Raw genomic sequence first — 72,089 nt, 5'->3', positions numbered from 1 at the left:
AATCTTTGTCTTTTGTGTATGTATATACGTGTGTATGTTGAACGTCTTTTGCACCGTATGTAGCCAACCGTGCTAATCGGAAGTGCGGAGGGAAAGAGAAACAATCTAAACACACACAAAAAGTATTTACAAAGAAAGAGTTTCCATTTTTCGAATTAAAGCTTTCAGTGACTGCAGGGATTCATATTCTTGGTTCTTTCGGTAAAGTCACGTAGAAGGGAAATAATAAAATAATAAAAATAAAGCATAATATAATAAAATTCTCACGACGTTTCGGCCACAACGCTGTCTTTTCGACAGCTCTGTTTCTTCACCTGAGGACGGCTGCTTGCGTTGTGGCCGAAACGTCGTGAGAATTTTAGTGTTTTATTTTATTATTTTATTATTATTTCTCTTCTACGTGACTTTACCGAAAGAAACCCAAATTATATGGAGTTTCCAATCTAGATTTTAAAGTTCAATTGCACCCGGTCGCTTCCGAATGCTGTAAAACAGCAGTGGCCAAACATTGAGCTCGCGAAAAGCATGCTAGGCGAGGTGTAAAGTTTGTTTTGCTTAACCAGATGACAGAAACTGAACGGAGCCAGATAGTCTCATTTGCAAGAGTGACCTGGGTCAGCGAAATTAAAAACAAAATTACAAACGATGGGGGGGGGGGGGGGGGTGGAGGGGGACGACAAACCGGAATATAATGCAAGAGAAGCAAATAGAAAATCCAAAACAAAGACAACTGTACGCTTTGGGTCTTTCGGTAATCAGTGACGGACGCTTGTGTTGCGCTCGAAACGTCGTTATTTATTTTAATTTATACCTACGTGACTTTACCTACGTGACTTGACCTCCGTGACTGTACCGAAAGAACCGAAGAGTATGGCTTCCTGCGGTCAGGAAAGCTTTAAATCAACAAAGACGACTGTGTCGCGTCAACTTCCCGGCTCCTGAGCAGCTCGAGTGCGACTTTGACCGCGACGCGGCGTCAACATTTTAACTTCTCATTTAGAACTTTATTTGGAAGTGGATAACATCCGCGGAAGCAGTGGGCGGCGCGCGGCACTCTCGCCCTTTGGCAGCGGAGCCTGCCAGACACAGTGGGCACTTTGAGAGCGCTTTCGCAGATCTCTTAAACCGAAGAGAGAGAATCAAAATAACCCCGCGCAGGCCAAACAAGGCGCGCGAACCGACCGTCGCGCGCCCGCTCCACATGACCCGCTCAGCACGTTGTGAGCCTCATGCCGCATGAAGAGTTTGGTTTGCGGCTCATATGGCCATGAAGTTTTTGCCAAGCGATGCTATCGAAAGTTGAATCCTGCTTGCGCTGTGCAAACAACAACAACAACGCATCGCACGGCTCGGCACCGTAACACAGTTTCTGATTTTTGGCGATGGTGCCTGACGCTTCTATCATCGTGAGGTCAGATCATGATGGTTGTGATTATGACTGTCCCGGCTCAATAAAATGAGCAACAATTCTGTGAAAAGTTGGTAACAAACTGCATGTGCCTTGTACAGTATAGAGGAAGCCGTTGGTTCGATCCCGACCCCTGTTGCATATTTGGAGTTCGTGTGCTCTCTCTCCCCGTGGCAGCGTGAATTTTTCTCCGAATCCTCTGAGGGTTTTTTTTCCCCCTCCACAAGTTTTTTAATTAAAGATAAACAATGCTTATAGTAATAGGTTTTTACCCTTTTATCTGGCACAAAAACTGATACCTTTATACAAGGAATCATGTTTGCAATAACCACAATACAAGCAGTCAAAATGCAAACAAAAAAGACAACTCTGATAATGATATGCACTACCCTTGAATTTGATTGGTCCACACACGAGACGGCTTTTCTTAGAGCCAAGTCTCCACTGGTGTTGGACCAGATGTTGGACCAGATGACACCAAAAGTCGTCATCTCGTCCAACATCTGTGGAGACTAGGCTCAATAAAATAATAAAAATATAAAACAATAAAATTATTATTCTTGGTTTTTTGGGTAAAGTCACCACCACGTAGAAGGGAAACAATAAAATAATAAAAATATAAAACAATACAATTATTATTCTTGGTTCTTTGGGTAAAGTCACCACCACGTAGATAGGGAAACAATAAAATAATAAAAATATAAAACAATACAATTATTATTCTTGGTTATTTGGGTAAAGTCACCACCACGTAGATAGGGAAACAATAAAATGATAAAAATATGAAACAATAAAATTGTTTTATATATATTTTATTAAAAATATAAAACGATAAAATTGTTTTATATATATTTTATTGTTTCCCTTCAACGTGACTTTACCGAAAGAGCTAAGAACAAGAGTTTAAAATGGTTAAGTTTATAGTCTATGGTTATTTCGGTAAAGTCACGTATTTAGACTTTACAGAAAGAACCAAAGAGTATGGATTCCTGCAGTCACGAAAGCTTCAAATCAAGATTAGTTCAGTTGAATTTGAGACTTGACAAAAAAATTTTTCAAATGATGATCGTTATATATCATTATACCTATGTGTGTGTCTGTGAATATCGAGTTGGGTGAAGCAAGGGGCCTGCGAGTTAGTCGCATTGCAGTACGAAGCACGGCAAACAGGAGTGGTGAGTGACACCTGAACTCGCTCCCCCCCCCCACCCCTATCCCCGCCCATTATCTACTCACTGACCAGAATGGTGAAGTATGGTCAAAACCGCTCCCACGACTGATACGACGTGGGGAGGTCCTCATGCAGTTAGTGGATTCACAAAGGGCAGCCGTGCAATAGCGAGCGGTGCGGCGATTCACTTGCTCGTCCGTGCCGGGTCGCTCACATTGACAGAGCGGTGGCGCTGTGGTTGGGACACTCAACTCAGTCGTGAGGTTGCATTCCAAGTTTGAAGGCGGGTGGTGGTGGTGGGGGGGGGGGGGGGGTGAAAGGGCCGACTCAGGCCATCATCCCTCCTGGGTCGATAAAATAAGTAACAACTTCGTGGGAAGTCGGCAGCTGTCATTCGCACGCAAGAAAAAAATACGACCGCACTTACCTGATTTGACTCATTATAAATCAAAAATTTTAAAAAAAATAATAATTTGCGCGGAATTTTCCACCACCGGCTCTTGGAGCCTCCGACGGAGACGAGCGCCGTGTATTTATATTACTGCACGTGTGCCGAACTTCTTTTGCGCCGTACCTAGCCAAACCGCGCTAATCGAAGGCGCTGGGGAACGACAAAAAGGTGCCGGACCCTCCACCACCACCACCACCACCACCCCTCTCCCCCTTGGGCTTCAGTGGAACCGACCCGCGGGGCCGTGTTAAAAACGCGAACACGGCCGTGTTCATCTGCGGGAACCCAGTGAGTGTGGGGGCCGATCACCCCCACCCCCCCCCCCTGCCCCCCGCTGGGGGGCCGATCACCCCCACCCCCCCTCCCTGCCCCCCGCTGCCCTTCGCTTGCTGCGCCCGTAGGCCAGGGCGCTCGCGGCGTGAAATTAACGCGGAGGGGGTGGAGGGGGCATTAATTTCCCCCTGTAGCAGAACAATAAATACGTGGAGTCGAGCAGGCTTCCTGGACGTTGTTATCTCACGATGGCCCCTGCCTTTTAAAACTCTCTCCGGGGGGAGGGGGGGGGTCCAACGAACTCCGCACAGATTTGCCCCCCACCCCACACACACCACCCCCCTACCCACACCACCCCCCCCCCCCCCACCCCGACTTCCAGACGCCAAGTGTCTTATTAGCAGCGATCAGGCTGTGCACGTACTGTATGTAGGTGGCTGGGTGGCTCGCGATGGAGGTGGTGCTGGTTTGGTGGAGGGGAGGGAGGCGGTGGTCAATTTATAAGCCGCGTCCCGAGCTCTGAGCCCAAAAAAACTTCCCCTCCCCACCGCCCCCTGCGCTCAATTCCCAGACGCTGAGATTTATCCAGCGCACGGCCACGAATCCCCAGAACACAGCTGGGAATCTAACTGGCAATAAAGTGGTCAATGTATATTGTTGTGATTGGTGTCGGAGTGAGCCTGGGGGCGCGGGGGGGGGTATTGTGCAGGGTTATTCACCCTCGTACATTACTTGAGAAGGGGCCGTGTAGCGTAATGGTTGCGCCGAGCCATTCTCATTCCCATAGCCAGCTGCGTGCCAAGTATTATTATTTTTTCGCTGCCAAGGAATTACTTGAAGTCCTGTCACTGCTATGAAATGGATGTTAAAGACCCCATGAGCTCACCGTCCACGCTACAGGCCACTGCGAGTGAGTGTATTAACCAGCGCCCCCTCCACTGGCGATCTAATGCCCATTCACAGGCGGCTCTGCGTACACTCAGCACCACGCAGGGACAGCTGCCACTATGGGGACACGGGGGTGGTCCGCTCTGGTGGGCTGCAGCAGTGCATTGGATTGGTTGAGATGAGCCGTGATGTTAAGGCGCTTTGAGTTGCTGGTACATTTTTTTGCCACCTGTAAAATACAAAATTCTTAAAACCCTCGATAAACAAATTATATATATATATATCTCATCGGCAAGCTGTGATCTATCCACTGCTGGTTGAAGGCCTCTCCAACATGTCGCAATCTCTCACGCTTGACCAGTGTGGAAGAGTAGGCCAAACTGCACTCGAGTGGAGGGCCTTCCGCCAGCAGTGGCATGAGCAAGTCATTTCAGGACTGCAATTTTACCTTTAACTTGCCTGCCAACACTTGTTATTCACAAGGCCGGTAGAAATCTGCGGAACCTAGTTTTATTTATTGGAAATATGTACGCAGACGATTTTATATATATACACATCACGTACCGATACCTACAGTGAGGGAAAAAAGTATTTGATCCCCTGCTGATGTTGTACGTTTGCCCACTGACAAAGAAATGATCAGTCTATAATTTTAATGGTAGATTTATTTGAACAGTGAGAGACAGAATAACAATAAAAAAATCCCCGAAAACGCATGTCAAAATGTTATAAATTGATTTGCATTTTAATGAGGGAAATAAGTATTTGACCCCCTCTCAATCAGAAAAATTTCTGGCTCCCAGGTGTCTTTTATACAGGTAACGAGCTGAGATTAGGAGCACACTTAAAGGGAGTGCTCCTAATCTCCGCTTGTTACCTGTATAAAAGATGCCTCTCCACAGAAGCAATCAATCAGATTCCAAACTCTCCACCATGGCCAAGACCAAAGAGCTCTCCAAGGACGTCAGGGACAAGATTGTACACAAGGCTGGAATTGGCTACACGACCATTGCCAAGCAGCTTGGTGAGAAGGTGACAACAGTTGGTGCGATTATTCGTAAATGGAAGAAACACAAAAGAACTGTCAATCTCCCTCGGCCTGGGGCTCCATGCAAGATCTCACCTCGTGGAGTTGCAATGATCATGAGAACGGTGAGGAATCAGCCCAGAACTACACGGGAGGATCTTGTCAATGATCCCAAGGCAGCTGGGACCATAGTCACCAAGAAAACAATTGGTAACACACTACGCCGTGAAGGACTGAAATCCTGCAGCGCCTGCAAGGTCCCCCTGCTCAAGAAAGCACATATACATGCCCGTCTGAAGTTTGCCAATGAACATCTGAATGAGTCAGAGGACAACTGGGTGAAAGCGTTGTGATCAGATGAGACCAAAATGGAGCTCTTTGGCATCAACTCAACTCGCCGTGTTTGGAGGAGGAGGAATGCTGCCTATAACCCCAAGAACACCATCCCCACCGTCAAACATGGAGGTGGAAACATTATGCTTTGGGGGTGATTTTCTGCTAAGGGGACAGGGCAACTTCACCGCATCAAAGGGACGATGGACGGGGCCATGTACCGTCAAATCTTGGGTGAAAACCTCCTTCCCTCAGCCAGGGCATGGAAAATGGGTAGTGGATGGGTATTCCAGCATGACAATGACCCAAAACACACGGCCAAGGCAACAAAGGAGTAGCTCAAGAAGAAGCACATTAAGGTCCTGGAGTGGCCTAGCCAGTCTCCAGACCTTAATCCCATAGAAAATCTGTGGAGGGAGCTGAAGGTTCGAGTTGCCAAACGTCAGCCTCGAAACCTTAATGACTTGGAGAAGGTCTGCAAAGAGGAGTGGGACAAAATCCCTCCTGAGATGTGTGCAAACCTGGTGGCCAACTACAAGAAACGTCTGACCTCTGTGATTGCCAACAAGGATTTTTCCACCAAGTACTAAGTCATGTTTTGCAGAGGGGTCAAATACTTATTTCCCTCATTAAAATGCAAATCAATTTATTACATTTTTGACATGCGTTTTTCTGGATTTTGTTGTTATTCTGTCTCACACTGTTCAAATAAACCTACCATTAAAATAATAGACTGATCATTTCTTTGTCAGTGGGCAAACGTACAAAGTCAGCAGGGGATCAAATACTTTTTTCCCTCACTGTATATATGTGCCAATACGCGCTTATAAACCTCCTACTTCATAAAATGATATTGCCCACGTGTTTACATTTATGTTTAAACAGTACAATAAAAACTCAATGTTAGTTGTGACCAGATGTAAAAAAAAATGTGCGCGCAATTACAGAGGATATATTGATCATATGCGAAAACAAACAAGATGTTCTAGTGTGTAAATCGGAAATCAAATCGGAAATTCTTTAGTCCTCTGCCCAGTGACAGGCCTTTGGCTCAAACTTCCTCCATTCTGTCTGATGGGCAAATTTTCTTCTGCATCTCACTTCAATCACCAACATCGTTTCTTCGAGGCGCAATGCTTCCAATCTCCTCTTCTGCCTCTTGGCGTTTTTCTCAACCATCCTTCCTTCTACCGGAGCTTCCTTCACCCCCGAGAATGAGTCCAATCCACATCTATTGCCTTTACCGGATTGTCGGTACACAGCATCGTCACACACACACAGCATCATCACTCACAGCATCGTCACGCACCCCGCATCATCACACACTACATCATGACACAAACCATCGTCACACACACACAACATCATCACTCACAGCATCGTCACACAAACCATCGTCACACACACAGCATCACCACTCACAGCATCATCACACAAACCATCGTCACACACTGAATCATCACTCACAGCATCGTCACACAAACCATCGTCACACACACAGCATCACCACTCACAGCATCATCACACAAACCATCGTCACACACTACATCATCACTCACAGCATCATCACACAAACCATCGTCACACACACAGTATCATCACACGCGGCATCATCACACAAACCATCGTCACACACACAGCATCACCACTCACAGCATCATCACACAAACCATCGTCACACACACAGCATCAATACTCACAGCATCATCACACAAACCATTGTCATACACATAGCATCATCACACACAGCATCATCACACACACCATCGTCACACTCACAGCATCATCACTCACAGCATCGTCAAGCACACCTCATCATCACACACTGCATCAACACACACGACATCATCACACAAACCATCGTCACACACACAGCATCATCACGCACCCCGCATCATCACACTGCATCAACACACACAACATCACACACACACCATCGTCACACACACCGCGTCATCACTGACAACATCGTCATGCACACCGCATCATCACACACTGCACCATCACTCACAACATCATCACACACAGCATCATCACTCACTGCATCATCACGCAAACCATCGTCACACACTACATCATCACTCACAGCATCATCACGCAAACCATCGTCACACACACACAGCATCATCACTCACGGCATCGTCACACACACAGCATCATCACTCACAGCATCGTCACGCACACCACATCATCACTGACTACTTCATCACACACTACATCATCACTCACAAACATCATCACAAAAAGCATCGTCACTTCTACCTCGCCTGGTATACAGGAGGTGGTCGCGTGTATTTTTCTCCGGGTCCTCCGGTTTTCCTTCCACATTTAGAAACGTGCGTTTATAGTATTTGGCCGCTATGCATTTCCACTTGATAATCCACTTCTTTGAGCTATCAATTGTCGGCAGGTCGCTTCTGAAAAAGAGCTATATGGCTCAGTGGGCCTGTCCTGGTAAAAAACAAAAAAAAATAGTTTATACTCCCGCGTGTATGAATGTATGTATAGCTTCACTCATTTATTTTTACATCGTTTTGGCCGAACATTGAATGCCTGCTATCGTTATGAAAGCCATGTGTTATGAACGATGGTTCAGTATGATGTACGTACATTAATACTGCTTATTGTTATAGCAAGGGGGCATCGTCTATTGTATATATCTGCGGTTTCCAACGTGGACACAGACAGCAGTATATATGGTCATTCATCAGCCACTGCTGTCCATGACATATTTACATCATCATCACCACCAACGTCCTCGCCAGTGATTTGCATGCAACAGTGGCACTGCAGTGCGATAGAATGAGTCCGTGAAATATGCATGGAGTATGCATGCACGAGCCAAATCTAGCCACTGGTAAGCGATGCCACGCAATGGAAAGTGTCGAATATGTAATCGTTCCAACACCTCGAACCCATGCTCGATCCCATGCTCGATCCCATGCTCGATCCCATGCTCTATGCTCGATCCTATGCTCGATCCCATGCTCCATGCTCGATCCCATGCCACGATCCCATGCTCGATCCCATGCTCGATCCCACGCTCCATGCTCGATCCCACGCTCCATGCTCGATCCCATGCTCGATCCCATGCTCCATGCTCGATCCCATGCTCGATCCCATGATCGATCCCATGTTCGATCCCATGCTCGATCCCATGATCGATCCCATGCTCCATGCTCGATCCCATGCTCGACCATTCAGCCCTCCATATTTCACCGACTCATGCTATCACTTTATCATAGAGCATACACATATGGTCCAGCTCTTTGGAGGCGAGGGTTGGTAGATCACATTGATGTTGCACGTAGGTAGTTGGCAAGGCTTGCAAAGACAAAGTAGAACATGTTCTTGCGGCATTCGAATTGAGCTGTGAGAAGACAAATGAAGTGAAAATAAACATTTACAAATATAACTCCTCGAGTGATGTTTGTTCTCATCAATCATTCATTTGTTAAACACTTGTCGGAAATGTACTCATCCAATTGGCACCTTGAAAATGTACGCAATAGACCGCGACGATTAATCTTCGAGTGAATTAATACAAACAAGCGGAACATTAAAAAAAAGTTAACATTTCGAAAGTGTTGCCTCAACTTCCTCGGAACAAACATTAAGAAATAAGTAAAAATCTCAAGTGATCGATGCAAATTCCTTGTTTCTCAGTTTTGTGGAGAAAAAGGGCCCTTTTTGTTGTTTTGTGTGTGCCCAAAATTCTCAACGTTCGCGTGAGAGGGCTGCCACTCGGCTCTCCTTTAATCGGCTCATTTATAACCTCGCCCTTGCCGATGCACGGTGGCGAGATGTTAATTACCTCACCTGGTATACAGGAGATTGTGGGTTCGATCCGGACCCTTGCCGATGCACGGTGGCGAGATGTTAATTACCTCACCTGGTATACAGGAGATTGTGGGTTCGATCCGGACCCTGACAATACCTGTATATTTGGAGTTAGCGTGTTCTCCCCGTGGTCGCGTGGATTTTTTCTCGAGGCCCACTGGTTTTTCCTTCCTCATTTTGAATAAATAAACGTCACACGTTAAGATTGTTTGGCCAAGATACATTTCCCATTTCTTTGAGCTATCAATTGTGGCCAAGTCGCTTCTGAAAAAGAGCTGCATAACTAAGTGGGTCTTACCTAGCAAAAACAATAGTTATAGTAGTATGAGGAATCGTAGATACCTGGCCTTTCACCAGCATTGGTTTTGGCAGGCCTCACCCTGCGGATGAGACACTCCGGTCATCCTCGCAGCAGCGAATTTTGTCTAACTGTCGAACAAAGACGGTCATCGCATCGCGTGGTGCTTTCATATGCACTTCTGTGGCCGTCTGGAACGCTCTTCCTCCCGATATTAGGACGCCGCTGGAGCGATGCACTTTTAAATCTAAATTGAAAACGTATTTCTTTAGAACTGCGTTGTGTTTAGTTTGTTGTTTTTCCCCCGCACCTCGGATTAACACAGTTGACTACGTATGGTGCGAAAGAAGTTCAACATACATACATACTACTCATAATAAAGGTTTTTGGGTTAGATCGCGTTTATTTATAAATGTGTCGTAACCCTCCACCACCCGACACGGCCAATCAGCAAAAAAAAGTGTCACGTTGACAAAAGACAAATAATTCACTACTTTAGCCCACCGGTGTGTTAAAGAGTGAATCCACAACATTTACAGTTTGAGTACGACGTTTCGATGGTAAATACATCCATCATCATCAGGCAATTCGCCAGAATGGTAAAGCCCTCGCTTGCTCCCGGTTTTATATAGAGCAGCAGGGTGACGTCATCACTTAACTCATATCAGGTGCAGTGATTAGAGGCGGAGGGGGGGGGGTATTGTAATTATATAATCGATTAGAAATCAGTCATTGGTTATGATTAGTAATGAGTTGTAGATTAGTAATTCTTTAAATCAAAATGTAATATGTATTATTTAATAATACGCTTCCAGGCCGCAGTAAGCCTGTAGCTGTCAGAGCGATTAAAGTTATTCTTGTTCCTCTCAATTTCAATGGATTCTCTAATTAGTCTTTGCCAGTAATAATTAGTTTTACACACCACTGCAACATTGTCAAAATCAATTGAGTGTCCTTGTTGACAAGCATGTTCTGCCACTGCCGACAGTTGTGTTTGAGATAATTTAATATTTCTCTGATGTTCTTTTAGTCTTACACTGATGTTACGTCCCGTCTGCCCAATGTAGCAGCTGCCACATGAACAATTAATCCGATATACACCTTCTGTTGATAGAAGGTGTCGAAACCAGTTCCAGGTTTGCCCGTGTTGACCCAATGCTGCTGCATTATGCACTCAACGAAGGTAATGCAGCTCGTGGAATGTTAAACAAAAATACTTTTTGATTCTTTATTTTACTACGTGGAGTAACCGATTTGGAATAGAGGCATACATCTGCTTATTGATTGTTGTTACTTTCGCCCAATTGTGTACTTACCACCCATCCCCTTTTATTTTCCTTCTCTTCTCTATCTCGTGCTTCCCTTCCCCCTTTCCCCCTCTCTCCTGCTCCTTCTTTCACCTATCGTATTTCTGCATCACAGCTAAAGGGGGGGCACCCGCTGTGAACACGTTGACTCACGACCTCCCCTTGATACCAAGATTCAGGATGGTCACGTCCATGCGCCGCTTCTCGGCGGCAGCCCCAACAGTCTGGAACGCCGTCCCTCTGCATATTCGCAGCATCACCTCAATCGCCTCCTTTTAAGAGACAATTAAAAACTCGCCTCTATAACCACGCTTTCGAGCGACTCTGCGCTTGGCTCTGCGCCTCTGAGTTGCGGCTGTTGCGTCCGCCAATTTGCGAGCGTTATAAATTGCATTATTATTATTAATTGTTCGTAGATCGCGTAGCCCTGCTTCTGTACTTTTCTGTATTTGTTAAAAATAAAAAAAAAACCTCCAGAGGACTGTGCTGCTACAATGGGTCGCTGCTTGCAGGGCTTACGTAATTCGGCGAGCGTGGCCTGGTCTGCATGTGTGAATCTGAGACACGATGGGGAAGTTGGAGCATTTGCGTTGGTGGCCTTGAACCAAAAAAACCATAGCAGTGATGGAGCCATCACGGGAATGTTGTCTGTGTTTAGCTAAGGCAGAGTTTCACATTCGCAGTTTCTGGATTTTTTTTTCGGGACAATTTCAAGCACGTACACCAAGCTCTTAAGGCTAATGGTTACTCCGACTATACAATCCGCAAAGCTATCACTCAAACCATGAAGAAGGACCCTCTTGAGGAGCCTTTCAAAACCATCACTTTACCCTACATTGCGGGGATCACAAAAAATATCTCCAAAATCTTGAATAAACACAAGATCCAGGTCCGTTTCGGGCGCAACACAAGCGTTCGTCATCAGGTGGGACAGCCACAGAAAGCAACAATTGCTGAAGTGGGCAAAAGAGCCGCTGCAACAAGAGGCCATAGACACAAGCAGGGCAGCAAATGAATGTTTTTGTTGTGATTGTGTCTAACGTGTAGCCTCCACACCCCCTACCTCACACCCGCACCCTCCCTGCCTCTCCTCCCTGGCTCCTCACCCCCCCCCCCCTTCTCTTGCCTTTATGGCCTCTTGTTGAAGCAACTCTTTTGCCCACTTCGGCAATTCTTTCTTGCTGTGGTTGTCCCACCTGATGACGGACGCTTGTGTTGCGCCCGAAAAGTCGTGATTTTTTAATTTTTTTATTTTATACCTACGTGACTTTACCGAAAGAACCGAAGAGTTTGTATATTTGGAGTTTGCATGTTCTACTCGTGGTCGCGTGGATTTTTCTCCTGGTTCTGCGCTTTTTTCCCCACCACATTTCGAATGAATATGCGTTATTGTGTTCGGCTACTCTATATTTCCACGAGATAAGACACTTCGTTGAGCTATCATTTGTGGCAAGGTCGCTTCTGAAAAAGAGCTACAGTGAGGGAAAAAAGTATTTGATCCCCTGCTGATTTTGTACGTTTGCCCACTGACAAAGCAATGATCAGTCTATAAATTTAATGGTAGGTTTATTTGAACAGTGAGAGACAGAATAACAACAACAAAATCCAGAAAAACGCATGTCAAAAATTGTATAAATTGATTTGCATTTTAATGAGGGAAATAAGTATTTGACCCCCCCGCAAAACATGACTTAGTACTTGGTGGCAAAAACCCTTGGTGGCAATCACAGAAGTCAGATGTTTCTTGTAGTTGGCCACCACGTTTGCACACATCTTAGGAGGGATTTTGTCCCACTCCTCTTTGCAGATCTTCTCCAAGTCATTCAGGTTTCGAGGCTGACGTTTGGCAACTCGAACCTTCAGCTCTCTCCACAGATTTTCTATGGGATTAAGGTCTGGAGACTGGCTAGGCCACTTCAGGACCTTAATGTGCTTCGTCTTGAGCCACTCCTTTGTTGCCTTGGCCGTGTGTTTTGGGTCATTGTCATGCTGGAATACCCATCCACGACCCATTTTCAATGCCCTGGCTGAGAGAAGGAGGTTCTCACCCAAGATTTGACGGTACATGACCCCGTCCATCGTCCCTTTGATGCGGTGAAGTTGTCCTGTCCCCTTAGCAGAAAAAAACACCCCCAAAGCATAATGTTTCCACCTCCATGTTTGACGGTGGGGATGGTGTTCTTGGGGTCATAGGCAGCATTTCTCCTCCTCCAAACACAGCGAGTTGAATTGATGCCAAAGAGCTCAATTTTGGTCTCATCTGACCACAACACTTTCACCCAGTTGTCCTCTAAATCATTGAGATGTTAATTGGCAAACTTCAGACGGGCATGTATATGTGCTTTCATGAGCAGGGGGACCTTGCGGGCGCTGCATGATTTCAGTCCTTCACGGCATAGTGTGTTACCAATTGTTTTCTTGGTGACTATGGTCCCAGCTGCCTTGGGAACATTAACAAGATCCTCCCGTGTAGTTCTGGGCTGATTCCTCAATGTTCTCATGATCATTGCAACTCCACGAGGTGAGATCTTGCATGGAGCCCCAGGCCGAGGGAGATTGACAGTTCTTTTGTGTATCTTCCATTTGATAATAATCGCACCAACTGTTGTCACCTTCTCGCCAAGCTGCTTGTCAATGGTCTTGTAGCCCATTCCAGCCTTGTGTAGGTCTACAATCTTGTCCCTGACATCCTTGGAAAGGTCTTTGGTCTTGGCCATGGTGGAGAGTTTGGAATGATTGATTGCTTCTGTGGACAGGTGTCTTTTATACAGGTAACAAGCTGAGATTAGGAGCACTCCTTTTAAAAATGTGCTCCTAATCTCAGCTCGTTACCTGTATAAAAGACACCTGGGAGCCAGAAATCTTTCTGATTGAGAGGGGGTCAAATACTTATTTCTCTCATTAAAATGCTAATCAATTTATAACATTTTTGACATGCGTTTTTCTGGATTTTCTTGTTATTCTGTCTCTCACTGTTCAAATAAACCTACCATTAAAATTATAGACTGATCATTTCTTTGTCAGTGGGCAAACGTACAAAATCAGCAGGGGATCAAATGCTTTTTTCCCTCACTGTATATAGCTCAATGGGCATTACCTTGTTAAATCAAAAGTTTAGTTTAGTTGCCAGGAAAAGAGCAAAAGTGGAATTGTTTGTGATGCCGCTGAAACTGCGCATCAAGGCCCGATTACTCTATCTAACACAATTTTTGCTCCTGGGTAATCAGTGTTATTTCGTAATTGCTTATGCCTAAAAAGTACAGAAAATTGCTATTATTCCCCACAAACTTTGCTTTTATGACCAGGACAGTGATATTTTTAAATGTAAACCTATTTTCAACGAGAAAACGGACGAATTTGTGTCTTTTTGTTCACATTAAGTCAGAAAAAAACAACATATGAATTAAAATTAATATGTATCTATACTGAAGTAATACAAAAATGACTACAAAAGATTGAGAAGTGAGTAGTTTTTAGAGATTGTTCCTCCCCACAGAGAACTCGGTCCACTGTGGCCAGTCCCGCCTGTGGTAGTGCACCTTGGTGTCTACATCTTTTGTAGTAATTTGTGTATTTAGTAAAAAAAACATGTTAATTTTGATTAATACGTTGTTTTTTTCTGACTTAATGTGAACGAAGAGACACAAATTCGCCCGTTTTCTCTTTGAAAATAGGTGAATTTCAAAATATCAATGCCCTGGTCACAAAAGCAAAGTTTGTGGGGAATAATAGCCATTTTCTGTACTTTTGAGGCATAAGCAATTAGGAAATAACATTTACTACCCAGGAACAAAAAAATAGTTACACAGTGTTATTATTTTTTGCAATAAATTTCTTAATTAGAAGCACTTCCCGACGCAGTATTCAAATTGAGCACATTCGAAAATGACAAGTAACTCAATTGGGATCTTTACCCTATCAATCATTGCCTCCTACTGGCAGACGTAATGCCCCAGGTCACCCTTGCGAATTGAGACTCATCCTCGTCGACCTAGGTCTCACCTGGTCACACGAAATACACTTGGACTTGAACGACACCGTGGTGTTGAATGTTGTAGCAACGTGCGTTACGATTTACGCAGCCATTCTCTTGCTGTCACGAAGGTGAGTTGGGACGCCTCCTTCTGCAAGTCCTACGTTCATCAGAATCTCGTGGCGAATGGCGGCTCTTGTTATGCTTGTGTGTGTGTGTGTGCGTTAACCTGTGTGTGTTACTCTTCCTGGAGAGGGGTAGTGTAGCGGTAAGCGCGCTACCCGGGTTCGATTCCCGCTCACGGCCAACACCAGTGACGATTATCTGAACAGGTCCTGAGCTTCCCCTAGATTGACTCGGCCTCAAATTAGTACCTGGTGCGGTGTGTAAACATCGCCACTAGCGAGACAAAAGCAGTCGGGCGAGGTACTGGCCACCCACCCCCTCGTGTGTCGCCCCGACTTTCATAGATGCTCGCTAACAGCACTTTTCCCAACAGTCAGTTGAAGGCTATACGGGGGATCTTTGTATTTCAGTTTTCCACATTCCGATGTCAATCACTTTTTTTTACTTCCCACAGAATGGTCCTAATTCAGACGAGGCGCTGACCAAATAACCTTAAATGCGCTGGGCCTCATAAAATCTCTGAAGCTAAGCAAGGTTGTGCCTTGGTGTGGAGAGGCATTCATCCCATAGCGGACTGATAAAGGGCTGAAATGGATTTGGCCAAAACATCCCAACAGAGGATCATAGAACTTGGGCAATTGTTGATGCCGATTCTAGCCGACTTCCATCCTGCTTGTCTGTGGCTTCTCCGTACCTCTGATTCCACAGCAACTGTGCGCTTTAGACATTTGTGGCTTGAAAAATAAATATAACCACTTCATTAATAAAATAATGGGTTTGCCACGCGTTTGTTTTTCGTTCGAAATAAACTGAAATTACCCCCCCCCCCCCCCCCAAAAAAAGAGCATCACACTGCAATGTTTCGAGAAGTTTTATTTATTAGGCGTTGCTTGTAATTGCATCAGACTGAAAACACACTCACGTGAGTATCATGACAAAAGAACAGATGCTAAAGCATGTGTGCAATAAACAAAATACGAAGCGGAAATAAATAATTTATTACAATTACAAATATGAGGCTACACCGCAGAATCTGCATGGTTGAGAGTTTTTTTTTGTCTTTTGTTTTTTTACGTCATTTTTTTTGTTCACTATCCCACCGCATATGAAAAGAAGTTACGATATGAAGTTAGAACGTGTGCAAGCAGATGATTATGAAAAACAACGTATAACTCCTTTCAGAAGCAAATAGATGAAGTTTTTTTCTTTAACGGATTACACGAGCCTTTAATGTTCATTCGAATCAAAACATTTCTAATATCTTACTGACGTTAAATCATTTAAACTCACCATCATCATCTCTGTGAAAAAATGTATTCACAATGACGCATTTATAATCAACACACGCTAGTTACGTAATTGTCACAGCCAATCACAAGCACGCGCGGTCAGGTGGTACACATTCCCATCAGATCGTAACCAAATCATACGCATCGAAAGATACAATACAAACGTTGCATACTCAAATCCGCGGGGAGTAAGATTATAGGCAGATGCTTGGAAGGGTCAGAAATATAATAATAGGGGTTTTCCCCTTTTTTCTGGCGACAAAACTGAAACCTTTTGCAAAGAATAATGTTTACATTAACCACAATACTTGCAGTCAGAATGCAAACAAAAAAACATACTCTGATAATGTATGTATTGTCCTTGAAACTGATTGGTCCACACCAGAGACAGCTTTCCATATGAAAAACCCTATTATTATATTTTGGTACTCGCAAAGAAGGCCTCATGATATAGGGTCAGAAATATGAACACCCTTAGATCATGGCAGTTACACAATCCATGAATACTGCACTGGGTGTGGGCGGCTAATTGTTCAGACATGCCACGTACCGAATAGCAACATACTAAGAACGAGCAAATTCTTGTTACGGCACATCTGATTGCCCGAGTAACAACACAAGTAATAGGTATACAGCTTTATGATTGGCTGCCTGGTATTTATCTTAAGCTCATTAGTACATATCGGCACCGTAGATTAATTTAATAACTCGCGGTTTTCAAGAATTATACTGGGAACGGGGACCTTAACTTTTAACTCTGTGTACAATTATTCTTTAAGCTTCGTTATGTAATTTGCGTTGCACGCCACGTTATTAAGAAAGCACTTTTACATATCAGGACACATCCTACAAGTAAGTATTCAAATACAAAAAAAGCATGAATGTTACAACACCGTTTATTCGTAGCATTACATTATATAATATTGCATTATATAATAATGCAAAGTTGTATATCTCACTGGGTGCGAGTAGCCATGGCTTAAATTCAAACAGGTGGCACTGGGTAAATATACTCGACTCACACTCGCTTTTCTAAGAGCTGAGTTTAATTCCCTCTCTAATCAGAGGTAAACTCAGGTCATCATTCATCAAGGGTTCAAACAATCACCAACCATTTTGTGAGAAGTCAGTACATCAGTTGGTTGTGCTAAGGTACGCAAGGCCCCTGCCATGAGATTGTAGACTTTATGCGACTGGTTCCGGCCAGCGAATAGGGACGAGCCCGGGCACCCCAGTAAACATGCCAACGTTGGCCCAAAGTTGGATCCCTTGGTCCATGCTGACACCAACGTTGGGCCAACGTTGAGGTCTGAATTCTATGTTTACTGGGCCATTGCCCGTTTGAGTAGTTGGCCAACGTTGGGCCAACGTTGAGGCATGAATTCTACGTTTACTGGGCCATTGCCCGTTTGAGAAGTTGGCCAACGTTGGGCCAACGTTGAGGAATGAATTTATGTTTACTGGGCCATTGCCCGTTTGGGTAGTTGGCCAACGTTGAGCCAACGTTGAGGCCTGAAATCTATGTTTACTGGGCCATTGCCCGTTTGAGTATTAGGGAGACGTGCAGGTTATTTTTTTTTTGCGGCTGTGGTCTCCAGTGCGATTTCGTGTCACCCGACGTTTCTCGCCAGTTCAGTTCCTGAAGAAGCTCCCCGGCAATGTTGGGGGTGGGGGGGTGGGGCAACGTCGGACGTCGTGCCGAGCCGTTCACGGTGCCAACGTCAGGCCACTAATTTGGTGAGCCCGATTATTTTTGAATGGGCGTGCGTGGAATTATAATGGGGGTGGCAAGAAACGCAAAGTCGCTCGATCCCGTGTCCTCACGCGTGGGTTTCTTCTGCGGGTGGTCACAATCAGCCGTCGTCCTCTCTCACCCCAGAAGTTGCCTTTTCATCGAACACTACGGTAACCCTGCAAGACCGGGACTCCCCGAACACGCGTCCCAGCTATGAGGTATCGCTGTGTTGTGCATTACACCAAAACTAGAGCCCATCATGCAAATAACGTTAGCCGTATTATTCGTTTATACATGGCGCGATCTGTATTACTCAACGAAATACAATATAAACTTCGCTAGAAAGAGCACGGCTAATCTTTAAGCTAAGTAAAATATTGCAATACGGTAAAATATATTTGTAAAGCATATCAAAATTAAAATAGCGTTTGCGTTTTTGTTCACGTATAAAATAATAAATTATAATGTTGTTACTTAATAGCCATTTGTTTACGTGTGGAAGTGCCCCGCTGAGTCTCAAGATCTCCTTGCACACGAGAGTCTTGCCCGCAAACTTTGACCAATTCCATAGAAAGCCACCCCTCCGGCCATGCATGCGATACAGATAACAAATCACAACGGGCACAGATGGGTGAACAGTCTGCGTGCCGTAACTGCCTCCTTACAGGTGCATCGCTGCATCGCTGCAGCGTCGCGTTCATTGAAATGACAACGCGCAGAGGGGCGTGCTGCTGCCGTTGCTCTCAGCCTTGTCTAGACGGCCAACTCATTGCACCGCACGTTGCAATGTGTTGGTCACGTGACAAGCACGCAAAGCACGATGGAAGTCGTGCCTTGCACGTGCCTTGCACGACTTCCATCGTGCTTTGGCAGCGGCGACAGCGCACTTCTGCCGCGTTGCGATTTGTATTTCAGCCCGCACGCATTCTCCTCCTTAGATAGTGTTTTTTTTATGTACGTATGTAGGTACGTTTAACGTCTTTCGCAGCGTACAGAGCCAAAGGTGTGGCCGAGGCGAAAGTACAAAGAAATGAACGGAAGAAAAAAAACTGCGTTGGGTCTGAGCTCTGCGTTCTCACGCACGCGATCTCGTCGCGGTCCACCAACCCCCCCCCCCGCATCAATAACAAACCAAAAAATCTCCGGATCAAAGTCGCGCGCTATCCGCTCGGCGCGTACCGAGGCGGCTGTGATGACGCCGCTTCTGACACGCCAGCTCGTGGAATGAATGGGCCCCGCGGCTGCCGAGTCACGTTCATGCCGGCTGTGTGCCTTGAGCCATCTTATGCAACCGAAGAGGCTTGATCGATAGTTCCCACTGCTCGGCAGACAACCCCTGAAGCTGTGCCAAAGTGTCTCATCGTTCCCGAATCCGTGTCTGGCCCAGGGGCTCCCCGCCTTACCCCTTCACGCACGGGGTGGTGAATGTTTTTTTATCTTGAATTTTTTTTGTTCTTTCAAGACACATTTTGTTTTCCTTCCAGGTAAGCTTTCCATGTACGCCGCGTAGGATTCCGTGGTTGCGCTGCACGGTACTGCTCTACCGCCGGTGTGTTTGTTTTGTGGGTTGCACGGCGCGATGGTTTCTGACGTTTCGCAACCACAAGCTTGGAGCCTCTTCAGAAACCTCGTCAGAAACCGGCCTTTTCAGACGCCGGATTTTTTGTTTACTGAACAACTTTTTTTGATTTACCAGGTAAGGCCCACTTCAGCTACGTAGCTCTTTATCAGAAGCGACCTGGCCACAAATGTTAGCTCAACGAAGTGGCTTATCCCGTGGAAATGTATTGCAGCCAAATGATCTCAGCGCATGGGGTTGATTCTGAATGTGGAGGGGAAATCAGGAGGACCCGGAGAAAAATCCATACGACCACGGGGAGAGAGACACCCAAACTCCAAATAAACATCAGGCGTCAGGGTCTGGATCGAACCCACGACCTCCTGTATACCAGACGAGTTATTAACATATCGTCACCGTGACGCCAAATCCTCGAAAGCTCCCAGCACACGGTGCGAAACGTCGGACATCGTGCCAAAGGGTACACTGTGTCAACCGAAATCACAACGAAGAGCTTAGCTCTCCATCAGACTAAAACGACTGTTGAGACTGGCTTGGGAGAATGAGCTGGAATATCTGTAACAGAACATAAGTTCAAATCAGGGTCGTGGCTCAACTCATTCCATCGTCCTTCCCTTTGGGGCAGATAAAAAAAGGTCACCAACTTCTTGGGAATTCCAACGGTGGAAAGTTACGGAAAGGCTCGGCTCTGCCATTGGAATGTAGAATTCCCACCACCAGCTGAGCACAGGCAACAAAAAGGGACGCCGCTCCAGATACTCATTGGAGCATGGAGACCGTGGAAAAGCCAAAGAGTTCAGGGTCTTTAAACATCACACAGATGGCTCAGCACATTGCCAAGCCCTGAGAACGCATTGCGCATTGACGTCTGTGAATGCTTAAATACTGGCACATTACCCCACAACCGTTCACTTTAATTTCTCTGCATATTGGACATGCCCGTATGGTTAGCACAGTTGGCTACGAATGGTGCGACAGAATTTCAACATACATACATACGAGCATATCCTCTGTGCAGGAGAAACGATAGAACAAATGTTGGCGAAACGTGGGTGTCCACTGGATAGAGAATGCTGTCCGTGATCTTGCAGTGGGCCCACACCTAAGCGATTGATTGCGACACTTGGTTGCGTGCAACTCAATTGCTTGGTTGCGTGCAACTCAATTGCTTGGTTGCGTGCAATAGAGTCGCTTGTTTGTGTGCAAATGAATTGCTCGATTGCGTGCGACTGAATCGCTCGGTTGCATGCAAATGAATCGCTTGCTTGCGTGCAACTGAATCACTCGACTGCCTGCGACTGAATCGCTCTGCTGCGTGCAACTGAATTGCTTGGTTGGATGCGACCGAATCGCTCGACCACGTGCGACCGAATCGCTCGTGTGCGGACGCCGCTTGCAACTTATATGCGGACAGGCGATTGCTCAGAGCGATGCGGCTTGTGCAAGCGCCCCCCCCCCCCCCCCCCCCACTTATAAATGTCTTGTCATAACAATATAAAGAATAACCAAAAAAAATCAATCACGAAAACGTCACGATCAGTAAGTTTTAATGGAAAATTCCACTTCAACCATGCCGTCTTAAAATAACGACGACGACGACGTCGTCATACCGCGAACACGTGAGCGTAAAGCCGGTTGCTTGTTGCTTTCCCCTCCCCGTACGCTAAGTGCTCGCATACATTCATCGCTGCTGAATTGCACACACAGAAGCCATGTGAAGAAAACCGTCGCGTGCAAACAACCCCCAGGACCTTACGACCGCCCCCCCCCCCCCCTTTCAAGTTAGCTGCTGGGCCTTGAGCGTGAACGGCACGATCGGGCTGCCCTGCGTTCACGATATCGGACGTGCGTGCGTGCGTGCGGGAGCGCTTGCCCCAAACGCCTCGGCAATCTCGTCTGAAATCGCCCGGTGCCCTGCTGCACCCCCAGCGGCCGCACGAGGCTGGCGCGCGCGCCGCCAGCCTGCGAGTTGGCGTTGTCCTGCCGACGTGGACGCGCGACGCTTCACGGTGGTCGCACTCTCGCCGCGTCGCCGCGTGGAGCGTTTTCCCCAGTTAAGTAATTTGCGAGCGATTTGTTAAAACTCGGCGCGTTTCATGAAACCGTGGCGCCCACCTCGGGGGGAGGCCCGCGCAGGTTTTTGTTTTTTTGTTGTCGTTGCCGCCGCTGTCGTTTTACGGGATAGAACGTCGCGGGATATTCAGCGTCCGCTTCCGAAGCAGACGGCGCGACACGTTGCGATCGACGCTCCCGCGGTATTAACCTGAGCCCCCGATGGGCTGCGGCCAAACAAAAAAGGTCACTTCCCCCCAGTGGCACCTCGCCCGCCCCGCACGTCCGATCGCCCGCTCTCTCACTCTCTCTCTCTCTCCGAGACCAACTCATCGTGAAATTCCGCTACGGCTTTCTCATATTTCAAGCGGGCGAATTTCTCTTTACCCCGGGTGGGTGTCACGCCAGGATACACGTTCGCATGTGTCGCGTACATTATTCTGGCCACAGTGGGGTCGAGCGGGCCCGCATCCGTAGAAGAGGTATGGCTCTTTCGATCTCCCTTGAGTGGCAGCCCAGCAAGAGAGTGCAGGGCTGACCCTTTGACCTTTACATAAGTTATATTTACAGTGTGTTTGTATGTTTATATACGTTCACACGTGCATGTTACCTTAAACTCTTCCGAACTGACGTTCTGACGTTTCCTAGTCAACACCCGAGCAGACGATGAACTGCGCGTGATGTTGCAAAGACATTTTTTTTTTTTGCAAAGTAATGACCTGACACTGACCCATCTAGTCCAAAGCATACATCGACAGAGAGAGAGAGTGAGAGACCACACGCAGACTGGCAAATGTAATCCTTCGTAGTAAACCAAGGAATGTGTGCGGTACAACGTCGAATATTCGATTCAATCGGGATGTAGGGAGAGGAGGGGGGGGTGAGGTGTTGGTGGATCGTATCGATAGGTTGGATGTGTGAACATCTACAGAACATAATCATAGTTTCAACTTGTAGCGAGAACACTATTAACTCGCTCTTGCACAGCGAGACCACCGCGGAGGCTTGAGGAACCACAGCCAAGCAGGAGGGAGGGCAGCAGCTGTGTGTTGAGACAGTTGCCCAAGTTTTGCAGTCCTCTACGTATTAAGGTGTTTCCGGGCCAATTATAGTGTGCACAGATAGGTCGCTGGACGCAGATGAAGCGCAAAATTGCTTTAAACGTGGGGTGGGCGGGGGGATATGGTAAATTAACGGTGCGCTATTATGCGGTTTACAAAACAAGACGCCTCATCTAAACAAAACTTAAAAAAAATAAACAATCAAGGGGAACTAAAGAGCACTAACTCACATTTAACAGCTTAATAACTCTTGAAGAAGTAATCAATGAGTTAATTTAAAAAAGGTCTCTGTTTGGCATCCATGTTAACCAATTAATGCCTTCTTTCCGTATCTGTCTACTCACAAGAAATAAATAAAAAAATACACATCCCATCGGTCACACGGCCTTCTGGGAGCAGATCTCCCATCAACAGCATTTGGTTCAATAGATGAAAAACGTCTGGACCGGCTTTGACATTCAGTATCTCATCAGCAGAGCGAAGAGCCAGGCACCCGCTTTTGTAAGTAAAAGGCTTCCTCGTTGCGAAGCCAAACTCCGTCACACACGGCACAAAGCAATCGTAATGATAAGTGTGGTTACTTCATGCTAACCTAATAAAAGGGGGCAATCGTTATTCGCGGCGCTGCGTCTGCCTCTTGCTGTCGTGTTTCTTTCCGTTGCTTGGTTAGGGAAATGTTTTGCCCGCATTGGACGGGGAGGAGTGGGGGGATGGAGTGATTGGTCGGGGCGGACACGCGACGATCGAATATGCGACGTTGTACTCTGCTAAGTTACCGAGAAATGACAGCATCTGTCTCTCCCATACCACCCTCTACCCCTTACCCAAACAGAGTGTGAACTCTTTACAAAATCTTGATATACCTGCTTTTGAGAAAGAAAAAAAATGTGCTTTGCTATTTACAACGGGTGATTAATATTTATATAATAGAAAGTATTTAAAAATATATAGGAATAATAATACACACCTCTTATTACAGCTTTATAAAAACAGAGACCAAAAAAATACAAAAAATACAAATAAAACGAATCTCATAGATCTTTCGTTGCTTTTATGCGACATCTCATGAACGTGTGATTACCATTGGACATTGTTCGTCGTATTTGTTTTAACTGTCGTACACATCGAGATATATGTTAGAAGGGTAATTGTGTTAGCATGAGAAAGGACTTGAAAAAACATGTTTGTTTTTCATTACCCGAGACGGAATGTTGATGTGTTTTTGTTCCCCCACCAAATTTCTCTCAACTGTCTCTACCAATCTGCAAAGAAAAGTGATGAGAACAAAATAAACACGTGAGCGTCGGTAGAAATGTTACTGCATCATTAGCATTATCAGCATCTTCATTATAAGCAGCAGCAGCATCATCATATTGATCAGCAGCATCATCATCAGTATATTATTCTTCATCACCAGCAGTAGCATCTTCTTCATCATCAACATCATCAGCATCTTCATCATCATCAATAGCAGCATCAGCATCATCGTATTGATCAGCAGCATCATCATCAGTATGTTATTTTTCATCATCATCACCAGCAGCAGCATCTTCTTCATCATCAACAACAACATCAGCAGCAGCTATAACAGCAGAAGCAAATGTAGCATCATTATTATTATCAGTAATACGTTCAATACCACCAATGATATCGTGGTCTTCATCACCACCACCACCATCATCATCATTATCATCACCTTCCTTCCGACATTAGGAAGCCACTCGAGCTATCCAATATCATGTTATTTATGTAGTTGATTGTAAAAAATGATCGCTGTTACATTGCATTTATGGCTTTATTTTGGTGATTTCGAAAACGTTATTTGGTTTGGCCATGTTTTTGTTTATTGTAGTACGGAGTTAGACTGATGGCCTTAATCTAAGTTGTCTTGTGGTTGTTGTTGTTTGACTTGCATCCCACTGGGATTTTTGTACACAGCGTTGGTGTACGGTGCTTTTTCAGGAATATTTAGATGTTTTTTTCCTGGATTTTCTGTTTGCACTGTCACATAGTCACTTTAAGATGTTTTTCTTGTTCGTGTTTTTGTTTTTTTTGTTCGTTGCGGTTGCACCCGATTCAAGAGCCGAATGGCTCACAGGGCTATACCAAATAAATGGAACTATGAACTATCAAACCTAGATTCAAAACTCATTTCTTTAGAACGGCTTTTTTGTGTTTAGTGTGTTGTCCTTCCCCGCACCTCCAATTCGCACTGTTGGTTTCGTACGGTGTGAAAGAAGTTCAACACACATACATTAATCTGTCAGCAGTAGGGGGGGCGGGGGGGATAATTTCTGTGTAACTTTCTAATTTAGCAAATTCGGACCACGTGGCCAGCTCGTTTCGAACGAGGTCGTGGGATCCTTGATGTCCAATGCGAAGCGTCACGTGTGTGTTCGTTGAACTTCTTTCACGCCATACGTAGACAAGCCGTGCTGATCGTAAGGTGCGGGGGAGAAGGACAGCAGCACTAAAGAAATGAGTTTCAAAGTGAACGGCTCCAACGGGTTCCTGATATCAGAAGGAAGAGCGGTCCAGACGGCCGCAGAATCGCATCTGAACGCGCGCGATTTGCGGTGTCTGACCGCCTTTGTCCGATGGCCGGGCGCGCCCGGCTGGATTTCGAACTCTCAAAACCCGACGCTCACCTTTGCACTTGTACTTCATGTCGGAGAAGTAGACGCTCTCCTGGGAGAAGACGAACAGGCCGAGGCGTCCCCCGGTGTACGTCTTGTCGTACAGGGGGCCCGAGTCGGCCATGATGTGCCTGCCCTCGTACATCACCACCCTGCGAGGAGAGACAGCCGCGGGCCGCCGCCGCAGGCACGTGAGCGCTCTCGCTCTCTCAGCGCCCCGGCCGTTGAAAACACGAAGTTGGAGCGAGCGCCGACAAGGGTCGCGCAACGCTCCCAGCCCTCCCGTGCAGCCGCCCAAACTCCGCTTTCGGGTGAAGTAGTAGCCGAGGCGGAACGGCGTCGCGCCCCCGTGGAGGGGAGCGGGTAAAGGCGCAGGAAGTGCAAATCTCCTTGCACCCGCGCCAATTCCCTGGCGCGGTGGAGCCTCCGCTCAGAAAGTGGTCCGGTAGATTTGCCCCTCTTGGGAGGTACCTTGGCCTACTCGTCCACGCCGGCCGGAGTGGCAGTGCTACCCACACTTTACCCCACCACACGCGACCGATTTTAGGCTGCAGGGCGACCAGTGGCGGTGGGCGGGCGGGCGGGCGAGGGGTGTGTGAAGGGTGTGGAGATTTAAAAAAGTATCGCACCGCTGTTAAAAACTGCCGAGCCGAACCAGCGACCTCCCGATTGCAATTCCGCGACGCCACGACCGCTTCCCCGCACAGCAAATGCGCGTGTGTGTGCATGTGTGTGTGTGTGCGTGTGTCAGTGTGTGTGGGGAGCGATAGTGTAGCGGTTAGCGCGCTGCGCTATGAACCTGGCGACCCGGGTTCGATTCCCGCTCACGGCCAACACCAGTGACGATTATCTGAACCGGTCCCGGGCCTCCCCTAGGTCGACTCAGCCTCAAATGAGTACCTGGTGCGGTGTGTAAACATTGCCACTAGGGAGACAAAGGCGGTCGGGCGTGGTGCTGGCCACCCACCCACTCGTGTACCGTTCCGGCCTTCATAGGTGCTCGCTAACAGCACTTGCCCCTACAGTCTGTTAAGGCTATACGGGGGATCTTTGTGGGTGTGTGTGTGTATGACATCCGACAAAACTGCCCCGTTGCGTCGTTCACGTAAGAGCAGGCACAAAAGCAGCGTCACCGAGGCTCACTAATGGGCAGGTTCCTGCCCGGCTTGCCCTGCTCACCTGATGAGTCCGGATTTGGGCCGGTGAGTCAGCTGCCACCTGTACGCCGTGTAATCCTTCCAGCCGATGGTTTTTGGGTCGTGCCACAGCAGACGAACCTGAAGCAACATCCACATCACAAACAGCCACATCAACTTACATCTAAAATAGCATAGTAGAAAGACAAGGATTCACCTCCACCCCCGTATAGCCTCAACAGACTGTTGGGGCAAGTGATGTTAGCGAGCAGCACCTATGAAGGCCGGCACGGCACACGAGGGGGTGGGGTAGTCAACACCACGCCTGGTCAGCTTTTGTCTCCCCAGTGGCGATGTTTACACACCGCCCCAGGTTCTCATTTGAGGCCGAGTCGGCCTAGGGGAGGCCCAGGACCGGCTCAAATAATTGTCACTGGAGTTGGCCGTGAGCGGGAATCGAACTCGGGTCTGCCGGGTTTGTAGCGCGGCGTTTTAACCGCTGCACTTCCGCTCCCCATAGCACACGCACACACACACACACAAACCAACAATAACGACACACACGCACATCTGGTATGGTGCGAAAGAAGTTCAACGTACACACGTGCATCAATAACAACACAACGTGCGCGCAACACGCTTAAAGATACGCGTCCACGCGTGAAGATGAGTCTTCATAAATGTCAGCGTGGAGGAGTAGACCAAATAACCTGTCGAGATGCTCATTTGAGCTCCTTCTAGGGGAAAAGCCCATTCTGCCAGCTGTGGCGTGAGGAAGGAATTGCAAGGCTGCTCCTTAACCAAGCTGTGCTGGCGACTTCTGGACTCATAGGTTTTGTTCATGTTTAAATTGAGTTTATATATCAACTATAAACTATGTTTACTTATTTTACCAGGTAAGGCTCACCTGAGCTGTGTAGCCCGTTCTCAGAAGCGACCTGGCAGTCACAAATGATAGCTCAGCGAAGTGGCTCATCGTCATCACGTGGAAATGTATTGCGGCCAAATACTTTAAACGCGTGATGTTGATTCTGATATGTGGAGGGAAAACCCGGAGGACCCTGAGAAAAAATCCACGCGACCACGGGGAGAACGTGCAAACTCCAAATGTACAGGTGTCAGGGTCACGATCAAACTCACGCCCTCCTGCATACCAGGCGAGGTAGTTAACATCTCACCACCGTGGCGCCCCATATATATCCGGAATATCTCTGTAGCTCCTTTTCATAACAGAGTTGCGGATCATAGTTGGGAATAATTTAGTATGGCTTGGCCCTGACATCCCTGAAGGATTTGTCTCACTAAATCTTTAAATGCCCCGCAGCCGCGCTCTGCCAAAGAGGCCCATTGGAGCCCGTGCCCTCAAAGCCCACGCCGTGTCCCCCGATGATCCTGGCTAATCGCCTCTTCATGAGCCAACAACATCAGCGCCATCATCAATCGCCCCTCACTTCATTGCAAATGAAAGAGCTTCTCCAAAACCACAGCCACCCCCAACTCCCCTCCCCACGAAACTCCAGATGATGCAGTACAAAACCTTTCACCCAACACCCAGATGGCAACATCACTGCATTATCCTCATATCCTGCACCAGCTCACAATCCAATAAACAGCTGATTCTAAAATTGTCATCCTCACCTTACTCCGGTCATCTCACTCCACTACCCTCCACTCACTCTCCTATCTCTTGTGCTGCATTGTATATTGCATTCAAATCATATACTGCATCAGATTGTGGATTCAGAAACGACCTGGCCACCTATGATAGCTCACCAGGTGCTGCGCGTGACACTGCCCATTGCAATTGTATTGTACACTGACCGTGCTGCGTGTGACACTGCACATTGTTATTGTATTGTACACTGACCGTGCTGCGTGTGACACTGCCCATTCCGACCATACTGTTACACTTATGGGACTGCGTATGAGAACACCCATTGCGACCACACCGTTATCACACCACGTGTGACACTGCCCACTGTGAATGCGCCATTACCACACCACGTGTGATACTGCCCAATGTGACCGTACCATTATCACACCACGTGTGACACTGCTCACTGTGACCGTACCATTATCACACCACGTGTGATACTGCCCACTGTGACCGTACCGTTATCACACCACGTGTGACACTGCTCACTGTGAACGCACCATTATCACACCACGTGTGACACTGCTCACTGTGACCGTACCGTTATCACACCACGTGTGACACTGCTCACTGTGACCGTACCATTATCACACCACGTGTGACACTGCTCACTGTGACCGTACCGTTATCACACCACGTGTGACACTGCTCACTGTGACCGTACCGTTATCACACCACGTGTGACACTGCTCACTGTGACCGTACCATTATCACACCACGTGTGACACTGCTCACTGTGACCGTACCGTTATCACACCACGTGTGACACTGCCCATTGTGAACGTACCGTTATCACACCACGTGTGACACTGCCCATTGTGACCGTACCGTTATCACACCACGTGTGACACTGCTCACTGTGACCGTACCGTTATCACACCACGTGTGACACTGCCCACTGTGACCGTACCGTTATCACACCACGTGTGACACTGCTCACTGTGACCGTACCGTTATCACACCACGTGTGACACTGCTCACTGTGACCGTACCGTTATCACACCACGTGTGACACTGCTCACTGTGACCGTACCGTTATCACACCACGTGTGACACTGCTCACTGTGACCGTACCGTTATCACACCACGTGTGACACTGCTCACTGTGACCGTACCATTATCACACCACGTGTGACACTGCTCACTGTGACCGTACCGTTATCACACCACGTGTGACACTGCTCACTGTGACCGTACCGTTATCACACCACGTGTGACACTGCCCATTGTGACCGTACCGTTATCACACCACGTGTGACACTGCTCACTGTGAACGCACCTGCCCGGGGGTGTTGCCGGTGTGCCAGAGGGCGTTGCGGAGGTGCTCGCCGGGCCCCGTCGTGGAGTTCACCACCTTGATCTGCAGGCCGGCGAAGCCCTGGGCGCGCGTGGGCGTGTCCTGCCAGTAGGACTGCGTGATCTGCTTCCACATGACCACGTAGAAGCGCGCGCTCGACTGGTAGCCGAACACGAAGCCCGCGTAGTCGTCGTCGCGGTCCGTGTTGATGTAGAACGTTCCGCTGAAGTCCACCGCGTTGAACTCGTCGTAGCCTGAGCGGTGCGGCCGGGCGAGAGAGGGAGGGGGGAGCGGTGGTGCAGCGGTTAGCGCGCTGCGCTACGAACTCGGTGGACCCCAGTTCGATTCCGGCTCACGGCCAACACCGGTGACGGTTATTTTAACCGGTTCTGGGCCTCCCCTAGGTCGACTCAGCCTCAAATGAGTACCTGGGGCGGTGTGTAAACATCGCCACTGGGGAGACAAAGGCGGCCGGGCGTGGTGCTGGCCACCCACCTCCTCGTGGTCGTGCCGGCCTTCATTGCTGCTCGCTAACAGCACTTACCCCAATAGTCTGTTAAGACTATACGGGGGATCTTTGTCTTTGCTTGTACCACCCTTTGGTCAGTTCACTTTTCTATCATTAATTATTTTTTATGTTTTTATTACAGACCATATTCGGACTGTGGTCAGAGCGCTAAACTCTTAATCGCAGTTGAGATTATTTCCTCTTCAACTAAGTTCACCCCACCCCTCCCCCCCCTCCTTCAGGATATTCAATAGTGCTGTTTGTTGCTGGCCGCTTAGCGTGTTGGGCCTCAGCGCATGTGCTTAGCAGCCATTGTCACGAAAAAACAACAACAACGCCATTCAATGGAAAGTTGATAACGGCCATTCTACCAAATCATCCCGACTGACGCCCGCCATAGGAATGTGGAATTTCCACCATTGGCTCAGGCGCATTGTCGGGAGTGAGCACTGCTCAACGTTTATTTGATCAAGTGGACGCTTCCCCTTGATTATAAACATCGCTGCTGACCCCAGCCACATCCTCTTCCTTACTGAAGAGTAACTCGAGCTATGCAACGACCGATTAAAACGCAACTCTAACCGCCCACGCACACACAAAGACAAAGACGCGCGCGCGCGCACACACATACACACACACATAGACGCGCGTGCACATACACGCACACACATACACGCACACACATGCACGCATAGACGCGCGCGCACACATACACGCACACACATACACGCGCTCACATACACGCACACACATACACGCACACACATACACGCATAGACGCGCGCGCACACATACACGCACACATACACGCGCTCACATACACGCGCGCACACGCACGCGCGCGCACACACATACATACACGCACACACACGCACGCGCGCGCACACATGCACTACATTTGCGGCTTGAAGTGGCCTCTCTCAGAAGCAAACTATTTGTAACCCGCTCTTTTTCTCTTTTATATTCTCCGCTGCTAGCAAATAGCTCCCTTTGTTTTTGTTTGAGTGGAGCGGCACTGTCATGGTGAACATTTTATAGCTACGCGGAAAGAAGGAACCGTGCTGATCAACCCCACACGGCTGTGCACGGGCACGACGCTCCTCAGTGGCTGTCATCACCGATCTCCTTCGCCCATTTGTTGAGGACTCGGTCTACTGGACTGACTGTTTCGTCTCGTCTGCACTGTGTTCATCCACCATCACATTGCAGTCACAACAACACACTCGGTTACCCCACTCACTGACTCACCAACTCACTCGCTCATTCAGCCACCCATCCATTCACTCAGACACCCACCTACTCACACCACCCACTCAGCTCACTCACCAGCCCACCCACCCACTCAATAACTCACCTATCCACCCACCTACCCCTCACTCACTCACCTACCCAGCGACCCACTCACTCACCAACCCACCCACTCACCTACTCACCTACCCCACTCACTGACTCACCAACTCACTCGCTCATTCAGCCACCCATCCACTCACTCACTCACTCAGCCACTCACCTACTCACCCACCAACTCACCCACCCACTCAGCTCACTCACCAGCCCACCCACCCACTCAATAACTCACCTATCCACCCACCTACCCCTCACCCACTCACCTACCCAGCGACCCACTCACTCACCAACCCACCCACTCACCTACTCACCTACCCCACTTGCTGACTCACCAACTCACTCGCTCATTCAGCCACCCATCCACTCACTCACTCACTCAGCTACTCACCTACTCACCCACCAACTCACCCACCCACTCAGCTCACTCACCAGCCCACCCACCCACTCAATAACTCACCTATCCACCCACCTACCCCTCACTCACTCACCTACCCAGCGACCCACTCACCTACTCACTCACCCTGCTCACTCAAACAGCTCACTTACCAGCCCGCCCACTCAATGACTCACCTGTTCACCCACCTACCCCTCACTGACTCACCTACCCAGCTACCCATTCACTCACCAACCCACCCACTCACCTACTCACTCACTCAACTCACTCACCAGCCCAGCCAGTCAATGACTCACCTATTCACCCACATATCCCTCACTCGCCCACTCAGTCACACACTCACTTCACCCACCCACTCATCCACTCACTCGCTCGGTCACCCACTCACCCACACACCCTCCCACCCACCCAACCATCACCCTGCAGGTCTCCAACACTTCAATTTACGCTTCCTCCATCACGCTGCTCCACTCTGGAACCCCCTGCCATAGTCTCCTTCCCCCAAGCTCTCGTGATAATCTTGCCCAATTCAAGGGACACGTTCACTCTCATGGTTACAACGTTGGCAGTGCTGTTTGTTGCTGGCCCCATTGATGTATTTTAGGCCTTTGGGCCCTGTGGTCTGGCAATGTGTTAAAAAAAAACAAAGAAAGTGATATATGTGTGTGATGCCAATGCCTTTCATGGGCTCAGCTGCTGAAAGTGGTGTTGCTGGTGTTGGTGGTGGTGGTTGTGGAGTAATTCATGCAGTCAGCTATGGCTCTAGGATCTGGTGTTACATGTTATTTATGTAGTTTATTGTAAAAACTCGGTCACAGTCCTTGTGATCACTGTTACGTTGCAATTATGGCTTTATTTTTTGGTGATTTGGAAAAGTTTTTTGGTTTGGACATGTTTGTTTTGTTGTAGTACGGAGTTAGACTGATGGCCTTAATCTAAGTTTTTGTGGTTGTTGTTGTTGTTGTTTGACTTGCATCCCACTGGGATTTTTTGCACACAGCGTTGGTGTACGGTGCTTTTTTCAGGAATATTTTTGCTGTTTTTTTTCCATGGATTTTCTGTTTGCACAGTCACACATAGTCACTTTAAGATGTTTTTCTTGTTCGTGTTCTTGTTTTTTTGTTTGTTGTGGTTGCACCCGATTCAAGAGACGAATGGCTCACAGGGCTATACCAAAATAAACTGAACTGAACTGGTGTTGTTGGTGATAATGACGACGGTGGTGATGGCAGGGATGGAGGTGATGGCGGTGGTGTTGGTGGCAGTGGTGGCCATTTTGGAGGTGGTGATGGTTGTATTGGTGGGGACAGTGGTGGTGGTGATGAAGGTGGTGGTGGTGGTATTGGTGGTGGCAGTGGTGATGGTGGCATTGGTGTTGGTGGTGATGGTAGCTGTGGTGAGAGCGGTGGTGTTGATAGCGCCGGTGGTGTTGACGGTGCCGGTGGTGTTGGTGGTGATGGCGGTGTTAGTGTTGATGGCGGTGTTGGTGGTGATGGCGGTGGTCGTAGGGATGGCAGAGTGCGTCCTGTGGGCACGCTGACAATGAGGGAGTGGCAAGAACGAGAGAGCAAACCCCAGATCCCGCGTCTGGCACCAAGAGGCCCTGAGGCCACGCAGCGGCAGCAGCGGCAGCAACAACGCCACGCCGACGAGGGGGAAAATAATCGCGCTTGTGTTCGTCAACGCGTTGTTTTTAAAATTATTTAAATATATATACGTGTTCCTTGCTCATATCCTGGCTTGGGACAAATAAAGAACTGGCAATAAGAGGCGCACGCGCTGCTCTGTCAGCCGCCAGCGAGCACTGTCGCGTTTCCCCCGAACAAACAGGGGGTCAGCTCGGTCCGTCGGGCTACGCGGGGCGGCCAAAAACCCGCGGGACGGAACGCCGCGGCCGTCTCACTGGGAGAGACTTGGCCTTGTCGAAGGAGCGTGGAATTTCCACCACTGGTTCATTGAGCAGGGGAGACGCTTTGAGTCGGTGGTGGGGCTGGATTTTGTTTTTGGCGGAAGGCGCGGGGGGGGGGGGGGTACGCTAAGGTGGAAATCATTTTAAAAAATCCATTCGTAAAAAGTGATCAAATCCTCGTAGAGATGACAGAAGAATTATAGGCAAAAGATATATACACGTTTCACGTTAATTAGTTTAACAAGGCGAGGATAACCCAAGAGAACAGGACAGAGTCGCATTTGAAACGGTCACCTGGGACACCAGTCTGATATTGTGCGGTGTATAATCCCAATTGAGTAAGTGGCCGGTCATTTTCTAAATTTGCCAAGTATAGTGAGATGAGTGCATAGAGATGAAGGCAATATAGATATGGGAGAGATTAACTTATTAGGACTTGAATTTGAGAAGATATTTGATAAACCCCTATTTACTTCCTGAATCTCGGGGCCCCTTGAGCTAATTGGGATCCTAAGCTTTTACTAGGTTTGTGTATGCCTAGTGCCACCAATGCTTTGGTTTGGAACTCGTCAACATCAGGAATGCTCTCGCACACACACATACACATGTGCAAAGACAAGAGACCCCCCCTCCCCAACGTATAGCCTTAACAGACTGTTGGAGCAAGTGCTGTTAGCGAGCACCTATCAAAGCCGGCACACCGCACGAGGGTGTGTGCGGCTAGGACCACGCCCGGCCGCCTTTGTCTCCCCAGTACTAATGTTTACACACCGCACCAGGTACTCATACGAGGTTGAGTCAACCTAAGGGAGGCCCAGGACTGGTTAAGATATTCGTCACTGTTATTGGTCGTGAGTGAGAATGGAACTTAGGTCATGGAGTTCGCAGCACTGTGCGCTAATCGCTACTCTACGACTCTGCACAACACTACACACGCGCATATGCACACACACAGACCATACACTCAACCGCCAATCGCCGCCATGTGGCGGTGACGTCACCACGACGCTTGTGCCAGGCCATGTGCATCTTGAGGCCACGTGAAATGTCGAACGCCCGCTGGCAGGAGGTCACGGGGCAGACCCAGGTGCCACGGGTCGACTGACTGAGACGACTGAGATGACTGGCTGATGCACCACCTGTGCCCCTCTACTGTGCCAACTTGCTGTGCTTTAGCCACCCGGCGTTCCGCTTGTTGTTGTGAGCGTCGCTCCTCCGCCCTCCGTTGTTGTTGGAGGGCGACTGCCTCCAACTGCCCAGTAGCGTCCTTCACGAGCCTCTACCACTGAGGCCGATCTTGACACCACTGGTACCAGTCATCGGCAAGTTCACTCAGCTCCACGTCCTCCTGTACCACATCACTCCATCTCTTCTCTAGCCCGTGCCGAGCCCGTTTTGCCCCCTCGATCCAACCGAACAAAAGCTGTTTAGGCATGCGGTGGCTGGGCATGCGGGCTACATCACCCAGCCAACGTAGCCTTGCCTGCCGGAGGAGCTCATCGATGGGACTTTGCCCACATCTTTCAAGGATTTGTGAGCTCCTCACACAATCCAGCCTGGTTAAACCCAGGCCAGCCTACATGTTTCTAACCGGCGAAGACGCTCCATTAGTGGGGGTCCACGTTTCGCAAGCGTAGAGAAGGGAGGGAATGACCGTGGCCGAGAAGACCATACACACACAAACACACAAACATACGCACGCGTACACGCACATGCGCACGCATCGCACGTACCAATGGCGAGCCCCGGGTCGCAGTTGACCTCCTGCACGAGCTCCTTGCCCTGGTGGCGCACCACCCAGTTGGGGTCGATCTGCGAGGTGCCTGTGGGGTCGAGCGGCACCATCTGGAAGCGCTGGAAGTCCGTGCTGGTGATGGCGAAGTTTTCCGGGCACACGTCCTCGGTATCCGTCACGTTGTCGTTGTCAAAGTCGGACCAGCAGATGTCCCCGCGGCCGTCACCTGGGGACGGGACACGGCAAACGCGTCAAGTTTCAAGTTTCATTTATTAGGTATAACCCTGTGAGCCATGCGGCTCGTGAGTCGGGTGCTAAACGGGGGAGCAACGCTGCTCTGCGCTCAAGGTCAAAAGGTCGAAGCGCGACAGCACCACGTCGCAAAAAAAACGCTATCTGCCCGTCCGCCAAATCCCGCAGCTATTGCCGCACGGTTGCCTCCGTACGGCGTGAAAGACAAAGATCCCCCATATAGCCTTAACAGACTGTTGGGGCAAGTGCTGCTAGCGAGCACCTATGAAGGCCAGCAAGGCACACGAAGGGGTGGGTGGCCAACACCACGCCCGGTCGCCTTTGTTTCCCTAGTGGGGATGTTTACACACAGCACGAGGTTCTTATTTGAGGCTGAGTCGACCTAGGGGAGGCCCGAGACCTGTTCAAATAATCGTTTCTGGTGCGGGCCGTGAGCGAGAATCGAACTCGGGTAGCCGGGTTTGTAGCGCAGCGTAGCGCTAACCGCTGTACTGCTCCTCCCCAGTTCAACACGCGTACGTACACACACGCGTACACACATGCGTGCACACACGCGTACACACATGCGTACACACATGCGTGCACACACGCGTACACACATGCGTACACACACGCGTACACACATGCGTACACACACGCGTACACACACGCGTGCACACACGCGTACACACATGCGTACACACACGCGTGCACACACGCGTACACACATGCGTACACACACGCGTACACACACGCGTGCACACATGCGTGCACACATGCGTACACACATGCGTACACACACGCGTACACACACGCGTACACACATGCGTACACACACGCGTACACACATGCGTACACACACGCGTACACACATGCGTACGTACACACATGCGTACAGAGACAAGAACTTCCCTGACGGCATCCGACCATCTGCTGTTAGGTCATCCCGTCCCCTCGGTTGTCGGAATCGTGGCGACCACTCCGACGGCTGTCTTGCTAGCTGGCCCTCTGCCGTTCTCGCCGCACGTGTGTCCCACCAGTAGAAGACGTCTCGTCTGAGTTTTGCGACATTTTCCTGCCATGTTCCCTTCCGGACTTCTTTGCATTGCACATTCCGCCGCCTCTGCCATAACATTCCCGGCAATCCGTCTCGGACACCTGTGCTCAGACGCTTTATTTTGGAGCTGCTTACCGACGATATCCCCAAATTGGCGTGAACACAGGAACGCCGCCTTGCTATGTCGCTTAGAACACCGCGAGAGTCTAAAACGATCGCACACTCTCCGTACCCTCCGGTGTGAGCTCAGTCGCGGTTTTTGTCGTATTTGGTTGTTAACCCAGGGCTTCCTTCAAAAAAAGAGGCTCTCGGTCTTAAATAATAATTGATGATGATGATGATGACACGCATGTGTTTTAGTTTAGGATGTGTGAGTGGATCATTTGCCACATCCCTCACTTGAAAATGACCCAAATTTAAAACCACAAAAACTCATCCTTACGCAATGAACATCGCTCATGGGCTCTGAGCAAAATAAATAACGAATCTCTAGAGTCAGTCACTGGGTGTGCACGTGCATGCGTGTGTGCATGCATGCGCGTGTAAGTGTTGGCACCCCAGTACGTATTTATATATGTGCATGTATGTGCGTATTGAATGAGCGCAGAGTATTTGTTTTACACATATATATGGAGAGTGGTGGCGCAGTGATTAGAGCACTACACTACAGACCCGGGGACCCCAGTTCGATTCCCGCTCACGGCCACCACCGGTGACAATTGTCTGAAGCGGTTCTGCGCCTCCCCTAGGTCGACTCAGCCTCAAATTAGTACTCGGAGCCGTGTGTAGTGAACATCGCCACTGGAGGTACAAAGGCAGCCAGGCGTGGTACTGGCCACTGACCTCCTTGTGTACCGTGCTGGCCTTCATAGTTGCTACTCACTAACAGCACTTTCCCCAACAGTCTGTTGAGTCTATACGTGGGGGGGATCTCTTTCTTTGTTTGTGTGTGAACACGCATTGAAGACGCACCAAGAGGTCAGCCCTGCACCATAGACTCAGTGTTGAGTCTACGGTGCAGTGCTGAGCCTATGGGTAGCAGTGTTGAGTGTACGGCCAGTGTTGATTCCATGGGCAGTGTTGAGTCTATGGGTAGTGTTAAGTTTACAGACAGTAAATATTGACTTAAAGCTTTCGTGATTGCAGGAATTAATATTCTTTGGGTCATTCGGTAAAGCCACGGAGATAGGTTCAAAGAAAATAACCAAAAACTACGACGTTTCGATCGCTTGTGCTGCGATCGAAACGTCGCCGTTTCTTGTTATTTTCTTTGAACCTATCTACGTGACTTTACCGAAAGACCCAAAGAATATCTACGGGCAGTGTTGAGTCCATGGGGCAGTGGCTGCTCAATGCACAGGGGAGGTTTATTCCAGTGGAGGGGTGCGAGGAAGGAGAAGGACCCACCATGGGATTGAGCACAGGGATGTAACACGTGTGTGCGTAAAAACCGGAGCGCCCGGAGAAAAACCCACGCCTTGCACGGGGGGGTGGGGGGGGGGGGTGGGGGGGTGGTAACAGATGAACGCACACAGTTGAGGGGGGCGAGGGGGGGCGAGGGGGGCGAGGGGGGGCGCATCGCCGCTGACCGTTGGAGTCGAGCTGGTCGGGGTTGGCGACGAGGCGGCAGTTGTCGCGCTCGTCTGGAACGCCGTCGTTGTCGTCGTCGTGGTCACAGGCGTCTCCGATGCCGTCGCCGTCGTGGTCGGCCTGGTTCGAGTTGGGGATGTACGGGCAGTTGTCGAGGTTGTTCTGGTGGCCGTCCTCGTCGATGTCCTCGTTGCTGTCGCACGTGTCGCCCACCAGGTCCGAGTCGGAATCGCGCTGCCGGCCAAGCCGAGGGTAAGGGTTGGTTGAGGTGGGTGGGTTGGGTGGTGGGGTGGGGTGGGTGGGGTGGGGTGAGTGGGTGGGTGGGGTGGGGTGGGTGTCGGGGTGGAGGGGGGATTACACAGAAATCAACAATCGCGTAATAGAAATAAAGGAGCAATTGTCAACGCGTTAAGTGATAAGTGAAACGGGTGCAGGGTTGCGAGGGAAAAAAAACACAGGGATGATGGGCTGAGTCAACCATTAAACAGGGATTCGAACCCGTGGCCTCCCGCTCGACCGATGAACCGCCTGGCCGGTGAGCTACGGAGTCGAACAACGTCGACTTATCTGTCGATAAACCGACGGCGAGTATGATGGAAGCTCGCCCGGAGCCAGCGCATGCGCAAACTCCGTCTCCGGCGTCGCCCGGACCCCTCACCTGGTCGGGGTTGTACTGCAGGGGACAGTTGTCGCACATGTCTCCCACGCCGTCCGTGTCGAAGTCGCGCTGGTCGCTGTTGTACACGTACGGGCAGTTGTCGCCCTCGTTGAGAACGCCTGCGAAGGGAGTCCCCCGTTATGCCGCTGCGCCGTCAGGCCTCCGACGGGGCCGGCTGTTGCTGGCCGCCTGTCGTTGTATGGACCCCCTGTGCCCAGCGACCCTTTTTTTTAATTTTATTTTAAACAAAGCCGAAAGTGGCAAACCCGAGTGGCCGCTCTTTGCAGTGAGAGGCGAATCGCCTTGTCTACGGAAGTGGCTGCAGTCTCCGCTGGAAACCAACGCCGGTGGTTTCTGACCATGCGGTTACTCGTTTTATGAACCCTGCACGCATGATGGGGCTGAATTGACTAAATTTGCCAAATTCGCTACATTACAACGCAAATTACTAATTTGGCCATCATTATCACCTACTGGCAAACTACTCCCCACTTTGTAGCAGCGAGAGGGGGGGTGGGGGGGAAGAGTCACATTGTGCCACGCAGGGACAGCTGCCACTGGTGGTGGGGGTGCCCTTCAAGTGTACTTAGAGTATTTGACCGCTAGAAAATTCCACGTGATAAGCCCACTTCATTGAGCTATTTTTTGTTATAGCCAGGTCGCTTCTGAAAAAGCGCTACATAGCGCAGTGAGCCTTACCTGGTAAGATAAACAAAGTTTAGTTAGTTTAAATCTTGACTTAAAGCTCTCGTGACTGCAGGAATTCATACTTTTTGGGTCTTTCGGTAAAGTCACGTAGATAGAAAAATTATGAATTAAAAAAAACACACAATTATCTATCATTTTTCTATCTACGTGACTTCAGTAAGTTTAGTTTATGTATGTTGAACTTCTTTCGCACCGTACGTATCCACCCGCGCCAATCGGAGGTGCCCCCCCCCCCCCCCGAGCATCCGGGGGAAACTCACTGTCTCCATCAATGTCGGGCGAGCACGCGTCTCCCACGCCGTTGCGGTCCGTGTCGCGTTGGTCGGCATTGGGGCGTTCGGGGCAATTGTCGCAAAGGTCACCGACGGTGTCGCGGTCTCTGTCGTACTGCCGCGGGTTGAACAGCATCGGGCAGTTGTCCTGTGGCACGCACCGAAGGGAGCAGGGGTGGGGTGGGGGGGGGGTTCGGCCTCGTTCTAGATCAAAGTTCGCCGCTCGTCTCCGTCGGTCTGGAACGCTAGGCCAGAGGGTGACCTGTGGTCTCTCTGCACGGATTATAAAGATGGGTTGTCCATTCGGAAGCCAATGGCTGGTGCCCTGAGAACGATTGTTTAAGGGCGCTTTACACAAAATGTGTTCCAGTTTTACCTACCACACAGAATCTACGACGGCCCTCGCCCTCATCCCCAGCAGGATTGCGGGCGGGTCAATGAATCAATCGGGCGACGCGGCCTTAGCTTGGCAACTCGCGCAGCAATTGCATCATTGCAAAAAAAACGTAAGCGCTCACGCGTGACGAAACGTCGCCTTGACGGTTATTCAAGGCCGGATGCGTAATAGAAAAAAAGGTTTTTCGGTGTCATCAAAAACGCATTTGAGAAATTTCCAAAACACGTCAATTATATATCTAACTCTCTCTCCCCGCCTTTGACGACACGAGCGGGAGGAAAAGAGCGCCGCGGGGTTTGACCGTATTCGCACGGTCACGCGCCGCGCAGACACCACACCGCCACCGTGACATAGGACGGCGCTTTGGGCAAGCTTCGCATGCATTGTACGTCGAGCGAGTTCAGGGCAGAGGTAATTACGGCTCACTCGGGGAGTCGAAGTACAATAACACAACGTGGGCGAGAGAGGGAGAGAGAGCGAGGGAGAGAAAGTCGACGTAATTGTAATCACATGTTCTCGTCGCGCTCAACCTCACTCCTAGATGTTTGGCCGTCGTGTAGCAACGTAAGTAAAGTCACACAATGCGAAATGTATCCTATGAGCGGCCAATGTTGATGCTTTTCCAGGCCCAGGGCTACCTGACCGAGTAGACGTCGCTTATAAATATATGCGCGGTAATTCTGTTTTACACTGAACGGCGGTCGCAAGGTTTACAATAAAATCTGGTAACCCAGCAGCATTTGCTTGACTCTGCTGATGAGACCCAGAAGGTTGAAACTAATCCAAGGTTTTCTTGCTGGAACAAATGCACCTGGATAATATGGGTCTGACTGACGGGCGAATGCACAGTTTATTGGCTACGTGAAGAGACAGAGAATGGAGTTTTGCTCATATTCACTTAAAGCGTATGCATCTCAAACCCTCACGGTTGTTTAAATGCAATGGGAACCGTGTATGCCGATTTCACACTCGTTAGGAGGAGTCATCAGCACCGGTAGATGAGCACACACTGTTACCCTCTCTTGACATTTGCTTGGGTCTCTGCCTACAACACAGCACAGCGCTCTTGTCCACACTGCGGGGGCATTTGTGTGGATAAATGTAAGCAGATGTATCGTCAAAAAAATGTAAGCTACGTAGCTCGGTCGGCATGCCCCCCGCCCCTCCCATCCAATCTTCCCCCCCCCCTTCGTAGCCTGGCGAGTCTCTATCCAGGAGGTGCATTTGCACCACCTGGTACACTTAACAGCTGGACCCTCCATGAGGTTAAACATCTGGGGAGGGGGTGGGGACTTCGAGGCCAATCCGTTTGGAAACCTCCACGTGCAGGCCAAACAGCAAAACAAATCCACGGTCATAGTCGCTCAGGTGAAAGAAAAAGATGTGGGCCAAGCCTGGTTGGCAAAACCCAAACCCCCCCCCGTGCACACCACACGGGAAACCTCATGCCAGAAAGGATGTTAGGAATTTATTACAAAACAAATCAATTTCGAGGGAGTTTACTCGGCATATATGAATGTGCAAACAAAGTAGAGAAATAATCGGTTGAAATGCGTACTTGGATACATGGATCAATGAATGAATGCTTGAATGAATGGATGATTTGAGTGCATAATTAATGATTCGATGAATGCGTGCGCAAACGAATGGACAAATCCATTGACACGTGAATAAGTGAATGCACCCATTCACTTATTCAGGTGTTGCAGGTGTCTTTTAGCCGCGCACAACAAAATATAAAGAACGTCGCATTGACGCCCACGACGCCAAGAGTGGCTGATTCCCTGGCTCACAGCGCCGAGTTTGTCGATTGGGGCAACGGCTGCTTTGACATCATCAAGGTCGCACTCATTACACACGAAGTGCTTGCCACAAATGAACCGCAATACCTCGCTGGTCTCGTCAAGGAGCATGAACCACCATCATCAGGCGAACTGCGGTCATTCCTTGAAAAGCAGCTGCTTTTGGCTCGCCGACGAACAAAGGCGGTCACCGCATCGCACGGCGTTTTCAGATGCGCTTCTGCGGCCGTCTCGAACGCTCTTCCTTCTAATGTCAGGAAACCACCGGAGGTCTGCGCTTATAAATCATCAAGATTGGAAACTAATTTTTTTACAACTGCTTTCTGTGTTTAGTTTGCTGTCCTTCCCCTGCACCTCCAATTACTACAATACACACTACACTACGCTACACACTATACTATTACACTAGTATACACGACACCACTATACTGTACTACATTGAAATCTAATTTCTTTAGAACTGCTCTGTGTGCTTCGTTCGTTGTCCTTCCGCCGCACCTCCAATTAGCACGCTTGGCTACGTACAGCGCGAGAGAAGTTCAACCATAACAACAACAACAACCGCCATTCGCCACTAAGTGGTGGTGACGTCACCACGGCGCTTGTGCCAGGCCATGTGCACCTTAAGGCCACGTGAAGTGTTGAACGCCCGCCGGCAGGAGGTCACGGAGCAGACCCAGGTGCCACGGGTCGACTTACGACTGGCTGATGCACCACCTGTGCCCCCCTACTGTGCCACTTGCTGTGCTTTAGCCACCCGGCGCTCCGCTCGTTGTTGTGAGCGTCGCTCCTCCGCCCTCCATTGTTGTTGGAGGGCGACTGCCTCCAACTGCCCAGTAGCGTCCTTCACGAGCCTCCTCCACAGAGGCCGATCTTGACACCGCTGGTACCAGTCCAGCAAGTCCACTCAGCTCCACATCCTCCTGTACCACATCACTCCATCCCTTCTTCAGCCCGTGCCGCGACCGTTTCGCCCCCTCGATCCGGCCGCATGTACACACACACGTACATCACGCATTGCTGGCGCACAGAGAGGAGGAGGAGGCACTCACCCTGTCATCGGGATATCCGTCATTGTCGTCGTCGTTGTCGCAGGCGTCGCCAAAGCCGTCCTTGTCGTGGTCCTCCTGCCCGGAGTTGGGCAGCTCGGGACAGTTGTCCTGTGGACACAACGGGGGCGGGGCGGGGGGCACACATGGTGCGTGGTTGTGGTGGTTGCGGTTGTTGTTGTGATTGTTGTGGTTGTTGTTGTTGTTGTGATTTTGCCTTTGCTCTGCTAGCGTGAGAAATACACGACGGACAATTCAATTTTCGAGAGTGCGACCCACGTTCAGGTCGTGGTAAGGTCATGGTTGGTGTTATTTTTCGGGTGGGCATTCGGGTTGTGGTTAGAGTTAGGGTCAGGGATGAGGTTAAAATCAGGATTTAGTGCAGGCTAATGTTAGAGTTGGGGTTAAGGTCGGTTTTAGGGTTAGTGTTAGGATTAGAGTAATGGCTACAGACAGAGGTGGGGTTGTTATTCGGATTGTGTTGAGTGTTATGACCTAGATTAGGATCCAGTTCAGGATCAGCACTAAGCTCACGGTTAGTTTTCAGCGTGGGGGTTAAGTCTGATGCCACGGCTAGAGCCAGGACGATGGGATCAAAGCCAGGCTCGATCTTAAACCTCCCCGCTAGGGTCAGGCATGTGGGTCAAGGAGGTCGGTGTCAGAGGCCGGGTGTCCCTGACCGCCAAAAAAAAAAATCCGCAGACTTCCTGCAAAAAAATCCGCAAACTACCTGCTGGATCTCCTCTCTGTTTCAAAGAACAAATTTGACCTCAGGTCTTCGCTCATTTACCAGCTTCACATTCCCTATTGCCGTACAAAAACTGGAGGAAGGGCCTTTGCTATTGATGCCCCCAGGGTCTGGAATGCTATTGCCAATAAACTGCAACTTGAATCACTACCTATGAGATATGCACTTAAAACTGCTCGAGGAGTTGTACACCCCTATTTGCCACTGCTATTCAGTGGTCTAAAATAAAATAATATGTTTCGCTCCGGATGACTGCTGCAAAGTATTATCTGTATTTTGATTTAGTGTGCTGATCTTAAAGGTGCATTGAAAAATTTGATACTCCGACTGATGCTCCTGTTGTTGTGGAGTGACTCATGCAGCCAGCTATGGCTCTAGGGTTTGGTGTTACATGTTGTTTATGTCGTTTATTGTGAAAATTCGGTCACAGTTCCTATGATCACTGTTACATTACTTTTATGGCTTTATTTTGGTGATGTCAAAAACGTTTTTTGGTTTGGCCATGTTTGTTTGTTGTAGTACGGAGTTAGACTGATGGCCTTAATCTAAGTTGTCTTGTGGTTGTTGTTGTTGTTTGACTTGCATCCCACTGGGATTTTTGCACACAGCGTTGGTGTACGGTGCTTTTCAGGAATATTTTGCTGTTTTTTCCTGGATTTTCTGTTTGCACAGTCGCATAGTCACTTTAAGATGTTTTCTTGTTCATGTTTTTGTTCTTGTTTGTTTGTTGCGGTTTCACCCGATTCAAGAGCCGAATGGCTCACAGGACTACACCAAATAAATGAAACTGAAAACCGCCAGCGAGGGGTGTTGGGGGTGTTGGGTGGGTGGGTGTGGGTGGGTGTGGGTGGGTGGTGGGGGCTCACCTTGAGGCAGTGGTAGGTGGCGTTGGCCACGCAGGGCAGCTCCTTGTTGGGCCACCCGTCGAGGTCTATGTCCTCGCCGCACACGAAGCCGTTGCCGGCGAACCCCGTCTTGCACTCACAGCGGAACACGAGCTCCGTGTGCACGCCCAGGTACACGCAGTCCGCGTCCACGTGGCAATTATGGCTCCCGTCCTCGCATGGGTTCTTGGGCTCGCACACCTGAGACACGGGGATGGGGGGGTGCAGGGCGAGGGGGGGGGAGTGTCTCACGCAGGGCAGACGGTCCCGGATGCCCGGCGATGGTGGCCCGGGCAGTGTGTACGTACGTTGAATGGCCAGTGTGTACGTACGTTTAACTTCTTTCGCACTGTACGTAGCCAACCGCGCTAATCAGAGATGCGGGGGTAGGACAACAAACTTAACACAAAAAGTATGCCACGTGAGGCCACCCCCTAATTCATTTATTCATTCGCGAAAACAATTATTGCGGCTTTCTTTTGTGTAAGGACCCCCCCCTGAGTGGCTCTGACATTCGTGCGATGCAAGACCCACTCCCGAAGAAGTCACTCATTTGAGGCTGAGTCAACCTAGGGGAGGCCCAGTAGTGGTTAAAATATATTCGTCACTGGTGTTGGCCGTGAGCGGGAATCGAACTGGTGTCACCGGGTTCGTACTGATCCCCCAACACAAAGACAAATATCCCCCGGAAAGCCTTAACAGGCTGTTGGGGAAAGTGCTCTAAACGAGCAGCACCATTGAACGCTGGCATGGCACATGCCCAACAAAGACAGAGATCACCCGCAGAGCCTTAACAGGCTGTTGGGGCAAGTGCTGTTCTCTAGCAGCACCTATGAAGGCCGGCATGGCACACGCCCAACTGCCACACGCACGCAGAGGGGCACGAGCGGCTAGCCCCGGGGGGGGGGGGGGGGGGGGTGGTCGATTGAGGGAGGGGGGGGGGTGGCTACCTGCTTATTGGTCTTTGCGTCCTCCAGCCCGAGACCCTGGGGCTGGGTGCCCGAGTAGCGCGGGGGGCACGGGAGGCACTTGAATCCCGGTTCCAGGTTGGTGCAGCGCGACGCACTCGTCGTCGAGAAGCAGACATCCGGCACCTCCGTGCACTGTCGGCAGGAGAGAGAGAGGGAGAGAGAGCGGCAGCGGCGGCGTGGTCAGGTGGGAATGCGAAGCCGAAGCCGTCGGGAGACAGCGGCCGGGGGTTTTGCCGAGTCACTTCCTTCGCGCCGTACGTAGCCGACCGAGATGATCGGAGGCGCACGAGCGGGGGCGGGTGGGAGGGAAAGGACAACAAATTGAACGCAAGAAAGCACTCCTGAAGACAAGGGGTTTCCATTCTAGGTGATTTTAAAATGCAGAGCTCCAGTGGTTTTTCTCATATCGGGAGAAAGAGTGCAAATCGTTGTTGTTGTTGTTATTATTATTACTTATTGCAAGGGGCGGGGTGGGGTAGTTTTCACGGGATGAGCAACTCACCTCATATTCTTGGTTCTTTCGGTAAAGTCACGTGGATAGAAAATAAAAAATTAAATGTAAAAATAATCAAAAATAATTATCCCTGCCTGATGAAGACCGCTTGTGTTGCGATCGAAACGTCGTGGGTATTTTGCTTTCGTTGTTTAAATAGAAAAAAAAAATAACCTACGTGACATTACCCGAAAGAACCAAGAATGTGAATTCCTGCGGTCACGAAAGTTTCAAGTCAAAATTCAACTCACCTCGTCGATGTCCTCGCAGTGCAGGCCATCGCCACGGTAACCGAGCGGGCAGGCGCCGCACTTCCACGAGCCGTCCACGAAGCTGATGCACGTGCTTCCCGCGAAGCACGGGTTGGAGAGGCAGCCGTCTTGCGTGGGGGGAAAAAAAAAGTCTCGCGTCAGCCAGGCTCGGCGAGTCGCAGATAATTATGATGATGGCAATCTGTAACCGGCCGGTCGTCGGCACAGCGGAATGTTTCACGGTCGAGCGAAGTCCGCGGCCTTTGCCACGTGGTTTTCACCCAATGGTCGAACTGCACGGGTAATTTTCAAACTTGGCCACATTTTTGACGCCGGAACATAACGGGGCTCCCCTTTGGGTTAGATCGCGTAAATACATAAATGCGTCGTTAAACCTGCCACCACCCGACACAGCCAATCAGTGAGGTTTGCCACGTAAACAGAACATGCCAATTCGTTACTTGTACAGCACGAGTGAAAAGTGTAGTGTATAGTGTAGTGTATAGTAGTGTATAGTGTAGCGTATAGTATAGGGTACTAGTACAGCACACCGGTGTGCTGGAGAGCCAAGCCACAAACATTTACAATCTGAGTACGACGTTTCGTCAGTAATTACAACTAGCTTCATCAGGCGACAGCCAAATATGGCTGCTGCCTGATGATGTGTCGCCTGGTGGCGGGTTTAACGACACATTTATATATTTAAGCGCTCTAACCCAAAAATAAAAAAAAAATAAACCTGAGTTATTGATATTAGGGCTGCCTTTGGTATTCGATCAACTTCACGGGATTCTTCGAAAGCCACCTTTGTGGCAGACGGCGGGAATGTATTTGGTCCACACACCCGCAGGCATTAAACGGGGCGCCCGCCCGGTGCCGAACCGCGAACCTCCGCAAACCCAGCGGCAAAAGCGCTGCCGCTCGGGACGCGTCACCGCCTGCCAAGCAGTAGGCGTTGAGCAAACTACGGCGGAGTGCGCAGCAGTGCATATGTGGACAAGGTGAAGAGAAAGGGAGTGGTGGATCGCAGGCCATCCATCATCCGTCCATCCGGCTCTCCATCCAAAGAAATGGGATGGGTGTAAGCGAAACAACGTGGGAACTCAACTAAAACTAAATGATACTATTTTTTTTATTTTACCAGGTAAGGCCCACTGAGCTATATAGCTCTTTGTCAGAATTGACCTGGCCACAAACGATAGCTCAACGAAGTGGCTTATGTGGAAATGTATAGCAACTAACTACTCTAAACGCACGTCCATTTTAAATGTAGAGGGAAAAACCGGAGTACCCAGAGAAAAATCCACGGGACCACGGGGAGAGAGAGAGAGAGAGAGACACGCAAACTCCAAATATACAACAGGCATCAGGGTCGGGATCGAACCCACGACCTCCGGCACACCAGGCGATGTAGTTAACATCTCCGAGCCACCGTGGCGACGAGGGCAGAGACGACGAGACGGGAGACGAGCGGCGAGAAGGGCGAAGCCGCCCGGCGCGTCTCACCGATGGGACAGTCCTGGGTGTTGCAGACGCCGGTGTCGGAGCTGAGTCCCACGCAGCGCCGCCCGCCGTGCTTGGGCTCGGGGTTGTTGCAGAGGCGCAGGCGCGTCCGCGAGCCCCCGGCGCAGGTCACGGAGCACGTCGACCACAGAGACCAGGGGCCCCACTGCCCGTCCACTTAGACACGGGTAACGCGCGGGGGGAGGAGGAGTGGGGGGGAGGGAGACACGTGAGACGTGTGCCAAGGACACGGGGTACGCACGGAGGCACACGATGTCTCACAGGGACACGCGGGAAGGCGCGGGGAAGACAGGGAAGGCATGAGACGTGTGCCAGGGACACGGGGGACGCACGGGGTAAACACGAGACGCACGAGTCACGCAAGACGACACCAGGGCACACGGGGATGGTTTGGGGGCACGCCGAGGCGTGTGCAAAGACGTGAGGCGTGCGAGACGTGCGGAGGGTTCGTTGAGCACGTGGGCTTCTGATTCGGTGCGTTCAGGCGTGGCCCTCGGTTAGGACAAAAGGTCGCATCTCAATCTGCTGCACAGACAAGGTTGGATGTGCAGTTGAAGGATACCGCCAAAGACACGGAGAGAGAGAGAGAGGTTTTGTTTCTCTAGGTGTTGCAGCTGGTGCACATGACGTGGCAGATGAGCAGCAACACAGAGGTACGGGGGGGGGTAAGGTGTGATTTGTAGTTCGTGTGCAGGTACTACAAGCAATTTTGCATCTCAGGATCGTGAGACCCGGCAACGGCTGATTGGGGGGTGGGGGGTGGGAGGCTTTCAATCCAGCAGTGGATTGATCATGGCTGATATGACGACGACGAAGGTTTGAGCCAAGGCATTTCCCAGGGAAGAGAAGCGCGTTCGTGGTCCGTGGAGACAAGTACCGGCGCTGACCGCGGAATTGTACGAGCAGGGGAATCTCAGCTGTGCGAGCGGCTAAAGAGGAGAGACACCCGGAAAGACGAGCGACCTCGCCCACAGCCGAGCGTAGCCATCGACGACGGAAAGGTCGCGGGATCACCGGAGCAGTTTGGGGGGGGGGGAGGGGGAGGGGGGGGCGGGGAGATCAGAGCGAGACGGTCGTTCTCGGCGCCCGCTCACCGGGGCAGGGCATGAGATTGCACTCCCTGGTGTCGCGCCCGCTGCCCGCGCAGTCCTCGCCGCCCAGCTGCGGCGTCGGGGAGTTGCAGAGCCGCATGCGCGTGCTGGAGCCCACGCCGCACGTCGCCGAGCACGAAGACCACGGCGACCAGTGGCTCCAGCCGCCGTCCTGGCGGACTGGCGCACGCCACGCGTGGAGAGGAGGAGGAGGGTGGTGGTGGTGGTGGTGGTGGGGCGGGGGGGACGAAAGAAGTTCAACGCACGTGCGGTCGTGTTCTCCTGTGACGCCGCGCGGTGTTTTCATGACGCAGATTGTGTGTATATATAGTCAACGCGCTGAATGTACTAGGGAACGCGTTTTAGTTTTTTTTATATAACGTGGATGCGAATTTGATATAACGCGGTCGAGTGAATGGAACGACATCACGCGAGTATGAATAAGCGGTTGTACGGCTGCCTCGGCGTAGCATCACACAAGGTGGGATGCTGCTGGATGCTTCTAGATGCTACCCACGTGCTTCGGTCTTTGTTCGGCCTGCATACGCACCGCACGGTGTTATCGCGGACTGTGCTTTACCCTACATCGTATATTGTTCACTATAACTAGATTTTCCCAGAAGGCGATGTTCTTCAGAAACGCAACGAGCACGTTATAGGCGAACAGACTGTACATACGTACAGACGAACGCACGCGCATCAAGCTTCGCGCGGCTCGGTGATCGGGATCGATGCTCGGCGGAGGTTAGAGCCGCGGATCACCGTGGTTAGCTTTGGCGGCAGTCGGCGCAGGCAATCTATATACGTAGGCATGTTGAACCTCTTTCGCAATGGTTCGTAGCCAACCGTGCTAATCGGAGGTGGTGGCACGTGCGTGCGTGCGAGCGTGACTCACTGCGCCCGTCTCACTCGCGCTGGTGGCGCGTGCGTCCCACTAACGCTGGTGGCACGTGCGTGCTTCTCACTCAGGATGGTGGCACGTGCGTGCTTCTCACTCAGGCTGGTGGCACGTGTGTGCTTCTCACTCAGGCTGGTGGCACGTGCGTGCTTCTCACTCAGGCTGGTGGCACGTGCGCGCTTCTCACTCAGGCTGGTGGCACGTGTGTGCTTCTCACTCAGGCTGGTGGCACGTGTGTGCTTCCCACTCAGGCTGGTGGCACGTGCGCGCTTCTCACTCAGGCTGGTGGCACGTGTGTGCTTCTCACTCAGGCTGGTGGCACGTGTGTGTGTGCGTGACTCACTGCGCCCGTCTCACTCGCGCTGGTGGCGCGTGCGTCCCACTAACGCTGGTGGCACGTGCGCGCTTCTCACTCAGGCTGGTGGCACGTGCGCGCTTCTCACACAGGCTGGTGGCACGTGCGTGCGTGCGTGACTCACTGCGCTTATCGCACTCGCGCTGGTGGCACGTGCGCGTCTGGATGGACGGGCCCTGGCACTCGTGCTTGATGCGGTCGCACGAGCGGCCGCGCTGCTGCAGCCCGCGCCCGCAAGACACAGTGCACGACGTCCACTCGGACCACGGCGACCAGCCCTCCTCCAGCACTGCCATGGCAACAAAGGAGGCATGGTGTGTGGTGGTGTGGGGGGGGGCAGGGGACACAGAGGGGGGCACGGGGAGGTTGGTAAAGGGTTAGACGCGTTGATAAGATTTGCAAGGTGCATCAATGGATGGCATCCTGGTTTTGATCTGACCCTCATTGGCTCTTTGCATGTGCCCAACTGGCTTCAACCACGCTCAGATTCGGGTTCTCCCTTGACTTTTCATGCTAAAGTTGGCTAATCTGTATCCATTCTATACAATATCTATTTACAAACAGTATATACATTACATCGGCCCATTGACAATCTCCGATAATGTATCTACTTTAACGGCAGAGGCAAGACGGGCCACACCGTCCGGAACGTTGCCGATCGTGAAATGTTTTTGTTCGGGCAGCCTTCATTGAACAAACGCGGTGGGATTTTTGTTTTTGTCCGTCGCTTGTGCTTTTGCGCAGCTCCACCAACGTCTTGTGTCGTTGTCTGTTGTTTGTTGTTGTTGTATGTTGTTGTTATTGAACTCTTGAGGATTTCACGGTTTCGATCCCTGAGACGTGGAACCGCGTTGGCCAGGCGCACATTGCAACCCCCCCCCGCCTCCTCCCCCCCCCCCCCCTTAGTCTGTCCACTAGACGACGCTGCAAAGGCCGCGATTGTACAAAAAAGAAACCACGTGTCAGATTGTCACCGCTCGATTTGGCCTACTATCCCACAGCTCTTTTTAAAGAGGATGATTTGGCAAGTAAATGTAACGATTCGGTTCGTAGCGTGCTCCTCTGCCGCCAGCTTATCCAAACAACAAAAAACACCCATGACGGCACCCTTGAGTCAACAGCGTGTGTTGCTTTATGGGGAGTTGAACCCACCCCCCCCACCCCCAATACACGTGTCTCAGCAATTGATTGCGCGTGGCTTTCGTAAAACGTAACGGTGCAAAACGTTGTGCGGACGATAGGGCGCTGACCACGTGGCAAATCGGCCCTCCTGTTGGCGCGCCCCCTTTGCAAATTGTAACGGGCGCGAAGAGTCCTCGGAAAGTGGGGAAAAAGGCGTCGTCTCGTTGTGACGATAACAACTTCAGGGGTTTTTGTGTGTGTGTTTGTTTGTTTGTGTTCAATGTTGTTGTCCTTCAACCCCCTACCCCTCCCTCCGGCACCTCCGATTAGCACGGTTTGGCTACGTACGGTGCGAAAGAAGTTCAACATATATACGTATGGGGAGGTCGTGGGTCCGATCCCGACCCGGAGGCTTGCTATATATTTCAAGCTTGCATGTTCTCCCCGCGGTCACGTGTTTTTTTTTCTCTTTCCCAAAATCGTTTCCGTCACTTTTTTTTTAAATGATGCAACTGATGGGTGGCCAGAACGACAGCCAGGACGGGACGACTTCGAATTGATTACCCACGGGCCTGTGGATTCATGTCACGCCGTTATATATATGTAGGTCATTGGCAAAATGTGTGCTTTATACGGTGACTTCATCGAGAGATGGCTTGCGCCCACGCATGATGTCATGCGTGGTGGGAAGGGTTAGAGCTGGTGGGTTTTGCCATCCGCTTAGAATAGCAAATGGCGAAGTGCGTAGCAATCCCCCCTCATCCCCGAGAAATGTAAATAGGCGTCTGCAGGAGTTGGGGCTTTGGCTGAGTGCCCGGGTATCCCAGTGGCTATAGGCGAGCAGCGCTGGGCTCACAGTCAATATATAATTGTCCGCACGCTTTTATTTGATCGCATGCAGAGCCAGCGGGCTTCACATTCGCCGCAGCCCAACGCTTCGTATTTTGAGGGGCCACTCTGTGCGAGTCTGTTGAGTCTCTATTCGAGTCTAACGGGTCTCGATGTAAAGCTATAAGTCTCGATGTGAACCTATGGGTCTCTAAGTCTATCGGTGTCCGTGTGAATCTAATGATTTCTCATTGAGTTTATGGGTCTCTATTCGTGTCCACACAGCAACAGTCCACCGCACATCAATTGGAGCTGTTCCCTAGCTAGCTATGGTCCAGACATACATATTAGTTGCTATCGTCCAGCCATACGCAAGAGCAAGACGAACGCCCCATTTGTTTAGAAACGTGCGTTCAGAGTATTTGGCTGCTGCTATAAATTTCCACGTGAATGGCAACTTCCTTGAGCTATCATTTGTGATAGATACTGTCTTGCTCAGTGGGCCTCACCTGGTAAAATTTTAAAAAATAGTTTAGTTCTTTCGAGTGTGGAATTCATCACCAGTGGCTCCACGCCGTCGTTTGCAAAACGCTGTGAAAGGGTCACGCTCTCTCCGTTATCTTTTGCCGTCAGTTCACATTCATTAAAAAAAACAGGACGGGGGGCGGGGTGAGGAAAAGAAATTTGCCTGGGAAAAACTCGATCGCAACATTTCACGGTGGCGGAAATTCCTTGGCCAGAAGGGCAGGCGCGTTCGCTCCCTCGCGGCTCACCAAACACCGCTGCGAGTGAGTTATACGCGACTGGGATTCTCTACCAGAAATCTGGGATTCATTCTGACCGCCAAAAAACGTTCGAAAGGCTAAAACCCCTTTTGAACTTGGACCTCCGGACGGCCTCCACATCCGCCTGCAGGGGGTTAGGGTGAGCCGTTGCAGGAAATATCACGGACTGTGCAGGGGCAATAATTGTTTTTGGGGGTTAATTTCCCTGCCTTTCTCCTCCCAATTGCAAACTCCGGTCATCCTCGCAGCAGCAGATGTTGGCTCGCCATCGCACAAAGGCGGTCACCGCATCGCGCGCTTCCAGGTGCACTTGTGCGGCAGTCTGCAACGCGTTTACTTCCGATATTAGGAAGCCAGTGGGAGCTTTGCACTTTAAAATCATCGTCTAGATTGAAAACTCATTTCTCTAGAACTGATTTTCGTGTGTTAGTTTGTTATCCTTCCCCCACACCTCCGATTAGCACGGTTGGCTACGTACAGTGTGAAATAAGTTCAACATACATGCATGCATGCATACGTACATTGCGAAATTGGCATCATCCTTTCATATCTCTCACAGAGCAGTCAGTGCGACCCCTAGTGCTGGAGAACGGGCCGCGGAAGCGAACACCACAGAGCTACCTCTGAGATCCCTTCAACTGATTGACCTCCCGTCTACGCGACACCACCGGGCAGCATTCTCCCACTCGCTCTGCGTACGAGAGGAAGGTTCATCGCGTGGCAGCCAACCCGATACTTTAATTCTCAGAAGCTGGAGTTCAGTCAAATTAAGGGCAGAACCCGAACCTAATGTGATGGGGGTTTTTATTTTTTTCATTTTCACGCAGTCATTAGCGACTGGGCCAAACCCATCCCTCACCCTCTGCACTTGAGGACCCGGTTCAAATCCCAGGAGGAGGAAGCGGTGGTGAAACCTCGATTCGACCCCAGGATTCTCAGCAGTGGTGGCTCAATGCTCTGACCTCTGACCTCTGAGCCATCCGGCCGTCTCCACACGTGGGGGGGGGGGGGGTGCTTAATACCCCCACTCCTCCCCCCTCCCCCCAATGCTCCGATTGGCCGCAGACTCACCGTAGCACGTTGGGCAGCACTCGCCCTCCGGCGTGGTCGCGTTGTTGCATGAAACCTCTTGGCAGCTGATTTGCCGGCAAAATGTCACGGATTCCTGGGGGGGGGGGGGTAGGGGAGCGGTGGGGGAGAAGTGAGGAGCGTTCACACGTGGTTGGGAGGCATCGCCGGCGATCGCGAGGAATGTGGCTCTGTTACGCACGACTGAATACGAGCGAAAAAGGTGGGCTGAAAATAAATAAATGTAAAAGATAGGCAAGCAGAGGTGAAGTCAAAAGCCAAAGTTGGCTTGAGTCTAAGCTGCTCGAAGGCACGCGTAGCAGAGTTTACCTCTGTTGTCTCGGTCTCGAGACAATGGTGGAAATTCCACATTACTGTGGTCGGAGTGGATAGGAGTCAGTGGCGTGATGCTCTCCCGGCGTGTATTTGTCTCGTGAAACGTAAACAAGTTTAATTGTAAAAAAATATTATGTTTTTACAAAACTCCCGCTATGTATATGCGTCAAAGAAGGCTGCCATGAAAAATAAAATAATTGAATAAGGGATGTTGTCCGAAACGTCTTTTCTGCTATGAGGGATCTCTCACCTACGAAGACGAGCCACCGACTATGGGTGTTGTTATTTGTGCTTTGCGTACCACTGCCAACGCAGCAGTGACAGAAGCGGCATCACCAAATAACTTTTATGTCGATGACAATCATGAGGACGACGACAACGATGATGATGACGATGATGATGATGGTCATAATGACGATGATGATGACAATAATCATGATGATGATGACGACGACGATGATGATGATGATGGTCATGATGACGATGATGATGACAATGATGATGATGACGACGATGATGATGACGACGATGATCATGATGACGATCATAACGATAATGATCACGACGATAATCATGACGACGATGACCATGATGATGACCGTACCTCGCATGTGCAGGACGTGCAGGTGTCCACCGTCCAGTTGGTGCCGTTGGCAAACTGCGTTCCCTCGAAGTGGCACTCGCCTTTCTTGTTGAAGCCAATCCCCTTGCTGATGAAGTCCGTCTGGTTTCTCTACGCCCACGAAAATCACGAGCGGCAGCATCGTTCACGCGTCAGAGGACGGTGGCACACACGCAGGGGTGGGGGGGGGGGTGGGGGCACTCGGCGGCTTTGGCGGCGGAGGAGGCCGTGGCGTAGCTCTCGCAGAGTAACCCAATCCGCGCCACGGTCTCCATAGTTGCCAAACTGCGAGGCTCCATCTTCGTCGGCCTCCGCCCTCGTCGTACGCACGGTGGATTGGCGCTCGTGTCTTGGGTCATTATGAGGACATCATGGCTGTCCGACGTTCCTATGACGGGAGCCGGAATACCGGCAGACTGACCACTTGTGACTTGGCACAATTTTGGCATTGGGTGGCACTTAATCCACCTCTAAAAGGGGCCTCCGATATCTGAGGTTTGGAGGCAAACGTTTCCTCCTCTGTGGTAAATACCAACGCCGTTGGTGAATACCAACGCCTCCGATCAGCACGGGTGGCTGCGTACGGCGCAAAAGAAGTTCAGCACACGTGCAGACATAATTAGAGACAGGGCCGGCACGATGACCGCGTGGGCCACTCCACAATCAGATTATTTCCAGAGTCAAAATATTAACTTAGAACCGAAGGAATCCGACATGATGTCCACTCACCACATCGTCGAATCCGCTCACTAACGTGGTGACCGCCCTCTGAATGCCACGGAGCTCCCGGACCATCTCCGACACGGCGTTGCAGGACATGTCGCACTGGTCGCCCAAACCCCCGAGCTGCGGGCTCATAAAGTTCAGCTTGTTTCCTGCCAGCACCGCTGCGGAAGTGGGGGGAGGTGATGCAACGTCAGCCTCATGTCCACAGTAATTAACAGAGTCATTCACATGCTCAAAGCGTCCCATGACGCTGTACATTGATTCTACGTAAGGACCGAATCACATGCACATCCGCTTACCGAGCAAAACGAAAACGCCACTATTGGGCAAAATGAATGGCGCTAAAACAGCAGCAAACTGGTTATGACGGCAAAACAATGAGTCCATTAGATCTCAACACATCCCAGACCACGATCCCAGCTTCTCAACCAAAACCAAGAAACCTTCACCTCGTCCATCAATCATTATCATCATCATCACGCTCACCTCTTCTCCGTTGCCCATTCTCTTCCTGTTCCCTCACCCCACACCACTCCTTCCCGTCCCTCCCCTATAGCCCTTTCGTGATCCCTAAGTAACCCCTCGATCGCTGTCACTCATTCCTCGATCCTTGTGCTGCACCTGCCAACTACATCATTCCATTCGGTCATCGGTTCATAAGCTCTGTCAAGTGCCTTGAGTGAAGGCGCTAGAAACATAATATTACGCCACAGTTGTGATCCTGTACATATATATAACAATCCAGTGTTGTTCTGCTATATTTGTTTTGGCAAGTGAACTTAAACAGGTACATTTGCTGGATTAAATCAATTTTTGCTGGATAATGTTGGTCCGGAAAGCCGATAGGCCAACGGAGTAGAAGATATTTGTTCACATTTGTGCAGACAGAGAGCGGAGTTCTGCTTATATTTTCTTCTATCCATAACGACGCATAATGAGTTCGCAGAATACTGAGATAAAGTGCAACTTAGCATTGACATTTGTTTTTATCAACGATTAATTTCTTAACAGCTTAGATTTTTGTTTTCATTATAATTTTATCATTTTAGATTAAAGATGGAGATGCCCTTTACTATCTTGGGAAAACTAAAAATGTGGGCCACCTTGTACATTTCGGCATATGCCACGCGTCGGTGTCATTTTCCATTGTGCTTCGAACGTGTGTGAGATGTTTACAGACTTAAGCGCGCTCCGTGTGTCCACTCGATACTCCCCCAGTACAACTGGTTTAGCTCACGAGCGAGGTGAGGACGATCTTGAGTTAAAGCTTGAGTGCGAAGTGAGGACGTTTCACTGCCGTTCAAGCCGAGTGGATCCTCGTGCGTGCAACGTTTACCAGAACGCGTCCCTTCATTCATCAGCATCATCATCTATTCACCAAGGTGAAGTTTGTTGCGCAGGGCAATAACTTCTTCCTAGCTCACGTCATGTACGTGTCTTCTCTAATCCACGTACAGTCCCCGTGTTGCAATCTGGCCAGGTGGCTCAGCGGCGGGAGTTGTGAGCCCAAACCCTGCTCGGATAAGATTCGGAATAAATAAGTAAATAAATGGGAAAAAAAAATAGCATTTTGGCTTTTTTAAAGCACAATTTGGGATCTTGTTCCAAATTTGCAGATTGTTAACGTGATGTGAAAATTGAACGCGCTAAGAAAAGTGAGGTTCCCCATTGCCACGTGACACAAGTTTTACCGGGAAAGACGCAAAAGTGATGTTAATATGTGATGAATTTTCCTGTCATGTTATACTTTCGGATCAATCTTAGACAAAAACATGGTTGTGATTCAAACAAATTTCAAATATTAGGTCAGATTTTGAGATGTTTTTGATCTAATCCAAAAATCAGGAACGCACCTCAACCAAGTATATAGTGATCTATGCCATTTATATTATTTATATTGTGATCTATGTTTTCATAGCATCAGTCATTACAAAACCTGATCTCTACCACTCATAAGTCAATGATCAATCACCAGCAATAAGAAAATCAATCTTGATTAGAAGCTTTCGTGACTGCAGGATTTCATACTTTTAGGTTATTTCGGTAAAGTCAGGTAGATAGGAAAATATTTTATTTTATTTTATCCCCACCCCCTCGCCCCTTTGCGGCCTCCCCTCCCCCCCCCCCCCCTCTGTATAATGCCTTGTCACAGAGGCACGTTTCTCTCTTTCACCTGAGGACGATCGCTTGTTGCTGCGATCGACACGTTGTGATCTATTATGTATTTATTTTCCTATCTACGTGACTTCACCGAAAGAACCTAAGAGTAAGAAAATACATTTCTATAGCTCCTGAAAAAGTAGGTTCCCATAGCCAATATAACGATCCATGTTTGTTTTTGCGTCAGGCCACGTGGCAGTTCAATGCCAACACTTTTGTGAGCAAGACCTCCACCACCCGACGATATCATCACATTTTGCAAACAGAATTTATACGGGGCCAATGCATCGATCAAATTCTGACCAATAAAGCTGCTCACCAGCGGCTGAAGACATCTCACGATCGAATTTCACTACCAGTGCATCGGCGACGATTTGCTCAGATCGCTTGGAGCATCTACGTCGGCGATGGAACTCGCGAATCGAGTCCCCATTGCCCTTTCAAATTCAACTTTGATCGCAGTGCGTTCCGCGGTCTCCCGAACGTACGCCAGCTGCGACCGCGAGGTGGAGGCCAACTGATGTTCGCCCCTTCCATAGCAACCGAAGGGAAACACAAACAGCAGCAACACACAAAAAAAAAACGAATTCCTTCGCAAGACCGCAGACCGCTCGACAGAGTCTGGCTTGCAACATCTCGCCGCACGAATGTAGCAGCGTCGCTTGGAGCGAAGTGCGTGGCTCGGAAAGGTGGTCGGACTGCATTGTGATGAGTTACAGGTCCAAACCAAAACCTTTCGCCTCCACCCCCTCCACCCCCCCCGAGTGTGAACTAGGAAAGGAAAATTAAGAGGTGAAAGCGCAGCCCTGCACTTTGCAATGCGATCACCAACACTTTACCCCACCACACTCCACCTGTCGATCCATTAACCGCAGTGTAACCCAATTACGGCGCTGCGTCGACGGAGGCGGTGGAGGTGAGGGTGATGGGGGAGGTTCAAGAAACCCGCGCCGTTGTTTCAACCACCGCGCTTCGAGAGATGGAATCGGGCCGGCGATCTCCGAATCGCAAATCCGGTGGTGCTGACCGCACCCCTCCGATTGGCAGTTGTTGGCTACGCGCGGTGCGAAAGAAGTTCACCATAACCACATATTTGTACCACCGTGCCAGCATCGTTTTTATATGTGTGTGTGTGCGTGCGTATGTATTTATTGCACGAACTGGCGTCACGTCTTGGAAGGTCGGAATGCACAGTCTCCAGTTGTATTTTCGTATAAATTTCCAAAAATAATATACAGTAAACCTTATTGCCTGCCTATTGGCCTTTTAGCCAAGTAGTGTTTTTTTGTTCACAGTGGAAAAACAATAATGGCAATTCCAGACTTCACTTTTCTCCCGCTCGGGTTTCACAGAACACAGAGGTAGCGGCTTGGGCTGCCCGGTTGCATTGGCTCCTTGTGTCAAGGGTGACTCCAAAAAACGTAGACTTGACACATTCGTCATTAATGCCGCCCTACAGAGAAACAAATGTTTCACGCAACGGCCCTCCTTCAGCACGATGAGAGAGCCATTGCACCGTATGTTGGGGCTGTTCAACCACATTTCACCGCGATGATCAGCACAGATGGTTGAAGAGCTCAGGAGCCGTTCAGATATCATTCGACACTGATGCTAGCCGTGGCCAGAAGTCGAACTCCGATTCGTCGGACTTATGGTGCAGTGCGCTAACCACGATGCCATAACCTCTCCCCCCGGTGAGTTAATTATCCGCAGTGTAATTATAGTGCGGTGCTTAAATTTGCCATTTGCTCTTATTCCACGGGGCGGCATTGGCCACACTTCGTTAAAATAACGATGACGACCTTTCCAAGGCACGGAAGGCAGCGTTTGTGTCCCACGCCATTTACATCCTGCCAAAAAAATATTGACTATCCTTCGATTAAAAAAAAAAACGTTCTTCTATTTCTCAGATAAAATGTTGCCTCTTGCTCCTGAAGTAAATCAAAACAACCCTTCAAGCCTATGTAAGGCTACGCAGTGCACAGCTGTGATTGGGCCCGCAACCGACACGCGGCAAAGGCGATATCTGCGTGAGATCTGTTATGGTGGACACACATCGAGTAAGACTCAACGAATCGCCAAAATACGAAAAAGCGGAGCAGTGCTAAAAAGTCGCCGCTGCATTGCAAAGATGTCAACAGCTCTCTCCGCGACGCGCTATCGGGGTCGTCGGTATGGCGTCCGGCGTTTCGCTCCCACGCGCACGGAGGCTTCTTGAGGAACTGAATTTGGTTGTCTTCGTGAGCTCCATCAAAGCTCCGGGCACGTGGGGCGAAACGACGGACACCGTTTCCATAACTTTCGCGCGATGCAGCCCCAGAGCGCGACCGTTACAACTTCCTACACGTGGTGGCTATGAGATGTTAACTACCTCTCCTGGTATACAGGAGGTTCGTGAGTTCGACCCTGACCCTGACGCCTGCTGTATATTTTGAGTTTGCATTTCCCCTTGATCGTGCGGATTTTTCTCCGGGTCCTCCGGTTTTTAACTCCACATTCAGAATCAACATCACGTGTTTAGAGCATTCGGCTGCTACACATTTTCACGTGATGATAAGCCACTTCGTTGAGCTATCGTTTGTGACCAGGTCGCTTCTGAAAAATAGCTACATAGCTCAGTGGTCCTTACTTAGTAAAACAAAAAAGTAGTTTAGTTTAGATTTGTTGTCCCGAGGAATTAAATCCGCCACGTGAATTGTTTTTTTTTATTCTCAAAGGCAAGAAATGAGCTGCCATCAAAATTTCCGCATGGAAAATATATATAATTTTTGAAAGGGATGCTGCCACAATGTTGGAATGGTGCGCCGGGCTTAAAGGTCGGGCTAAAAGTAATTCTCCCAGCGCGGCAGTCGAAACAACGGTCAGAGGTTCTTAAATTCCCCCCCCCCCCCGGGGGCCACCCCCTCCCCTCCTCGTGCCCCCTGCTTCTCCCCACCCAGCGGTCTAAATGGGGACACCGCAGGTCGATCGGTCGGTCGGTCGATCGGCAGGTGATGCGCGCGTAGTTGTGGTGGGGTAAAAGCGTGGGCACGCCCCAACTAAAGTCACGTGGGCACGCCCCAACTCTTCCAAGACGTCTGGCCAGCGTGGAATGTGTCAGCCAAAGTATCGTCCAGATGGCCCACCGTAGAGCTCCCTCTACAAGTGGCGGCTCTTCCGCCAGCGGTTTGACGGGCAAGAAATTGCGGGGCTGCACCTCTAACTTTGTGTTGGGTTTTTTTTTTTACGCGTGTCGGCGGTTTCAAATTTTATTTAAAAAAAAACCTCTCTGTTGCATTTCTCTCAGTAGGTGGCGGTCGTGAAAAGAACGTTTTAATAGGCCGAGCACAAGTGCTGTATTTATTTGATAAAAAAAAATTGTCGGGCGCAATGTTAGCCTAAGGAAATACGTGCACCTCTGCCCAAACAAGCACGGGGCATGACTCACTGCCATTGGCAGCCCTGCGCCAGCAGCGTAAAATTCCACATTGCCACGGCGGCGGCCAGTATGCCCTGACAATGACCACTGTTGTAGACTGTCCACAGAGTGATACCCATTTTTATCCACCCTGTATTAATTTTGAATGATCTATATCGCCAAATCCAACGCAGCTATGGAATCTGACGCAAGGTGGACATCATTGGCGAGGTTTTTGTCGCATCAACACTTTGGCCATGATGACATCTGGATGTTGATCTGGGATGGTCGCCAGTTAAAATCCTGGTTGGGTGTTCACTCAGCCCATCGTCCCTCCGAGGCCGGTTAAACGGGTACTGCTTTGTGGGGAAGTCAATGGTGGTTGTCCTGTAAGTACGTATGTACGTACATATCTTGAACTTCTTTCGCACCGTGCATAGCCGACTACGCTAACCGGAGATGCGGTGGAGGGCGGCGGAGTGGATGGGGGGGGGGGGACCCGAGAGATAAATAAAGGATGCCCCTTGCTTACGTGTCCGCTGGGCGGCGGGGCAGCCCTTGCTTCGTAGGATGTCCTCCACCGTGGTGCCGAACACGAAGCGAACGTTTTGCAAGGCCCCCTTGAGAGCGCACGAGAGACGGGTTGCAGGGGAGACAAAACAAGGCCCGTGCGTTAACTCACAGCGCAATCGCCGGATATTAACACACACAGTCACTCTGCGAAAAAAAACACACATCTCGGATGAACCATTGTATTGTAAGGATAATATAAAAAATGTATTTCAGGAAAATTCAAAGTGCGTTGTTGTTGTTGTTGTTCGGAAAAATGGAAGGAACTGGAAAGAGAGGAAGACCTCACAGAGAATGGCTTGACGGGGACATCACAGGAGATGGATGCCAGAAAGATGTGGCCACTGCTTAAGCATATTGACACACGACAGAAAGTAAAGTGGGAACAAATGACGAAATGTGCAGTGGACACCTAGGGACCACCTGGCCATGGATCGTGATGATGAATAATGTCAATTTGTAAAGAGCGCAGTATCCACTCGCTCTCGAAGAGAGAGAGAGAGAGGTGGCATGCAGGCTGTGAGCCGGCGCCAGCGGTTCCCCAAGCTCTGCGGTCCTCGACGTGTTAATGTATTACCGGCCAATGAATTAGCGTGCATACACGTGGGAGGAAATCGGAGCACCCTGGAGGAAATCCACGTGTGTGAGGGAACAACGCTATATCCCAAACGGATAGTCCACATTTTTGCTATACCGCATTTTCCCGGTTTAGCCAGGGTATGGCACTACCTCAACACGCACGTTAAGGGAGTTTCACAACCCATTTATGCGGTGATCCACCAACCCTAGATGCCTGCATAGTGCTGGATTACAGGCCACGTGCATAGCCACCGCTACCAGGCTATGTAATCAAACTGGTGCCAAAATCATGCTTAATTTATCAGGGGTGATGATGATGATAATAACGATGATGATGATGATGATGATGTAAAAAGTCAATGTGTCTCATGACAAGTGGGCAAATTTTCACATTCCATTCGCGTAGGGCAATGAACTATCCCCATCACAATTCGGGTTGGATAGGCCATCTTAGCGTTGTTCTTTTTGCAATTCGCTGGAGGTACGGGTTTGGTAAATGGTGCAGATTTGTGAAACCTTCAAATCGGCTGACCTGACGGGTGGCCAGGAGACGATGGTATAGCAAACGGATTCTTGAATCCATCTGGTGTGCAGCCCTCGGGATTTCCCCCTTTACATGTGATTGGGTTTTCTCCAGGTACCTTCGGTTTCCTCCTCTATTAATGGAATTGACCAAATTTACCAATGCAGGACCCTCCTGAAAATGTTTTTATTTCGTTGAGGTTTCCGGTGAGATTTTTCCGTATAAATAAAAGGGCATCGCTATCGTGCTTAATTTATCTTCTCGAATATAATTCCAACTGTGCCGTTGGCTTCATGTCACGCGACGAATATATTTTGAGCCCTTGCGGAGCAGATCATAATCATCATCACCCCACGTTAGACAGCGGCTCGTGGAAGATGCTATCACAGAACTACATCTGGCATTCCCCTTCATGTGACCTGTTTTTATCGACGCATCACGAGGCACACCTTCTCACTCGCCCTGCCCAAGTGAGGCCATATCTGACAGTCAAACCACGATGTTTAACTCTAAGTAAGACAGAGCAGTGTCCGTCGGATGACAATCAGGCCAATACGTTTAATTGTCCGGGATGGAATTAAGCCAAATCGAAGAAAACCCACACGTTTAATAAGGTTAATTTTATTTTTGTCACTGCCGACTGGACTGGGACAACCGTTAAGTCACTTTAATCACGGGCAGCTGAAACCGGCATCTCAGCAGTGCCGGCTCACAGTTTCTCATCCACGAGCATCCAAACCAACCTGGGTCTATCATCACCACCGCTGTCGCTGTGATGACAGCGGTGGTAATGATGGCTCCCAGGTTGGCCTGGAAGTTATAATGACCACGCCCCCCTCCCCCCGGGGGTGATCATCATGACAGTGATCATAACCCCAGGCCAAAACCTTGGCACTATCATCACCACCGCCATCAATATTGTGACAGCCAATACCAGCCGGATAGCTTCAGCGGCCAAGCGGGTAACTCGACATCAGAATGTTGCAAATTCAATTCCTATTTTCCGGTTGACTCGGGGGGTGGGATGGGGTCAAAAAAATGAGTACCGCTTTTCTGGGGAATCCACCAGCGGTTGTCCTACGGATAGATTCGCCCCTCCCCCCCCCGCGTCATCGAAGCGAGCTCTTTACACCGGGGGGGGGGGGGGGGCGGTGGTGACCGAGCACCTGCCTCGACGTTCGCTCGAGCGTGAAACAAAAAGAAAAACGCTCCGAAGACCCTGCCCCTCCGACCCCGCCGCGCATCACCTTGAAGTCGTCGGCGTCCTTGAGGGCACCCTTGCCCAGCCGCAGCGCGTTCCCCTCGGCCGCGAGCTGCTCGAAGTTGAGACCCTCCAGGGTGAGCGTGTCGACGCGATCGCAGCCCACGTACAGCTCGGCGTCCTCGCCCGACACGTGCAGCGTCACGTTCTTCCACTGCGGCGTCGCCAGCTCCACCTCCTCGAAGGAGAAGACGCTCTGCTCGCCGTTCACCGCGTACGCCAGATCGAGCGTGTCGGCGCGCCCGTTCGAGATGATCTCGAAGAGGCGCGGCGACGTCCTCGCCAGGGGCCCGACGGACACGAGCGTGCCGGCGCTACGCTTCTCCTGTCGCAGCGTCGCCTGGAAGGTGAAGCCCTCGTCGCGGCGCAGCGCCTCCACGAGCTCCTCGAGGGGCTGGCCGGTCACCGCCGGGATCTTGGCCGCCTTGACGATCTTGAAGGCGGGGCCCCGCTCGGGCCCCTTGACTGGCTTCACGCCGGCATTGCTGCGGCTCAGCTTGGTGAGCTCGAAGAGGTCGAACGCTCTCATTCCGCCGCCGCTGCCTCCGCTGCCGCCGTTGTACTCTGGGAAGGGGGGGGGGGGGAAGAGCGACCGCGTCGTGTTAGCGGGCACGGCACAGCGTGGATTTATGAAACAAACTATTTGAAAAAAAATGTTTAAACCAGGTGAGTGAGGCCCCACTGAGCTGTACGGCCCTTTATCTTTTTTTTTCAGAAGCGACCCTGGCCATCGCCAAATGATAGCTCAACGAAGTGCCTTGTCGTCGTCGCGTAGAAATGTGTGATGTTGATTCGAAATGTGGGGGGAGAAACCGCAGGAACCGCAGGACCCAGAGAAAAATTCCACGCGACCACGGCGAAAACGTGCTAGCTCCAAATATAGAGCGGGCGTCAGGGTCAGCGTCGAACCCACGACCTCCTGTATACCAGGCGACGGAGTTCACATCTCCTAGCCACCGTGGCGCCCACAAGGTAGAGGTGGCCAGCAGTGGCCACACCGCTGCTGGCAGAATGGCGATTGCTTGAGGGGACCCCAGAAGGTATTTTGTCTACTCTTTCACATTGACCAGGCGTCTTGAAAAGAAATGGGAGTAGCCATAGTTTACCCATACTGCAAGCGGCCTGCTGATCAACTGACCTCAGGTGAACCCATTCGTAAAGCTGGGGTGGAAAGAGGCTGGGGGAAATTGCGAAATTTGCACTGATGTTTCAATTGCCGTGCCAGAAGTTTTGGATTGAACCGGCGACCTCTTGGTTGCTGGACCAGCGTGCCTAACCATGACATCACAGCAGTATTTCACACTGGTATAGCTCTTTTTGGTGTAACAACTCGGACCGCATCTCAAGATGCTGCCACTGGCAGAGGGGAAAATAACGTTAAGCCTGGACTTGAACAAGAACAGAGAGTGGTGCAGGGAGTCGACAGCACGGCCAGCTGGAAGCAGAGTGGCAGCCGCTGGCCAATCACGGTTGGTGCAACGGGGTAAACTAGCTCTAGAAACCGGGGTGCCACGGTGCCGAAATGTTAACTACCTCGGCGGGTATACTGGACGTCGTTGGTCCAATCCCAACCACTGACGCCTGTATATTTGGACTTGGCGTGTCTCTCTCCCCGTAGTCACCCGGATTTTTCTCCGGGTCCTCCGGTTTTTCCTTCCACATTTAGAATCAACATCACGCGATTCGAGTGTTTGGCTGCTACAAATTTCCACGTGATAAGCCACTTCGTTGAGCTATCATTTGTGGCCAGGTCGCTTCTGAAACAGAGCTGTGTAGCTCAGTGGCCCTTACTTGGCAAAATTAAAGATTATGTTTAGTAAATGTTTTAATTGACCATTTTATAGAACAGAGGAGACATCAATCTCTTCGTGTATGTTGGAAGAAAAAAAATCTAAATTCACACGCAACTCATTTTAGCCGTGGCCAATGAACAAACTCAATTGGCCAGGTTCATAGCCAATGTGCCACCATGCCTCCTCCAACGATATACAATGTTGTAATAAGAGCAAAAATAGTGGTTACAGCATCTTGTCATAATGACTCGATATCCATTGCACTATTCTTCGCTTGTCTTCTTACATTGTGTGGCCAGCATGTGGGTGTGTGAGTCTGGTTTTCTTTAGCACTTCAATAAAACCATGCCTGGCAGTGTATGCGTGCCTCTGGCTTTTTGATCTGATGTCGCTCTCTGCTGTGAGGTCACAAAGCTCTTTATTAAATCAGGGAGCAGAGGTATGCAAAACGCTGCACGTTTTGACACTGTGCAGTTTGCACCCCAACGCTTGAAAACAGACGCCAAGGGTTTCTGGGCAGGGCACTTATATCCATAATTAGCCCGTGCTTAGCAGTGTAACAGGCACGTGTTTACAATAGCCAATAACTTGCACACCCCACTGCTGGCAAAAGGGCTTCCGCTAGAGAGAGAGCTCCATATAGAGACCCGCTAGAGTCTATATCAATGGTTCTTAATCAAGCGGTGCAGGGTTAAGAATCTTGGGGGTACGAGATGCCTTTTGTGGGGGTGCGAGACATGGCCAGATTTTTTTTTTTTTTAGAAGCTAAATAATCGAAACACAAATTAAGCACGGGCACGTAAGTACAACTAATTTGTTTCATCAAACCCTTTATGTATTTGTTAGCATTATTAAAAATATATATACTTTTGTGAAACAAAGAGGTGCAAGGCTGTAGTAAAGGCTAAAGAACCCTGGCCTAGAGGGTACTTGGCTTCCACTTCCACGCTGGGCAGATGTCTTGGAAGTGTTTCAAATGTCGAATTTTGAGCTAATAATAGAATCGAACGAGAGACATAGACTATGCGCGGATCTTGTCAGATTTCGGAAGTTAAGCAGGCTGAGCCAGGAAAGTGCTTCGGCAGCTGCCCTGCATAAAGCAGCTCTTCAAGGCTCCTGGGGGACTGCGTTTTGGCCAGCAGAGGGCGGTGCAGCAAAATCTATTGTTGTACTGTACTCCACTCCATCGTTTATGCTCCCCGCCTTCGCCAACTCGCACTGGCCGGCATGGTGAAACATTGTCAAACTATCCACCATGAGACCCTCATCCAGCAGTGGATCCGGTCCTGAAGGTCAGTCTGCGAAAGTATCTAGCTACGCCCTTTTCACTCTGATACTGGACACAAAACTGTAGCTATGTTTGTATTATTACGTCATTTTTTTGTTCCCGCAATGGTATCCCGATTGTGCTATCGGCATATGGTGTCACGAGACGTAAACACATCCGCTTGGAACTCTCCCAAGGCTATTGCATCGCCACATCTGTGAAAACGATCCGCCGAAGAAGCTTTCAAGAAATGCTTCTGAAATATACCATCAAGTGAAGGCTTATTCACACTCGGAGTGGCGGCGGGGGGGGTGAAGCACTTTCACACTCGCCCAGGTACACAGCGAGATATTCGTCAGACCAATGTGATTATTTTATTATTTAATTCATTTTCTTTCTACGTGACTTTACCGACAGAACCAAAGAGCGATGTGAATATGTTTTGTATTGTTATCCGAGCTGCAATGTTGCCAAATTAAATGCTTAACAAATTTGTAACGTCATACTTTTTGTTCTTGCTGTTGTTGTTCCCCAGTCATTGGTGACGGGGCTGACACCATCGGCTCACTACGCTCGACAGCCCGGTTTCATCACTGACGCCTGAAATTCCAGATTCGAACTTAGGTTCTCAGGGTTACCGGCTCAGCGCTCTGGCCTCCGAAATTAATTTGTATTGTGACCTCGTATTTATTTCGAGAATGAGCTCACCATATCCAACGGCGAGATTTCACGCTTCTACATCTAGCGGCCGCCCTGGTTATTACCGACGGTTGTGTATTACAAAATAAATCGAATTTTATTTTACCAGGTAAGGCCCAACTGAGCTATACGGCTTTTTTTCAGAAGCGACCTGGCCACAAATGATAGCTCAACGAAGTAGCTTTTCACGTGGACATTTATAGGAGCCAAATACTCCGAACGACTGTTTCTAAATGTGAAAGAGGGAAACCCCGGAGGACCCGGAGAAAAATCCACGCGACCATGGGGAGAGAGAGAGAGACATGCAAACTCCAAATATACAGCAGGCGTCGGGATCGAACCCACGATTTGCATCTCACCACCGAGGCGCCCTGAAAATACGCGCCCGGTCTGCTTCATAGTGAACGTTAAAGATCCCGTGACGTCATTCGCAAGAGTTAAGCCCTCGTGGTGTGAAAAATGACCCGCAAATTACTCGTTTGGAATATACACATAGCAGTCATGCCCCCCCCCCTCCCACCCCCCTATTGCGAAAACTTGGCAGGACCCTGCTGAAAAGGAGCCATGAGACCTGGTGAGGCTTTCCTGGGTAAACAAGCGTAGACGTAATAATAACAACAATACGCCTACAACTTGATCGTGTTTGTGTTATGATCAGTAGCGTAACGGACGTGGGGGGCAGGCAGGGTGTGCCTTCCCACCCCCCCCCCCCCCGGTGGCCAAAGCTACGAGTTGGTTTGCCCGCCTTGACAACCATCATGATATTTATATTCTTTGGATCTTTCGGTAAAGCCACGTAGATATATAGGAATATGAATTCCTGCAGTCTCGAAAGCTTTAAGTCACCATGAGATTTATTTTACAGCAAGTGTAAAAAAAAACATTTAAAACACGGTTTACATTTATATTTTTTCATGAAAATATTTACATTTTTTTGCGTTCCACGTCTTGTTTTATTTAAATGTTATCAGAGCAGTTTTGGGACCTCACCTGACCGATTTCCGTAACATGTCCCCACCCCCCCCCCCCCCCCGAGCTGATGATGTAGTAAATACGCCACTGGCTATTGATGGTAACGAAGAAAGATAAGACTCAGTCAAATTCACGCCGGCCAAAATGTGACGCCGGCAGGCCCGACCAGTTCACGTAAATCACTCGCCAGCGATGTTCGCCGGGACCAGGAATCGAACGCAGGTCGGCGCGTTTCTCATCCAGGGCAGTGCGCTAACCACCACGCCATCGCTCCACCCTGACTTAAAAAAAGGAATCCGTGAAAAGTATAACAATCATATCTCTTGGGGGCCAGTGGTTAGCGCAGAAGGCTCTAAACCCTGCCAGATGCGGGCGTTCCAACTCCTGACCGCGGCTAACATCAGTGAAGGAGCGGTATCTGAAGAGGATTCTACCTCGCTTTCACTCCTCGCAAATCACGCACTTTCCCCCTTCATCCAGCAGTGGATCAACCTGACTTGCAATGTTACGGCGTTACGACGATGATGACAATGATGATGAAAATACATGTATGTATGTATGATGAACTTATTTCGCACCGTACTTAGCCAACCGTGATAATCGGACTGGCTTAAGGGGATCTATTCCGGAATGAATAATTCGGTGGTGATGCTGCTGCTACTGCTACGTTGGCAGTGGAACACAAGCAAAAAAATACTATAACAAACAAAAAAATCTCAACACAGTGCTTACGGAGATAATTATATTTTTTCATGAACTAATTCATCAATTAATTATTCACTCACCGGCAACGGAGCCGGCACAACAGAACGAGAACAACCGACCCCGAGAGCGGGATGATGAACAAAGCCGCCCCGTAACACTACGATGATCAAAGAATGTGTACTGCAAAAGAAAGACGTCAACTCACCAAAGCCGTGAAGTCCGGTGATGTTGAGTAACACAAGTGCCACTACCGCCGGCCATCCTTTGAACAAACACATCTCTCCCCCCCCCCCCCTTACTCACTTCTTCGCTCTCGGCTTCCGAAGAAATGCTACACAAAAAATAACAGAAGCTGATCCGCTAACCGTGCCGACCACAGCCTAGCTACTACGTTCCTGACAGCGGCTGCGGCTGAAGGATTCACCGATCACTGCCGGGCAGCAACCCACTACGCACGAATAAATTAATATGCCCTCAAAAATTCTGCTCCTATGATCATAATAATAATAACTTAATTATGTTTTCCCGTACAACAAAAATCCAAGTGCTGTGTGTGTGTGTGTGTCTTGCGAAGTGTGCGATGGGCTTGTGGATTATTCACGAGATACGCTAAGAGGGTCTTGATCCTGACCAAATTGATGCGATAGGCTGCTGCTGCTGCTGCTCCGCGCGAACACACGCAACACAAAGTCCTCTACAATCCCTAAGCCACTCGCTGATGTGCTACGGACGTGTGGCAGCGACTGTGTCCTAAAGTTCGCGCAGCCAAAAGGACTCCGACAAATGCAAAGTCCAACTGTGAGTTGGGTCGAGACGCCCGCTGTATCTGAGGTCTCGCTGGGGGCCGGCTCGAATATATATTGTTCGTAGAGGGGACGAGCGGTGTACGTGTGTGGGGGGTAGGGGTGAGAGGGTGGGGGGAAGGGGAGGCAGCGATGGTTAGGGGAGGTGGGGGTGGTGGGGGTAATGATGGGGCGTGTATGGGCAATGATTTGCGTAATGCGTAGCTGGATTATTGTCTGGGAGGGGGGGGGGGACTGAGTCCATTACGCATCGGTCTCCACCTTCCCGCTCTATCTTACTCGTTCAGACTGACTCATCTCCCGAAGGGGGGTCGGGGGGGGGCACTTGAACGCGATCCAGCAAGGGAATTGAGGGGGTGTCATTTTCAGAATGCGAATCATTATTGAAACTGGAGGAATCCGATGAGTTGTTAAGCTCTTTTTTTAAATTACGTCCCAATTTGTCATCCCCGTTTGTTCCGTGCTGGAAATTCCACATTTTTATGGCGTTTAGGCATGTCGTCTGTACGTTGAAGCTGTATCGACCCCAAACCCACTGCACCGAGCATTCTGCACAGTTGGCTACGTGCGGCGCGAAATAACTTTAACGTACATACGTTTAAGGATATTCTTTAAATGGATCACGTTGTGCAACAAAAATGCGTCCTTACTGAGTCGTAGCGCTGTTTTTCAAGAGGGCGCTGCTTGGACCATTTGACCAACACTCGCTTGCTTTCTCGTGGCTAGATGAAAGCAGGGTTCCTGAAGAAACCCCCCACCTGTGAGAGGAGGCTAGTCAGGACTGTGTACACACCTGCCCCACGTAAACGCGAGGAATGTAAAGCATTATTTTACTCGGAAATAAAACACAAACGCATACCAATATTACAACCAGCCACCCATTGGAATGACTAAAATGTTCGTTTTGCGAGTGTGGAAAGATCCCTCCAGTGCCTGCTCGGGCGCAAGCGTCACAAGCCACAACCACACAGCCAACCACACGTCTAGAGCAGTGGTTCTTAGCCTGGGGTGCACGCTGCACGCCCTGGGGGTACGAGATGCCCTTTGTGTGGTTGCGAGACGTGGCCAGATTTTTTGAGAGGGTGAATCATCGAAACACGAATAAAGCGCGGGCACGTAAGTTACAACAACTTTGTTTCATCAAACCTGCGTATTTATTAACATTGTACATTGGTGTAACAATTGAGAACCAAAATGGGTTCAAGGCTGCAGTAAAGGTTAAGAAGCCACCGGTCTCGTGGGTGGCTTCTAAACATGGCCTGGGCCCACTCCTGGGTCAACTTGATGAAAAAAAAATTAAAAGCACAGTTCGATTTTCGGCCACGGATAACATCATTTGTCTTCAACCTTTATTTCGCCCCAGCCTTAACAGATCAACTCTTTGAAGTGTGGACATATCAGCACGTGGGGAGAGACAAAGGCGGCCTGGCGTAGTGTTGGCGGGTGCAGTGGCGGCCTGAATTGGTG

The 72,089-nt window shown here is 49.9% G+C and overlaps 1 protein-coding gene across 1 annotated transcript; it reads right to left on the bottom strand.

Annotated features, from left to right (window-relative positions):
- Positions 1-15,955: 15,955 nt before the first annotated feature.
- On the bottom strand, positions 15,956-70,686 carry LOC116953931 (thrombospondin-1-like). Its single transcript, XM_032974255.2, has 21 exons — positions 70,025-70,686; positions 64,370-64,947; positions 61,983-62,070; positions 55,897-56,054; positions 55,150-55,278; positions 54,213-54,306; positions 50,531-50,695; positions 49,157-49,333; positions 48,045-48,218; positions 46,539-46,666; positions 45,774-45,926; positions 44,806-45,024; positions 43,195-43,302; positions 39,932-40,091; positions 38,964-39,082; positions 38,305-38,539; positions 35,426-35,653; positions 29,517-29,788; positions 26,627-26,724; positions 25,460-25,599; positions 15,956-24,073 (listed from the first exon to the last, which is right to left on the bottom strand). Exons 1-21 carry the CDS (start codon positions 70,095-70,097, stop codon positions 24,066-24,068), a joined length of 3,504 nt encoding a protein of 1,167 aa, XP_032830146.2. The 5' UTR covers positions 70,098-70,686; the 3' UTR covers positions 15,956-24,065.
- Positions 70,687-72,089: the final 1,403 nt, after the last annotated feature.

The sequence above is a fragment of the Petromyzon marinus genome, chromosome 53, assembly GCF_048934315.1.
Source record: "Petromyzon marinus isolate PM22_M1 ecotype Great Lakes invasive population chromosome 53, UKy_Petmar_22M1.pri1.0, whole genome shotgun sequence".
Classification (NCBI taxonomy): Eukaryota; Metazoa; Chordata; class Hyperoartia; order Petromyzontiformes; family Petromyzontidae; genus Petromyzon; species Petromyzon marinus.
Note: the sequence above shows the minus strand (reverse complement) of the source record. Positions and strands in the feature narration are given on the sequence as shown.

What these genes read in the sequence shown, in the direction of transcription:
- LOC116953931 (XM_032974255.2), bottom strand. Translation starts at nt 70,097, where the DNA reads ATGTGTTTGTTCAAAGGATGGCCGGCGGTAGTGGCACTTGTGTTACTC. An exon ending in TGCAGTACAACCCCGACCAG is followed by an intron (nt 38,540 to 38,963) that starts GTGAGGGGTCCG and finishes CTTGGCCGGCAG; the next exon opens with CGCGATTCCGACTCGGACCT. An exon ending in CCGGCAACACCCCCGGGCAG is followed by an intron (nt 26,725 to 29,516) that starts GTGCGTTCACAG and finishes ATGTTGCTTCAG; the next exon opens with GTTCGTCTGCTGTGGCACGA.